At 52.0% G+C, this 60,430-nt stretch overlaps 5 protein-coding genes across 10 annotated transcripts; 3 read left to right on the top strand and 2 right to left on the bottom strand.

Annotated features, from left to right (window-relative positions):
- Positions 1-1,337: 1,337 nt before the first annotated feature.
- CLDN19 (claudin 19) lies at positions 1,338-6,054 on the top strand. Of its 3 annotated transcripts, none has more exons than XM_074924758.1 (5): positions 1,338-1,560; positions 2,644-2,808; positions 3,716-3,803; positions 4,251-4,397; positions 5,700-6,054. In XM_074924758.1, the coding sequence occupies exons 1-5, from the start codon at positions 1,338-1,340 to the stop codon at positions 5,749-5,751; spliced, it is 675 nt and encodes a 224-aa protein (XP_074780859.1). In that variant the 3' UTR covers positions 5,752-6,054. The 3 variants fall into 3 exon arrangements, with proteins under 3 accessions (XP_074780859.1, XP_074780861.1, XP_074780860.1); XM_074924760.1 differs by having other exon boundaries at positions 5,259-6,054; XM_074924759.1 differs by having other exon boundaries at positions 4,536-6,054.
- A 2,964-nt stretch (positions 6,055-9,018) lies between these two features.
- Positions 9,019-14,695, top strand: LOC141969289 (claudin-16-like). Its single transcript, XM_074924899.1, has 6 exons — positions 9,019-9,151; positions 11,356-11,477; positions 11,796-11,898; positions 12,909-13,073; positions 13,225-13,416; positions 13,947-14,695. Exons 2-6 carry the CDS (start codon positions 11,364-11,366, stop codon positions 14,036-14,038), a joined length of 666 nt encoding a protein of 221 aa, XP_074781000.1. The 5' UTR covers positions 9,019-9,151; positions 11,356-11,363; the 3' UTR covers positions 14,039-14,695.
- Positions 14,696-16,582: 1,887 nt separating this feature from the next.
- On the bottom strand, positions 16,583-26,480 carry YBX1 (Y-box binding protein 1). Of its 3 annotated transcripts, none has more exons than XM_074924711.1 (8): positions 26,162-26,480; positions 25,707-25,770; positions 22,171-22,204; positions 19,984-20,073; positions 19,459-19,761; positions 19,025-19,107; positions 18,654-18,931; positions 16,583-16,967 (listed from the first exon to the last, which is right to left on the bottom strand). In XM_074924711.1, exons 1-7 carry the CDS (start codon positions 26,316-26,318, stop codon positions 18,685-18,687), a joined length of 978 nt encoding a protein of 325 aa, XP_074780812.1. In that variant the 5' UTR covers positions 26,319-26,480; the 3' UTR covers positions 16,583-16,967; positions 18,654-18,684. The 3 variants fall into 3 exon arrangements, with proteins under 3 accessions (XP_074780812.1, XP_074780813.1, XP_074780814.1); XM_074924712.1 differs by having other exon boundaries at positions 16,583-16,962; XM_074924713.1 differs by having other exon boundaries at positions 18,654-18,919; positions 26,162-26,479.
- A 3,848-nt stretch (positions 26,481-30,328) lies between these two features.
- Positions 30,329-40,150, bottom strand: LOC141969301 (peptidyl-prolyl cis-trans isomerase H). 2 transcript variants are annotated; one of them, XM_074924918.1, is made up of 10 exons: positions 39,947-40,150; positions 39,394-39,458; positions 38,740-38,763; positions 38,196-38,240; positions 37,712-37,754; positions 35,888-35,980; positions 34,242-34,329; positions 33,444-33,484; positions 32,125-32,213; positions 30,329-30,534 (listed from the first exon to the last, which is right to left on the bottom strand). In XM_074924918.1, the coding sequence occupies exons 1-9, from the start codon at positions 40,010-40,012 to the stop codon at positions 32,145-32,147; spliced, it is 534 nt and encodes a 177-aa protein (XP_074781019.1). In that variant the 5' UTR covers positions 40,013-40,150; the 3' UTR covers positions 30,329-30,534; positions 32,125-32,144. The 2 variants fall into 2 exon arrangements, with proteins under 2 accessions (XP_074781019.1, XP_074781020.1); XM_074924919.1 differs by having other exon boundaries at positions 39,891-40,051.
- Positions 40,151-43,108: 2,958 nt separating this feature from the next.
- Positions 43,109-48,142, top strand: LOC141969408 (uncharacterized). Its single transcript, XM_074925139.1, has 9 exons — positions 43,109-43,356; positions 43,545-43,696; positions 44,093-44,181; positions 44,401-44,889; positions 45,580-45,732; positions 46,046-46,222; positions 46,575-46,807; positions 47,432-47,541; positions 48,000-48,142. Exons 1-9 carry the CDS (start codon positions 43,109-43,111, stop codon positions 48,140-48,142), a joined length of 1,794 nt encoding a protein of 597 aa, XP_074781240.1.
- The last annotated feature ends 12,288 nt before the right edge of the window (positions 48,143-60,430 follow it).

The following is a 60,430-nucleotide window of genomic DNA, read 5'->3' as shown; positions in this document are numbered from 1 at the left end:
TGATGAGGCCGGGGCGGTTAACGATTGCCAGGTCCTGGGGCTGCCGCTTGCTCTGTGTCACCGGGGTGGTGGCATGTGTCTCCCCTCCACCCTGTGTCCCCCTCCTGCGGGGGAAATGCCACCGTCAATGGTGGCTCTTGTTAACGCCGCGGGACGTGCCTGGATTCCCCCCCCGCTGCCCCGCGGAGAGGCGAGGGTCAGGCCTGGCAGCGTGGGGGGCACGACCTGCTTCCCTGCTCCCGGGGCAAATTCCTGGAGCCTCCCCCGGGGCCTCTGTGGCTGGAGGTGGGGTCCTGGACCCCCGCAGAGGTGAAGGGGTGGTGGATGGGGTGGGGGCTTACCTCCCCCACTCCCCCCTTCCTGCCTACTTTGGGGGCCCCTGTTTTCCCCAGCAACCTCCGCTGTCATTGGAGGGGTCCCCATCTCCCTCAAGACTGAAATCTCCCCCTAGGACCCAGGTATCCCCCATGCCCCACATCTTCCCCCCCCTGCCCAGGACTCAATTCTTCCCTCAAGGACTCAGACCTCTCACCCTCGGCCTCAAATCCCGCTTCCCCCCCCCAGCCCCAAATCTCCCCCTTCTGGGACCCATATCTCCTCCTCCAGACCCAAATCCCCCCCCAGATCTTTCACCTTCGTCCCAAATTTTCCACCTTTGATGCAAATCTTGCCCAGGCCCCAAATCACCCCCAAAACCAAAATCTTATCCCCCCCAGGACCCAAATATCTACCCTGACCCAAATCCCCAGGACCCAAATCTCCCCCCCCAGTACCCACCCCCCCCAGGCCCCAAATCTCCCCCCAAACCAAAATCTAACCCCCCCCCTGCCCAGGACCCAAATCTCCCCCCCTCAACTAATATCTTGCCCCCCCATTCCCCCCCAGGATCCAAATCTCTCCCCCAACCCAAATATCCCTCCACCCAATCCCCTCCACCACCCCTCAAAGCCCCAGATGTCCCCACACAGACCCCACTCTCCCCCTCCTGCACCCACTGTCCCCCCCCTGCGACTCCTCCGCAGCCCCCTCCTCCCCAACCCGGACTTTCTCCCCCCCCAATCCCCCCAGGCCCCAAATCTCCCCCCAAACCAAAATCTCAGCGTCCCCAGGACCCAAATCTCCTCCCCAACCAGTATCTCACCCCCCCATTCCCCAAATCTCTCCCCCAACCCCAAAGCCCCAGATGTCCGCACCGGACCCCGCTCCCCCCGAGCCCCCTCCTCCCCCCTCAGCCCCCCCCGCCCCATCTCCCCGGGGGCGTGGCCTCGGGGGGCGTGTCCGGGGGCGTGTCCTGGCGGCGGCGGGCGGCGGCGCGGTGCAGGCGTGAGGCGGCGGCGATGGGCGGCGGGGCGCGGGAGCTGGCCGGGTACCTGGCGGCGCTGGGCGGGTGGGTGGCGGCGCTGGCCGCGGCCGTGCTGCCGCAGTGGAGGCAGAGCTCGTACGCCGGGGACGCCATCATCACGGCCGTGGGGCTGCACGAGGGGCTGTGGATGAGCTGCGCCGCGCAGAGCACCGGGCAGGTCCAGTGCCGCCTCCACGACTCGCTCCTCTCCCTCGACGGTGGGTGCGGGGAAAGGGAGGGGGGGCCCGGGGCCCCGTGGGGATCAGCCCCGCTTCCTTCCGTGGGATGGAATTACCGCCCCCCGCCCCGGTCCCTGGGGCTGAGCTCCCCTGAGCTGCCCTTGCCGCTGCAGGGCTGAGCCCCTCTGTGGGTTTGACACCCCCCACCCCTATGGGTCTGAGCCCCTCTGTAGGTTCGAACCCCCATCCCGATGGGGGGGAGCCCCTCTGTGGGTTTGACCCACCCCCCCGTATGGGTCTGACCCTCTCTGTAGGTTTGACACCACCCCCCCACCCCCACCCCCTCGTATGGATCTGAGCCCTTCTATGGGTTTGACACCCCCTCGTGTGGGTCTGAGTGTCTCTGTGGGTTCAAGCCCCCCCCCCAACAGGTCTGTGCCCTCTGCCCCCGAGTGTGCCCGTGGGTCTGAGCTCCCCTGGCCCCTCCAGTGCTCTGAGTCCTCAGCAGGTCTGAGCCCTTCTTGCACCCCCCCCAGCCATGGCTCAGAGCCCCCCTAATGCACCTGAGCCCCCCCTCAAAAGGGTCTGACCCCCCCTTTACCGCTCCACTGACCTGAGCCACCATGCGAGTCCGAGCCTCCCCCCTCCACCCTGTGGGTCTGAGCCCCTCTTTCCACCCCCAAACCCCAGGTCTGAGCCCCTCTTGTCCCCTTCGTGTGTCTGAGACCCCCCGGCCCCTGTGGGTTTGAGCTTCAGGGCGGGCATCCCATTTGGGGACCGACAGTGACCCATGGGGACATCATAACCCCTCGGGCTGTGCATCACTCCCGTGTGCCGCTGCCGACAAGGTGTTCCCCAGCCCGGGAAATCACAGCGAGGATGGATGTGGCAGGGAGGAAGGTCAGGGAAGGCGCTGGGACAAGTGCCCTGAGGTGAGCTGGGGTCACCCCAGCTGTGCGGGGCAGGGGTGACACGGGAGACACGCAGCGAGGACAGAGTTGAGGACAGGGTTAAGGACAGGCTCATCCCCCGTGGGACGAGGTGACCTTGGTTTCAGAGATCTGCTGTGGCCAAAGGCACGCGCTGGCAAGTGGCTTTTCTTCCCCCTCCCCGCTGTTACAGTTCACATCCAGACCTCCCGGGCTCTCATGGTGATTTCTCTCCTCCTGGGCTTCTTCGGCATCATTGTGAGCGTGGTGGGCATGAAATGCACCAAAGTTGGTGAAGAGGATCCTGTTACCAAGAGCCGCATCGCTGTTGCTGGAGGTGTCCTCTTCATCCTCTCCGGTAAGGCAGCACCTCTCTGATAGAGACGTCGAACACCTTCTAAAAGCTGTTTGGTGGAGGAAAGGGAGACATTTGGTGATGGACTGGGGGTTCAATGTCTGATGGCTACCTGAAGTTGTCCCTGCTCATTGCCGGGAGGTTGGACTAGATGATCTTTAAAGGTCCTTTCCAGTGACAGAATCCTTCAGGTTGGAAAAGCCCCTCGGGGTCATCGAGTCAAACCCTCAGCCCGACTCTACAAGGTTCTCCCTACCCCACATTCCCCCACAGCTCATCCCAACGGCCCTTAAACACCCCCAGGGATGGGGACTCCCCCCTCCCTGGGCAGCCTATTCCACTCTCTGACCACTCTTTTGTGAAACATTTTTCCTCATGTCCAGTCTGACCCTCCCCTGTCACAGTTTCAAGCCGTTCCCTCTTGTTCTGTCACTAATTCCCTGTGGGCAGAGCCCAGCCCCAGCCTCTCTGCAATGTCCTGTCAGGAGCTGCAGAGAGGGATGAGGGCTCCCCTCAGCCTCCTCCTCCTCACACTGAACACTCCCAGCTCCTTCCCTGGCTCCTCACAGGATTGATTCTCCAGCCCTTCCCCAGCCTCGTTGCCCTCCTCTGCCCTCGCTCCAGCCCCTCGAGATCTCTCTGGGATTGAGGTGCCCAAACCTGGACACAACCCTCCAGGTGTGGCCTCACCAGTGCAGAGCACAGGGGGACTGTCACCTCCCTGCTTCTGCTGGTCACGCTATTGCTGATACAAGCCAGGATGCCGTTGGCTTTCTTGGTCACCCGGGCACACTGCTGGCTCATGTTCAGCTGCTTGTCAATGAGAACCCCCAAACCATTTGGACCATGGTCCAAACCATTCTATGGTTCTGTGTCCGTCTATTCTGTCATTCCATGATTTTATGTCCAGGTCTGTGCACATTGGCCGCCGTGTCCTTGTATGCAACACAGGTGACCTACGAGTTCTTCAGAGAGAGCACTGTTCCCATCAACGCCAGGTAAGAGCCCGGTGCTGGGAATGCTCTCTACCTGAATCCCATCTTGCCCCTGCACTTCCCATAGGATCTTCCCTCGCCGCTTTTGGCAGGGTTGTAGGCAGATGTTGCACCCGGGGTGGGAGCCATGGCACCCCAGAGCTGCCACGTTGCAGAAGATCTCCCCGATGCTACAGCTTTAGTCACTGCCTCTGCCAGCTTCGTGCTGAGACAGAGTGAGAGTGCTCCCGTGGAGTTTCAGCCCAAGGGAGGATTCCAGCATGGGGAAACTGAGTAGCTGGATCCAACCAACATGAAAATGGGGATGGCCAAGGAGAAGAAGAACCAACATCTGCCTTGACATCACCCATAGTCTTGTCGGGGCTTTGAGCATCCTCGTGCCCATCTCAATTTGCCCCTCTGTCTTTTCTGCCACCCCTCCACGATGCTCCCCTCTGTTTACTGCCACAGGTACGAATTTGGCTCGGCTCTCTTCATCGGCTGGGGGGCTGCCAGCCTCACCGTGCTGGGGGGCTCCCTCCTGTGCTGCTCCTGCCCTGCCACGGAGCGCCGAGGACAGCAGTACTACCGGCAGTCGCAGCCTTCGACGGCTCGGGAGTACGTCTGACCCCTCCCTCTGCCCTCCTGCCGCCCAGCACTCCCTTCCCTCCCAAAACCAGGCAAGACCCCGGTGCTCCCACCCCGCGTGGTCTCTGGATGCCCTGTGAGACCTTTCTTCTCCTCTTCATCTTCCAGGTTTCAGAGCCATTTGCAGCACCATCCTCTAAAATAGGGGGGTTTTGAGTCGTAGCTCCCACATCCATCCCTGCCAGGCTCCCCCCCCGCCGGGCAGGTTGGCCCCCCCGGGGTGGCCGAGACTGTGGGTGTCTGGACTGTGTCGCACAGACGCTCCGGAGCGACGGGGTGATGCCGGTCCCGCGGGGGCACCGTGTCCGTCCCGTGGGGGTGTTGCTGCACAGAAGCGCTTTGTGCCGTGACACCCCCGTCTCTGTGTCCCAGTTTTGGGAGCAAAGCTGGTGCTTAGTTTTCCCTGGATGAAGCTGCTGCCCACCCCCACCAGATCCAGCCCAACCCGGGGGGGCTCGAGCATCCCTGCGCTTTGCTTTTGGCAGAGGGATGCTTTAAGGGTTGCAAGCATTCCCCTGCCTCATTGCTACCCAAAGGCAACAATTTTTAAAATGATTATTAATTCTTGATTTGAGCCTGGTGCTCCAGCTGAGCTCTGCCAGCTAAAATCTGCTCTGGGTTTATTTCTCACCAGGCACAAGTATGTGGCCTTGTTAAGCAGAAGAATAAATGTCATTGAGCAAATTAAAGCAGGCAAAAAGGGGGCTTTGAACACAAAGCAGCAGTTTGTTTTTATTTTTGGTGCCCAGCACAGCTATTTCAGGTAGCAGGTGGACAGACCTGTGAATTTTGATGCCTCCCCTCTGTGTCAAATCCCTCTTCCTCTGACAGGATCCCCTGGAGCGGGCAGTGAAGTCGTCAAACGCTGATGTGCTAATTGCTTCCACCTCCTTGTACCTCATCTCGACCACTACTAACTGCTCTGCAAACGCCGTGGCTCCAATTTCATCTGTAAATCCCCCAAAACCCACCCATCCATCCATGTTGCATGAGCTATGCCACCTAAAAAACAGTGGAAATGATCCAAAGAGCTTGATTACATTTTTTTATTATTATTATTTTTTTAAAAATCCCAATTAGCTGAAGTAGCTGATTTTTAAAATTTTATTTTGCTCTGTTTTATTTTATTTTTCTCTATTTTTTTTCCTCTTAGTGTATGCCCATGTGCTGCTTTGGGTCCTGGAGGGGAAGCAATGCTATTTTTGCCCTGGGGGGGGTTAATTTCTCTCTCTCACACAGGACTAACAGCCCTCTTTCTCTTTTAAATTGCAGACCCCCTGTAAAACTGTCTTCTTCACCCATCAGGGGAGAGCAGTGCTTATAGTCTGTCTTCACCCATCAGGTGCTTGGTTGGCTGAACCCAATTTACGGGGTTCGCCTCCAAAAATACACACCAAAAGCTACTGCAGTGAGGATTGAAAAGGAAACTTGTGCTTTAAAAAAAAAAAAATCAATCAAAAAGGCATTTTTCTATCAAGAGCACAGCATTGTGTAGAAGAATGTTTTTATTCTTTTAATATAAAAATGCATTAACTTTTCTATGGGATGCATGGCCGTGGGAATGGGACTGGTTGGGATTTTTAAATGCTTTTTTTTTTGCTGATTGTTTGTACTAAAATTTGTGACTCAGTGGTATTAAATATTTCCAATCATGGATATCTTTCTAAAACTGTCTCTTTGTTTTTCCCCTCCTTCAAAATCTGGGCCAGTCCCCTGCAAGTGGCTCCTTTGCTGGGTCAAAGCAACTTCTGCCATGTGGTCCAGGCAGGAGATTCTTCCCCATGCTGAATGTTTTTTGCCCTCCTGGGCAGGTGCTAACTAAATATCTTGAGTCTTTTGCATGTGTTGCTCTCAAAGGAGGGGATAAAGCCTCCAAAATTGTTTCATTTAAGGCCGAAGCCATGGAAAAGCCCAGATGTCCCATGCAGCAGGGTTGCACCCAGCATCTCATGCTTGCAGCCACCACTTGGTCCCTCCACAGGGCTCTTCCCCAGGCTGAAATGCCACCAGCATCCTTCTCTTACTGCCCTTCTTACGGACCCTCAGAGCTGAACTCTCCCTTATTTTCTCCCATTTTCTGTGAATTCAGAGCTGGCTTGTGCCTAATTGGGTACTTTGCTAATTTAAACTGATTTTTGCTCCACCCCCCCTCCCCTGACCAGTTCTTGGTTTTCCTCGGGGAATGATGCTTTCCACTCAGGATTTTGCACGGCTGCTGTCTTGTCTCAGCATCCTTGTACTGCCTGCAGCACCTGATCCACAAAAACATTCCATGCCACCTGAAAAAGCAGGGGTTTGGGGTCCTTGGTGGCTCCTGTGACATCTCCACAGGTCACCCAAGGGCTCCCTGGGGATGGACGCCTGGGCTGGAAGCATATCAAAAGGGAGGGCTGGGAAAATAGCTGAGCAGTAATAATGTGTTCAGGGGTATAAAGGCCCCCACTGTCCTCTGGACAATCCCTCGTGTGTTTTGCACAGGGCAAAGTGGGATAAAATATGGGAACAGGATGCCAGGCTCGCTGCTATACATGGGATCTGCCTCCGTCCACATCGCATCTAGGCTAAAACATGGGTTTTTTTCCCCCCAACACACTTCTTTTATTAACAAAACCAGTATGGTGAACAATATTTAGACTTCTGGTCATACCTCTTGCTTGCATCCAAAACCCTGTGAAATAATACTCATTTCAAATAGGTAGAAATGAGGGAAAAGGGAAAACTACCCCCTAGATGCCAAGATAGTAGCAAATCTCATCAAATGGCCACAGCACCAAAATTCCACATGAAAAATAGAGTAGAAAAAAGACCCAACACCTTTTTTCCTAAAAAAAAACACCAAACAAAATTATTAAAATATTAAAAAATCCACTCGATGCCCCTTGTTGTAATCAGCATGAAGATGTTTCTGTGGTAGCGCTGCCCTTGGCTGGGGGTCCACAGCTGGTCCACATGCAGAGGGGCTTTTCTCATTCTTCTGAGCTGGGACTGTTTTAATTCAGTGGGGTTTTATTCATTTTTATTCTCTGTAGATGCCCCATCAGCATCTACAGAGTGCTCTCCACCTCTATGAGATGGTCCCATCAACTCAAACCTCTTTAGTTCTTTTTGTTCTCCCTTCCAGCCGTAGCAGGTTTCCCCTGCACCACATGTTCTGAAACACAAAGATGTGGGTCTCCTGTGAGCATCACTTTTTTAACATAGGGGTTTCACAAACCTAGTGGGACCTAAGATCTGATTTTTACCTTCACTAACCAGGGAAATGATCTTAATTATTCAACTACTGATAGAGCTGCCCCTCTGCCTACATCTCTTCTGCCCCCCAAAAGGTTTCAGTCGAGAATTGACAAGGCAGATTAGTTTGATATATCATAAACTGTTTATATAAGAAGAAAATAAAAACAAACCTATTTTATATGTGCCACAGGGCATGCAGCTGCAGTTTTGTATTGCTTGTAGTGACACCAGAATTTCACGTCATGGATGTCCAAGTACTATAAATTCCTGAGATGTGAATGTTGGAAAACGAAGGTACACAAACCCTCCTGGATGTTTTCAGCACTAATTCACAGCTACATGCCAAAGAATTGAACCTGCCATGTGCCAAAATCCTGGGAAAGCAGGATAACGCAAAATAAAGCCACAGCAATTGCACACATCAAGCACCCGGGTGCCTCTGCGGGGCTGAAGCTCAAGGATTTGCCAAGACCCTGGTGCATTGCCAAAATCCCCACAGTTCAGTGCTGAAGAGGATTATCTAGACAAAAAAAAAAAAAATAAAAAACCAACAATACAAAACAAGCCTAAAAAACCCAAGTGCGTCTCTTAAATATAATCCACCAAATGGAAATATGGATGTGTTTTCCGTGGGTCTGGGAGATGAGGGTGCAGCAATGTCTGAGAGCTGTGGTGCACACCTGATCCCCAGAATGCTCAGAGGATGCTGCAACACGATGCTTTGTGAGAAAACAAGAGCAAAAGCCTTTTTTTTTTTTTTTTTTTTTTTTTTCCCCCAGATAATAAGGTATCAGGGAACAAACCTGAAGTTTTTAGGGCAGCTCCAACTGCCAGGCAGCTGCGGTACCACTTTCCAGGGTCACAAAATCTTCTTTGGGGGCTGATGTGTTAACTGAGCCATAACCACCACAGTGGTTATCACTTGCTTACCTCTTAATGGGGGGATATAAAAAAAGGGTCTTAATTATTGGCTGCATGCCTGGCCAAGGGCTTTTAATTTTTTGATTATCCATCTTGCATTTTAGCTTCTTTCTCCAGCCACCTCCACACTTCTGACTCTCTTGCACCCATTCTGGGGACATGACATAGGCCACTCTTAGGCAGTAATTAAAAGATCTAATTAAAAAATGTGGGATATTCGCCCAGGACACAGAGTCCCCCACCTGGGGAGTGTTCCCAGCAGGTTCCCACAGGTTTCCCCACATGATATTTTTTGGGGAGGCTCCATTTCCAACTTATTACGGTTTTAACGGCAGGGACGCCCATCACGCCGTGGAGCACAAAGCCCACATGACGTGCCTTGGAAAAACCTTAAATAGCCCAGCACAGGCTCTGGCAGGCACTGCATTCCCCCGACTCTTTCAGGTGGGTCAGGATCGAATCCCACCTGCACTTGAAAGCCTTTAAGACCCACATCCTCAGCCCCAGCCACTGGAGACAAAGAGCTTTTTCCATCATCCCACCTCAGAAAAGATGAGCCTGTGGTGAAGGTAATGCTCCCCACCCCCAAGCCCCTTTTTATTGCTAACAGGGTTTTGAGCTGGGATTAAGGATTTCTTTCTTTTCTTTTTCTTTTTTTTTTCTTTCATTCTCATATAACTCAAATGGCTGAACAGACTTTCTTCAAAGGCTCCAAAACAGCCAGGGTCTAGTGGAAAAAAAAAAGCTTATGGAGAGTTAGCTCAGAAGGGAGCCTGAGAAATTAAAAAAAAAAAAAATAGTGTAAACTGGGGTCTAAGAGCCTGACTCAATAAGATGTACTCTCAGAGTGAAGCTGTTGAAAATTCTCAGAGAGATGGGGTGAGTGGAACCTCTGGTCCCAGCGATGTCCCAGGAGGAGATGTGGTGGGAGATGTTGCACTCTGGGTGTGGGGACCATGATCCTCCTTCCCACCTCTGCCCCACAGGGAAGCCTGTGCCATGCCAGAGAGGGCAGCATCTGGCTGAAGGTCACAAACCTGGGGATGCTGAAGAGTCATCACCCTACAATAATTAACCCGTGCAGCTCAGAGACCCACCTGGTCTCATTAATTAACCCACTCATAGGAACGCCTCTACCCAAAGGGCTGCCACAGTGCTTGCAACTGATGCTGAAATACTTAGCATCTTGGGATGAAAAGCATGGCAAAGTGGGATTCATGTCCAAGCTGCAAGATCCAATGTCCTCTGCTCCATACCTTGGGCACAACTCCCCTCTCTGCAAAGTCCATCTCTCTCTGACAAGGATGGAAAATAGATGATCCTCTCACTTTTGGTCTTTGGAAAGCCTTGGCAGCAGTTAAGGTCACTGACATCAAGACCCAGCAGCCCTTATCCACCTCTGTATTGGGAGATGCTTTCTCTGGGCTTGCCTCTTGAGATTAGGACACCTTCACGGGACACTTGCTTGTGCTCCAACCAGGATGTTTCAACACTTTATTGCTTTTATCAGAGAAAAAACAAGTAGGAAAGGGCAGGTGATCTTCCCACCGAATCCCATGGCTGCAGGGGTGGAGGTATTTAAGGGTCATTTAGGTGAGATGTTGGGGGCTATGGTGTAGGGGAGAACTTCGCAGAGTCAGGCTGAGGGTTGGACTCGATGATCCCGAGGGTCTTTTCCAACATGGATGATTCTGTGATTATGTGATACTGATCAAGAAAACCTCAGAAGGACTTGGGAGTATTAGTGGATGGAAAACTGACCATGAGCCAGCAATGTGCGTGCACAGCCCAGAAAGCCGCCCACGTGCTGGGCTGCACCCAGAGCAGTGTGGGCAGCAGGGCGAGGGGGGGACTCTTCCCCTCTGCTCTGCTCTGGGAGACCCCCCTGCAGGGCTGGGTCCAGCTCTGGGGCACCAACAGCAGAAGGACACGGACCTGCTCGAGCGGGGCCAGAGGAGGCCACGGAGATGCTCGGGGGGATGGAGCTCCCCTGTGAGGACAGGCTGGGAGAGTTGGGTGGTTCAGCTGGAGAAGAGAAGGCTCTGGGGAGACCTTAGAGCCGCCTCCCAGGACATAAACGGGGTACAGGAAAGGGGGGAGGGACTCTTGATCAGGGGTGTAGGGATAGGACAAGGGGTAAAGGTTTCAAACTGAAAGAGGGGAGATTTAGATCAGATATAAGGAAGAAGTTCTTTAATGTGAGGGTGGTGAGGCCCTGGCACAGGTTGCCTAGAGAAGCTGTGGCTGCCCCCTCCCTGGAAGGGTTCAAGGCCAGGTTGGACGGGGCTTTGGGCAACCTGGGCTAGTGGAAGGTGGCCCTGGCCACGGCAGGGGGGTTGGAACTAGATGAACTTTAAGGTCCCTTCCAGCCCAAACCATTCTGTGATTCTACAGTCAGGACGCACATGCTCAGATCACAAGTTTTGACAATTGTAGTCATTTGACAATGGTTTCCAGCAGTTCTTAATTCCCAAAGGGAACTTTGAATGGTCTGTTTGGAAGAGAGGACATCTAGATCACAACCCAATGTGTGTTTGTCTCCACTGCAGAATGAATGTATCCCTGAAGGCCCTGTCTACACACAAACCTGGTGGCCCAACCTCAGCTAAGGTTATCAGAGCATTTTGGCAGCACTGAGGACCATGAGATGGGGCCCAGATGTTTCATAGGTGTCCAGAGGACACCCTGGCCTAGGTGGCACTTGGTCCTTGGTGGGTCAGGTACCTGGGAAGTGGCCAGAGCAGAGGTGGTAGACATCTCTGTGCCCTTGCAGGTAACCCCATGAGCACAGCCCTGCAGATGACAGCGTTCAGTCTTGCTCTTCTCTCAACCTTCTTCCTGCTCCTTGCCACGTGCACCGACTGCTGGATGGTGAACGCTGATGACAGCTTGGAGGTGAGCAGAGCAACCATGTTCAAGGTTAGCAGCTGAGTGCAAGGTGGGTGCCTTGATATCCATAGGGTTGCACCATGACTCCACAGGCTTGGAAAGGGGACGTGGTGGGACAAACCCACTGCTTTCTGCATGAGTTAGAGGATTAGAGAAATGCTGGGGCAGAAGGAGGAGACAGGGAGCAAGGTGTGGGTAGAGAGTCACTGGGACATGTCCTGCTGTGGTGGTGAGAGCCTTAAGATCTTGCTGAGCTGGGAAATCCCTGAGGAGCTGGGGTGGCTTTTGGTGCTTTTTGCTTGAGTGTCTTTCTCCTACTTGCAGGTAAGTCACAAATGCCGAGGGCTTTGGAGGGAGTGTGTCACCAACATGCAGGACGGGGTCAGGACCTGTGACCAGTATGACTCCATTTTGGCCGACCATCCAGGTAAGCTGGCATGGCCTGGAGACATTTTTAGAGTTCATAAAAGGGTTCCCTCTTCCATTTTTTGAGGAGATGATCCCCATTGCAGAGGGCTGACCTTCATCCGTTAGCAATGCAGGCCCAGGGCTTCTCTTGGTCTCCTGCCCTGTCAGCACAGCCTGGACAGCAACCCATGGTTCAGGCAGATCTGCTGTGGGGTCACCAAACAGGACAGAGGCTCTGAAGCTGTGCCATCTCACAACAAAAATGTTTTGGCACATAGAGCCCAAGCGCAGCTCCTGCCCCCTGTTGCATGATGGTATTTGAAACCCCGATGCATGCAGGGGTGAAGACCATTCCCACTGGCCAAGGACTTGTGTCCTCAGCTCATGGACAGGCATGTTGTGGTATGAAGACTTCTCTTGGCCTGCACAGAGCACATTAGGCCCTGCACAGCAGAATCCTTGTCCTGTATAGGACGATGACATGGGACGACACAGGTTCAGGCAGTCACCATGGACTATGTGGGGCTGCTGTGCTGCTCGGGGGAAAAAGCTGTGGAGGGAGAAGTCACATTGCACACAGTTGGTGATGTCAACCATGCCAACTGTCGTATTTTTCACTGCAATGTGGACATTTTGTGTTCAAAACACCAGCTACACAACTTGGAGCTAAAAACAGTCTGGACAGCAGCATCTTCTGTCCAAGTCTGTGCAAGAAGGTCTTGAGTAGGTGACCACATTCCCAGGTGCTGATTGGTGCCCCATAAGTTGTTTGGTTTCATGAGCTATTCTAATAATGGGCTTATTAAGTCCTGTTGCACAGTTTCGGATGAGCCTGGTGAGCACCTGGCCTATGGCACATGGTGGGCACGTGGGTGGTGGGTGCAAAAGTAGATATCTCCGACGATCATGCACACTGGTGAGCTGGGTGACTCTAGCAGGGACACAGGCAGCAATCTGGAGTGGGGAGACCAGTTCCTCTGAACATTCCTCCGTCCCCTTTCTGTTTTATTTTTTTTCTTCTCTGCCCAGTGAAGATCGTGGTGACGCGGACCCTGCTGATCACAGCGGACCTCCTGGCTGGCCTGGCTTTGGCTACATTGCTCCTTGGGCTTGACTGCATCAAGTTCCTGAAGGAAGATCCTCGTGTCAAACTGAAGATGTGCTATGGGGCTGGTGTCATCCTTGGCATTGGGAGTGCGTGGCTGGGAGAGCTTGGGGGCAGATGGACTTCGTGTCTCATGGGGAGCAGGGGGGTGCTGGGAGCTAGGGGCACCCCCTCAGAGGGGTCCTGGGGAACACTGGGGGGGTTGTATGGCTCTTTCTTAACTAGCCCCATTCCTCCTAGGCATCCTGGGACTTGTGGGCTCCGTGTGGTACGCGGTGGACGTCTACGTGGAGAGGGCCATGTTGGTGTCACACAATATATTCCTGGGAGTCCACTATGACTTTGGGTGGTCGTGTTGGCTGGGGATGGCTGGCTCGATGGGCTGCTGCGTGGCATCCGTCCTGCTGACGTGCTGCCTCTACGCCTGCACAGGTCAGTCTGCCCTGTCTCACCCCACCCTAAGTAGCTTTTTGACATGGAGGGATGTACCGGGGGTGAGGGACGAGCTCAGAAGGTGCCGGTGCTTCTTGCAGGGTTCAGCCAAATCAAGGGGAGCCCCTTGGTGGGGGAGGTTGGGCCATGCCAGGCAGGACTGGGCTGAAGTGAGGACCCTGTAAGTCCCGTAAGCGCAAGGAGTGGGTGCAGAAATGCCCCATCCACCTCTGTGGGACCTCGAGGTCCTGGTGAAGGTGTGTTGACATCTACTGAAAGAGTGGCCATGCTGGAGCTGTATCACTGTGACCAGCCAAAGCTTGAGCCAGTGGCCACAAGGCTGTTCTGGTGGCAATGTGGCCACCCCACCACCAGCGACGTGGGGTAGGTGACACCTCGGCAGACACCATCCCCAGCCCTTATGCCCAGCTGTGTGGGTTCATTCCTCCTGCCCCGTCCCCGTGCTGTGGCCTGCCTCGAGCTCCTTGGCTGTTACTGGCCATGACACAAGCCCAACTCTTTCCTGGCAGACCCTACCAGCCACTGGCAACACCCAAGGCTTCCCCACCCCCGGGGCCGAACGGCCACCAGCAAGATGTATGCCATGGACTCACGTGTGTGACGGGCAGCAGCACCCCCGCACCCAGCCCCACTGTGGGAGGCCCTCCCCTCCCCAGCCTGACCCATTAAAGCACCTTTGCCTGTACTGGGACATCTCTGCCATCGCTTCAAGGCTCTGACTGCAGGGTCCACACAAGCTGTAGCGTTGGTGGCTGCAAAAAAGCAAAGGTGCTGGAGAAGTCACCTGCAACGGAGGTGCACTTCCAGCCAGGTTTCATGAAAATAAACCTCAGAAAAGTGTCACTGTAAGAAAAGGTGCCCCCCAAGTCCCCTGGAGAAGCTGTTGGGACACTGAGGGCAGAGGAGCTCCTCTGACATTGCTCAGCCGCTGCTTTGGAGGAATTTAGTGGAAAAGCCTTTTCTGCACAGAGCAACACTGACACCACATGGCTGGTGGCCCTGACCACTCACAGCTCAGCCCTGCTGGGAACCGCCCCTGCGCTCTGAAAATTTGGCAGCACAAGATTTGCATTTACCAACTGGGTAAAGCCTGAAGCATCCATTAACGTTGTGTGGGGCTGTGACTGGAGGAACGCTGTAGCCATGCAAGTCAGGCACAAGTTATCAAGCGCCAGGCCCCGAGGGAATGGCCTCAAGCTGCCCAGGGCAGGGTCAGGCTGGCTCTGAGGAAGGATTTCTGTGCAGAAGGGGCTGTTGGGCGTTGGAATGGGCTGCCCAGGGCAGGGGGGAGTCCCCGGGATCCCTGGAGGGGTTGAAGAGTCGGGCTGAGCCAGCGCTGAGGGATCTGGGGGAGTTGGGAACGGTCAGGGTGAGGTTCATGGTTGGGCTGGAGGAGCTTCAAGGGCTTTTCCAGCCCGGATGAGTCTGTGATTCTGTGTAGGTGAGTCAGTTTGAAACCGAATGGAGGTGTTCTACCTCCAAAGCCGGGTTTTTAAACCCACACAGAAAGGGAATTCTCTTTCCCAAGTGAATTGTTACTCTTCTTCACTTGCAAACCAGAATTCAAACTCACCAACAATCCCCCTGCAGTTGCAGACTGCTTAGTCTCTGTACTGATCCCACACTTCCCACCCAAGGTTAGCACACGGAAACCACATCAGCACAGGGAAGCTGGGCAAAAAGCTCCCTGAGAGGGGCTTTGTGACCCTGAACAGCAGCAACACAAGCCCCAAGTCCGAGCAGACATTGCTGCAGGGCTACAGCCCGTCCCCGCAATGGGGAGGCGCAGAGCACGGGCGGCAGCACAGGCAAGCACCCCCAAAGCAGAAGAGTTTCAAGGGTCCTCCTGAGCCGTTCATCCCCAGGGAAGACGGGGACATCATTTCCAACCTCACACGAAGCTGGGGGGCAGCAAACCTGTTGCTTTATGGCAGCTCCCTTCGGGTGCAAGGCAGAAACACCACTGGCCAACTGCTCTGTCCTGCAGCACGGGAGTGAGTCTGCCCGGGGTGTTAGCATAGGTTAAAGCAACGCCCCAGGGACCTGAAAAATGAAACCTGATCACTGTGTGACAGAACTACAGAGCAGGCCAGACGGTTTGCTGTTAAACAGCAGGATGTCTGTGGCCCAAAGGATGAACAGCTTACAGCTGGCACGTCTGGAGGGTGGGCAGCCTGTTAGAAGGCATTAGAGAGCAAAACCTGACAGCTCTGTACATTTAATAGCTGGTGCTTAAAAACAATTGAGGAAGCATTTGGGTGATAGGAAGAAAGCTCTCAAAAAGCTGCCATCAGACAAACACACCCCACACACCCGGGTGCTCCTCCGCGGCAGCCGCATTCCTTACCGGTAATTTATAACCGGTGTTGTAGGAGCTGCCCCGGGAGCAGCAGCAGGAGCTCGGCCACTGGTGGCTCTGCCCAGGGCAAGGTCTGACCCAGCAAGAGCTGGTTTTAGTGCCCAGTGCAGCTATTTCACTGCCTCTCGCATGACAGGCACCTGGCCCACACCGGCCGTGGGTCACCACCCAAAAAGCCATCCAGGTCCCCCAAGTGGCAAAGCAGCACCCACAGAGCCAAACATGGCCCTTAAACGAACACCCCCCCACAGGCTGCTGGCGGGGGCTCTGGACTTCAAACCCCACCAGGAACCTGCATTTCCACTGGTTTTCCCTCAGTTTTCCTTCCCACACAGCAGGAGCACAGACACCAGCAACAGTTGTGCAGACAAAAGATCTGTGTTGTAGGTCAAGAGCAGCTGCGCTCTGCACATCTCCAGTGACACAGTTGGGGGGGTTCTGTGGGTGGTGGGGGTTTTTGTTGGTTTTGCTTTGGGATTTGTTTTGTTTTGTTTTTTAAGCACCCCAGTTTTGTGACATATTCCAGGGGAACACAGCTGAGCTGCCCTTGGGAATGCCCCGGCCTGTACTAAGCACCTCCCCTCTTCATCCTCCCAGGGCCTTGCCACCCACTTGCAGTAGAGCATAATCACTTTTTGAATTTTTTTTTTTTTTTTCTTCATTTTACACATACAGCCTGTAAGGTAAAAAAATAAAGCAGTCATTTTTTTTCCCCCCAAACCTTGTATGAACACTTCACTTAAACCTTTCATACAGCAGTGGGTTTAAAACAATCAAACACACAGGGTAATTCTTTAAGACCTTTATTAACAGATGCTTGCAGTTTGACTTGAAAAAATCAGGTGTATATTTCATACAAATTAAAAATGAGGTTCTTAAAAATCTCAACTTGACCAGATATGAAACAATTTAAAAACCTTTAAAGGTATATTGAGAAAAAACAGGCTTTTAAAAAACATTGTTTATCGTTTCCAAAAGGAGACTTCTTTAGATAAAAATAATAAAAACCCCATGCTGCATAGATAATGCAGATAGTTCTAGTAATCTGGTCAACAGCAAAAAGCAAGCACTTAAGGTCTTCAGTTCCAATTCTTTTGTTCATTTCTTATTGCTGGAATTTCATTTTCTTTTCTTCTTCTTCATTTCTTAAGTCTTTTCTTTGATGACTAAACTGAAAAAGAGAAAAAAAAAAACCACAAAAAGGACCATCAGGCAGGTGCGAGGCTCACACAGGTGTCTGGTTTGCCAAGATCCACCTGCAATTCCCCAATTCTCCCTGCCTTTGGTAACAGTTATTTTGTGTGTGCCAACTACAGCTCTTCCATCAGCCCAGAGGACCCCCACCACTGGCCCACTTTCAGCCACCAAAACTGCCACCTCCCATGCAAAATAAACACAGAGGACCCCAGAAAGAGAAGATGCTCAATTTAAACCCCATCTCCACCCCTCCCCCAGCCCATTTCAGGACAGGCTCTGCAGACACACGCAGCTCAGTGCTGCGGGACCAGCACTGGCCATGCTGCTGGAAGCCCCAAGCCGCCCCCAGGAAGGCACAAGGACAACTGGAGATCTTCAGAAGTGGCTGAAGGGCAGAGTCCTACCTGCACCTAACAGGCAGCCTGGCTTTGGTAAGCCACTGCCCAGACCACAGAAACCACCGTTTATATTCTCCAATATTATCCATAGACAGAAAGAGCAGTAAGTGTCATCTTGGTGGTTCTTTGAAGCCCACGATATTGGGCATTCATCCAGCTTGTCTTAACCACCACGATGAACACCAGGGTAAAACCAAGGCTCACATCAAGTGTAAAGCTCTGTATCAAATAATCCCTCTGCACGATGAAACCAGCAGCGCCTGAACCCTCAGAGAAGGAGTCCCTGAGCTCTCACAGCTGGGAGCTGCTCCCCACGCCCAGTTCCCCCAGTCCCTGTTCATCCCCCTAATGGGACCATTCGAGCCCAAATGCCTCCTCCACTTTGCCCACCCTCCAGGCAAGGAGTGAGACACTAAGGAATGAGATATGAACACTGGTTGAGAGGAAATACAGAGAGAGAGAGAGAGAGAGAGAGAGAGAGAGAGGAAGAACAGACAAAGAAGGTGCCAAAAAAGAGGAACAGGTAGAGAGTCATAGCAATGAAAAGATTTCCAAAGTAGCAAAACTGGCCACCAAAAGACAGCACCGCAGGTGCCAAATCACAGCCGGTCTAACAAAAACATTTTAACATAGACCTTTACACAATCCTCCCAAGCAGCAAGCCACACCAGTGCCACGGTATTTCAAACACAGGCACTCTGGATGCTCCACAGAAGAGATCGTATCTAGCAGTTTTTCCCGCACTTTTTTGTTTAGATAAAAATCTACTACTGAGATACTCCTGTAAATTCTGCACCAACTTTCTAGAAACTAACATCTAAAGGTCTTGATGCTGTTCACTTCCCCTTTGGGACTGAGCAATAAAAGCTCAGAGCCCAGTAAATCCCAGTACCTGTTTCTCCTGGCTCCTCTCAAGGCACTATACCAGCACTGCTGCAATTACTCTTTCTGGGTAGATGAAGACTGCTGTAAACCTGAACCACTAAGCACAGCCAAGATCTAGATTAATTGTATTTTAGGCAGTGACTCCATCAATGAAAACTAAAGCCTGATAACCAAGTCCTCCCAATTAATCATCATTTGTACAGCAAAGCCTCACAGTTTGGTTCTACAAGTGTGCTCCAAAGCACAGCCAGTTTAGTTACAGCACACATAAGGCAAGAGCAGTCTGAACCTTGTAAGGCGAAAATTAAAGGAAAGCATCAAAAGACTATTAAGAGTCAGTGATCAAATCCTACCCCCAAGAACCCCCGGACACGCACCCGGATGATGGTAGAGATGGTAAGCCGGTATTTACTCAGCCCCGCCCTGCTCGGCCTCGGGAGCGGACGTGTTCTCAGCTGGTGGTTCGGCTGTCTTCGTCTCTTTGCCATCTTGTGGTTTAGGGTTCTCTGGGCGTCTGCGTCGGTAGTTGAAGTTACGACGGTACCGACGTTGAGGTGGCTGCTGACTTTGGGTCTCATCCCCTTGGTTCTCTTTATCTTCTTCGTTTCCATCCTCTCTAGGCTGTCTTTGACGAGGAGGACCCCTGAAAGTTAAGCTAGGCTTTAACAATGCAGCATCTGACCATCGCCATGTTCCGTCTCTGTGGCTAAAAGGCAAGGTGAAAGAAAGAAGTTGATCTGCAGCATACCTGCGAAATCGTGGTCTATAACCTCGATACATGTTCTGCCTGACTGGTCTGCCTTGTTCTCCTGCACCCTGGTTGTCAGCACCCTGGAAGACATGAGGCAACAAACCATCTCAGGCACATGCCACAAGCTCGTCAAGGCATGGGGAAGAGGGTGTAAGGGGGCTGTCGGGTTCAGTCTGAGGAGCACAAGGGGGGCAGAGTGGTTCTAGGGCACAATGGAGGATCTGTGTTTCTTCCCATCAAATATGTAGGAAGTTCACACAAATTCCAACGCATTGTGTTTTTTTAAAAGCTGTAACATTAAGACCTTTGGTTTGTCAAAATCTGCTCCGACGTCTCTGGTAAGGTTTGGCAGCAAGACAAAACAACCCAAATATCTACAAAAAGCTGCATCCCATCACCCCGCTCCAAAGCAATCAAGCTTTTTTTGTTACCTCCACTATCTCTCCCTGCACGGGAGGGTTGGAATATTGTGGTCGACGCCCGTAGGGCCTACGCATATAGTAAGGTGGGTACCGCCGCCTGCGGTAGGGACGGCGTTGCTGGGCTTGACCTTCTGGGATGTTCTCTGCTCCTTCGTTCTTTTCCCCACTCTCACTGTTCTGGTAGTTTTGCTGGTAGTTGCGTGGAGGACCCCTACGACGTGGATATCGTCTGTAATGGTTACGGTCTGCTGCGTATTTACTGCCTTGCACTGGAACTCCACCAGGACCTGTAACATTAGCTGCCTCTGCACCCTAAAAAGCAGGGATAGTGTTGAGTCAACAGTCAGCATCACATCAGTTAAAGCATAATATAATTTAGTACTGAGCAACAATTTACATCCCACATTGTAAAGCAATGAAAAACCATTCGTCTCCTTGGATGTCATCAGGCATCAACTCAAGCCACAGGCACCACACCAAAGCCTTCAGACCAAGTCTTCCGTGCACACTCCAACACCCAAGAGATGTGTTTACCTTTTCTCCCTCAACCACATCAAACTCCACGGTCTCTCCATCTCCTACACTGCGGAGGTACTTCCTGGGGTTATTCTTCTTTATGGCAGTCTAACAAGATAACATTGCAGAATTACATTTACTGGCACAGCATGATAATACTACTTAGCATATAGGAAGACTTTTTTTTTTAAAAAAAAAGATTAAGGAATTTGAGTATTTATAATCCTAATTAGGAGAAAGACCTGTACTCCTGAAAAAGCAGCTAAACCACAGTGGAAATCCAGGAGGCTATAAAATGTACCTGTATTACTAAAGTTCTGGCCTATCTGAAGTGTGCAAGAGCGTCTCCATTGATTGGAAACATCTGTTAACATGCTGTCTGCAAGCTGAAAAAGCAGTTTGAAAACAAAACAAAAAAAACCAAACCCCACAATACACACTGGCCATACTATTCCTAACCAGAGTTTAGCATTAAACACCCCCACAGTATTTATACGTTCCTCTGAAGTACACACACCAATATATAAGCCTTCCCAATCAGAGTCCCACACCACCACAGTGTGCAGTAGCCTACATGTCCCAAGCTGTGGAAATACACTGATGGACAGAAACCAAGAGATTTCTTTCCCCAAGGCTTACAGTACCATCACTTCGGCCACTGTATTTACCAACTAACCACAAATCTACTCCAGCTGTGTATTTTACACCAAGGATTAGCCCTTCCAAGATTTCAGCACCAGACAAGCCTTTGCATCAGTATCTGCATGTTAAATGACATTACTAGAAAACACTGAATTTTCTGTGCTACTCAGCAGTGGATTAAATTTTTGACAGATGAGTTAATGCTCAATATGCACCGCACTCAGCCACGTTCTGCTTATCAAACACTTTAACAAGTTACACAAGTGTGTGGCTAAGTAACAGCTCTTCATGAGACCCAAGCTTGATAGTGAGGATGGGAAAAAGCACACATAGAACTCCTCAAACAAGCTGATTTCTTTCAGATTAGACCCCTAAAATTGTTTTATCATGAAAATTATTACATCAAAACACATCACTGCCAAACTGTGCTTTTAGAAACATAGACAGTAGTAACATGACAAGTCCCGAAATCTGACTTGTCAGTCAAGGTCACTTACAGGTTACCCTACTTGCAAGTTGAGTAATAAAGTCTGAGAGTTTTCCTTCAGGGTATATATTCCTGCCTCAGTACACAGAAACACAGGAGAGCCACTTGGCCTTTCTCCACTGCCCATTACAGAATAACCTTTTATAAACAAATGCCTCTACATTTTAATAGCGGGTAATTCAGACACAGCACAAGGAAGAAGCTGAGCATTGGCAAATCAAACTCAAGTCAAAACACTTCCCAGAGGTTACTTTTTCCTCCCTCTTATGTTTACATCATCAGCAGTATATCCCTAACTCGAAACAGAAGAACAATCCATGGACTCCTAAATGCCAGAAGTAAACCATGCTCCATCAAGAACTCTCTGTGGGCTGCTTCACAACAAAAGATGCTAAGACAGGAAGGGTAAAAAGCACATTGCTGATCACAGCCTTATAAGGCAAAGGGCTAAACTAAGGCCAACCTGCTTCATGAAATAAGCCACAGGTGTGATGTGCAGTCTCACCCTGGACTAGTTTCCAGAGGTTTACGTGCTCCCCATGCATTATATCTAAGTGTACATATCTGTTAAATTGAAAAAGTACCTATTAAAATGTTTGCAGACTTTCACTGAAAGCCTGGAGCAAAGAATTCTATAAAAGTTTGGCCTAAAAAAAAAAAAAAAATCATCTTCACTGGCACTTCATCCCTATTACAGACCAATTAATTTCTGTCTCTGCTGCAAGCTTTTCATTTAACTTTATTTCCATATGTTACTTAACAACTGTATGAATCCACAAGGCAACTTAACTGGACTTCAAATAGTTACCCCTAAGCCAGTGCAATTTTCATTACCACAGTTTTCATCAGCCTGCTCAATCCCCCATTATCTCACACCCTCACGATGGATGTACGTGGACATACAAACCCCCAGCAGCAAGCAGGCTCTATCTACCATCCAACAGCGAGAGACAGTTGTTTCTGTGCAAGTAACAGTTCTTGCAAAATGTGAGGCTCTTACAATTTCAATCCTATCTACACAGGTCATGCATAGCACATTTCAGAGGTAACACCTTTCAGCTTCAAAGAAATCTTACCTGATGGACAAACACATCTTCCTTGGTGTCATTCCTACAAGACAACAGGAAATTGAAATGCATGTATAAATGCACAGAAAATTAAAAATTCAGTTTTTTGGGGTGGGGACAAAACCTGGATCTGTCAAGACAACTAGCTTTCAGCATCAGCCTTGCTAACTCAACCTGCTCTCAAGTAGTCCCCTGCTATCTTACTGCTTAAAGTAGAGAGATTTTTCAGGTAGCCTATGTAAGGTTCAGAGCATGTGAAAGCACTCTTCCTCCCTCCTGCACACCCCTCTATCCTGCACACCCCACTGATGGAGGTGTTTGAGAGGAACAAACACCTGGCAGTGGCCGGTCAATCATTTCTGGGAGAGCTCTGTGTGGAGGATCAGCTATCACAATCTCTGTGTGAAGCTACAAGATCAGGACTTGAGCCTGAGTTACATCCTTCACCTAGCTGACCCCTGAAGGCAGCAGGTTAGTCAAGCTGCATTTGTGAGCAGAGAGGGAAGAACTTGGGTTTCTTCCCTCACAAAAACCAGAACACAGCTGAATTCTGTACCTACAAGTACATCCTTCAGCATGATTGAGCTTCCACAATTACCAGGCTGAGGCCAGACAACCACAATATGGCACCAGCTTAAGTCAGAAAGTTTCTGTTCTGCAGTGAAGTTACAGCTGGAACAGCCTCTGGGCTGGTTTGAGAGCTGTACGTGCAGTTTCCACCACTCAGAACAAACTTAGGGCCATACATCCAAGCTCGAATCATACCAACTGAACCTCTCTGTTTCATTAGCCTGGAACAGTTTGAATCAACAGCAAAGTGGCTTTTATTTCCCCGAATGACTGTTTAAAGACATCGCAAAGAAAGCTTGTGTGAAAACGTGCTCAGAACTGGAGAGCTTACAGGTATGGGTAACAGAATAAAGAATTATTTTTTAAAAAAAAGATAAAGACAAGTGTTCCTCACCACTGGATTTAAAACTGGATTTAAGACTTTTCCAAAACCTCAATCCAAGCTGTGGCTATTCTGTTAGCACCAATAAAAAAAAGTCACCTTGTTTCCTCACAGAATCGATGCCTACAAGCCTCAAAGGTTACTGGAAAAAAGTAATCAAAAGGCAACAAAGCAGAGCCAGTCTGATCATCATGAGGCAGTTTATCTCCAAGGCCCCACCATGCAGCATCCAGAAGCCCTTGCAAAGCCTGAGCCTAAATACTTTCTTCTTTGCAATCTCTTATCAGATGGTCTCCAAAAGCTGAAAACCTTCACAAAAGCCCAGTAACAGGTTTTCAGTAAAAGTGTTCAGCACCTTCCTTCACTCTCAACTGAAAAATGGTGGTAGGAAGCGCTCATGGTCTGTGCTCTGCAAGTGCGGACACTCCACGCTCCTGCCCAAGTCCGATTTGGGCAACCATACCAGGTGCTTGTTTTCAAAGTCCTTTTGGAAATGCAGTTTCCATTTACGATGACATTTGAATTTTGAATCAATGGATGACTCAGTTACACAGATGTAGCTCAAGGTGTATATATACAGTTAAAAAAATATACAGGTCAATTTTGAAGCCCAGTGCCTGCCACATGATTCCTGATGCTGTTTTCCAGCAAGCCCATCTAGAAGCAGCCAGCATACTGCTGCTTAGATGGTGCAACACTAATAGTGATCACTTTCTCAAAGAAAACTTGAAATAGTACAAGAGAAACCTACATTCTGAAGTACTAATGAGCCATTTCACTTATCTTTGCACTAAATTGCTCTCCCCTCAACATCTTTAATCCACAAAAATTTAAAAAAAAAAGGTTATCAGGCAAGCAAATGGATTAAGAAAACAGTCCAGCAGAGCACTAAATACAAAGTCTGATATCAATGTGCAGCTCCTGTTATGGTAAGAGGACCAAGTCAGAGGCCTGCACATCCATTTATTATTTTGACAACTGTGAGAAACAATTGACAGATACTCAGGAATTCATACTAGTATTAAAGAACAAAAATGCACTTCTAACATTAAAAGAACACAGGAAACATTTGAAGTTAACATGCACCTACATCTAAGTTTTAGTTCCAAAGCTAATTTTAGTTGCAAGCAGACCTGGCTGAAGCAGACAAGCAAGGGCAGGAGCTCCCACAAAGTTTCCCTTGCAGCAAGCCAGAGAGATTCCAGAGTTGAGGAAATGTCCTCCAGTTCGGTTCTCAGGCTGCAGCTCTCATCTCCTGATAACATGAGATCACGCTGGGTTTCTCATTAAAAATGGCAACCTCAGGGATTAAACAGCTGCCAAATTAATGACTGGGGAAGCCATTCGGATGTCTTAACTAGCTGCTGTTGCTTCCTTGCTTGACTCACATCACTGAGCATTTCCACTACTGAGGGAATCAGGAAAAAAGCCTTCCCTAGAGGTAGTTTGTGGCCTATGACTTTATACACACAAAAGCCAAAGATGCTAAAGTCTACAGCACTGATGACCACACGACATTTAACGTTAAAATCTACATGAAGAATGCAAGCTGGGCAGACTCAAAGTCAAGTTTATATGCAGATACAAAGCCAATTAAGGAGTTTGGCAGACACTTAAAAAAAAAGGCAGTATTTAAAATAAACCTAAACAAAAGGCCCAATAAAAGCACCAGTATCTACTCTTGCTTCCCTGAAGAGGGATTTCCCCAACTCTTCTGCCAAATTCTGAAGCTGTGGCTTTTAAGTACCAGGTGTTTAAGGGGGACAGTTCTTTGGAATATGGCCTCTGCAGAGCAACCCACTGGGAGGTCCCCCCAGAACTGACCCCATTTTCCCAGAACTGGTTTGCAGAGCCATTCCAGGACTCCACCAGTGGATAGCTTCATTGATACACCTATTTCAAGTATTTACACAACTCTAAGCGTCCAAATTTTTCTTTCAACCAACTACAGCCAGAAAAAGAATCTTCCAGGCACTTGTTTCTTGAGACCTCCTTATACGCTCCAGTCTTATGATATAAAAGAAATCTGAATTTTGCTCATTACCCCGTACATTTAGGGTTTCCTCAAGAGAGCGTGCTGTTAACTCCTAAGCACTCAAAGCAATTTTTGCTTGTATTGAGGAGACAGAACTTCAAGCATAAGTTTAAACAGGTATTGTGCACATGCTAAGAGCTAACAGTAGACTTTTATGTCTTTAAAATCAAAGGCCCAAACCACCACTAAAAAAAAATAAATCTTAAGAAATATCACCAAGAAAATAAATTCACTAAGAGAGCAAGGCTGTTACTAAGACTGAAGTACTAAAAAGCCAACCCAATAAAAACCCAGGGGATAGGAGATCCTGGGAGGGAGGGAGGGCCCACCTTATCGGTTTGTTTTGCCAAGTGTCACCAAGTAGGGTGACAGAGGTGACAAAGGCGTTGCCCCCGCTGCCCCGCAGCCGCCCGCCCCGCTCCCAGCAGCACGTGTCACCCAGGAGCGCTCTTGATCTCGGGTCCAACGTCTGCAAGGCCCGAGCACAAGCCACCCCCACCCCGAGCCCTCTACCCGGTGCTCCCCGTGGCGGAGCGGCCGCCGCCCCCGGGCCCTCACCTGTTGATGAAGCCGTAACCGTTCCTCACGTTGAACCATTTCACTGTTCCCAAAACCTTCGTTGCTGAGGGAAGGTGGGAAGCGGGGGGGAGAGAAAGGGGGGGGGGGGGGGAGAGGAGAGAGGCGGCGGCGTCAGGGCGGCACGTGGCGGGGCGGCGCACACAAAGGCCCCGCGTGGCGGACATTTTGAGCCGCCCCGCCCCCACCCGCCGACACGCGGGGCCCGGCGGCGCGCGCGGGAGGAGGAGGAGGAGGAGGAGGAGGAGGAGGAAGAGGAGGGAGGGGGCGGACGGCGCCCAACGGCCGCGAGCGAGAGGGCGCGCGCGCCGGGGGGAGGAGGCGGCGGCGGCGCGCGCCGCCCCTCAGCGATGGCGGCGGGGTTGGGGAGGGGAAGGGGGGGGGGTCGCGCCGCTGTCGAGGCCTCCCAACCGCCGCGGCCCCCTCCTTCCCCTCACCGATGACCTTCTTGTCCCCGCCGGCGGGAGGCGCCGCCGAGGCCAGGCCGCTGCCCCCGTTCCCGGTCCCGCCGTTAGGCTTAGAGTCGGCGGGGGCGGCGGGGGCCGCCGCGGGGACGGGGGCGGCGGGCGGCTGGGTCTCGGCCTCGCTGCTCATGGCGGCGGCTGTTCGGTGCGGACGGTGGTGGTGACTGGCTGTTTGCGCCGCCTCCCGCGGTGTGATGGTGACTGAGGCCGGCCGTGGGGGGGCTGCTCCCTGCTCCGGGCTCGCTGAGCTCCGCTCTCCGCTCCCGATACCGATCGAACTGGCCACAATGGCGGCCCGCACCGGCTAGCCACCCCGCGCGCCCCGCCCGCGCGCAACGCTATTCGCCGCTCGGGCCGCCCGTTAAGCAGCGAGCGAGCCCATTGGCTCGACTTCTCCCGGTCACCGCCCCTCGCCGAACACTTATTGGCGGCGGCACCTGCCTTTCCTCAAGAACCCGCGACCATTGGCTGCTCCGGCCGCGGCTGCCAGGCTCTTTTTTCTTACCGGCCTACTGGAGTCACCGCCTCCGCACCGTGATTGGCCGTCGCTGCTGCTCCCGCCCCCAGCAGGCCCGACCGGGGAAGTGCGAGCGACCATGTGGTGGTTCCCGGGGCCGCTCCATCCCTCCTGCCCCGGGAGCATCACCCCCCACCCTCGCCGGTTCCTCCCGATCTGTTCTGCCCCGGGATTGCCGGGGCTCGGCCCAACGGCCGCGCAGGCGGCGTCTCCCCTCGCTTGAAAGACACGGGGCAGAGCGCTCGTGGGGGCGGCCCCGTGACAAGGGCTGTGTGCAGACCCAACGCTCCCCCAGGGCCCGCGGCTCCCATTAAGAAAAAATAATAATCAGAAAGAACGAGCCCGGGAGCGTTAATTAACGATGGGAAATGACGGATCTGAAGACATGGCGTAGCTGCTTAAAATATGTAATTACGTGCCGTGAAAGCGTTGTCATCAACCCCCTGAGAAACGGCGTGCTGTGGGGATGGCTGCGCCGGCGGGTAACGCATTGGCCCAAGTGCCACAGTCGGTGCCTGAAGTGGCGTAGGGGCTGTAGTCTAACCCCCCTCCAAGGGAGCAGGCAGCACACAGAGGTCCTGAGCCCTGTGCCAGGCCTCCTGGTGAGGTGGGGAATGAGTCTGGGCTTTGCGGGATCTGGTTGAGGTGCTCCTCGAGCCCCCCTCCACGCTGGAGAACAGGCAGCGCGGCTGTGCCTCTGCTTTCTCTGCCTGTGTTTGCATTGCTCCCCGAGGAGCTCCTTTGATTGCACCTGCCTTGGTAGTGACTCAAAGATAAATTCCTCCTAATTGAGCCATTTAAGAGCCAGGCTGTAGCCCCAGGTCAGAGGCCTCTTAAAAGTCTTTAATTAGCCTTTTCCCAAGCATCCAGTCCTTCCCCTCCCCAGAGGAGAGGCTGTGGGGCAACTCCCCTTACCCTGAGCCCTTCTTCCCACCCAGGCAGTCAGGAAAGCATCACTAATGGATTCTTTATCTTGATAAAGTCCTCCTCTAACCACCACCTTTCACCTCTCTGCCTCCACTCCCTGTGTTTTCACCTTACAGCAGCTCAGAGAGATCCAAGATCTCTGCTGGATTCCCCAGAGCAAAGGTCCAGGGGAAATGCAGCATTCTTGTCCACCGAGTTAGTTTTCCTTGGGCACTTGAAAAACATGGATGTTGGCCACAGATTCACAGCCCTGTCCTTGGCTAGGTCATTCCTCCCACATAAGAGGAGGAAAAGGTCACCAGCAACCACCAAGAAGGTCTCTGGGAGCTGACCCATCACTCCACCATCTTTGTGACCAACGTGTATGCCCTTGGGATCAGCTCTTACGGCATCACCCACAAATTACTGCTAATTCCCCGATCCTAGTGTGAAAGGTTGGAGCCAGGGACCTGGTTTCCTACATTACGCCATGGTCAGGTGAGGGGCTCAGATGGGGCCAAGGGCAACACACCACAAGAACCAACGTGGGTTTACAGACACAGGTCTTGTCAAGCTTCCTGGTATCTTTTCTATGAGATCTCCAACTCACCTAATGAAGGAAAGAGCTTTAAAATAATAATACAATCCTGCAAAGGATATGCATCAGGATTGTAACCTTAAAACCAGAATGGTATTAAAACTGGATGATGCTCAGTAAGTCCACTGAAAAATAAGTCTTAAAATATAATGGCAAATAAGGAATCCACCATGCAAGGGACCTCAGAGGGAGAAAACCGGGGAGAAAACTTTAAATCTCAGTGATGAAGCCTGTGAGGATGTCAGTCAGGGCTGTGTACCTACAGAAGAAAATGTGGGCTAACAATGTCTCTGGGGTGGGTAACACTGTGACCCCAGAGGCTAATCTGATCCTCAGATGAACAGAGGCAATCAAACACTGTCTCCAGCTGCAGCATTCACAGTTGGAGGAAGACACTGGAGCTCAGAGAAGATCCATCATCTGCTCTACAGCAGGAGATTCTAGGACTTGTTACCTTGTGTGTAACTGAAGTGTCACTTCATCATGGGGGAATTAAACCCAAAAATGTGGTCTTTGAGAAAACTTTCAGCCAGCAGGTGAGGAACAGCAAGATACGTAAAGTAGAAAGCTGAAACTCTGCACATTCGGGGTCAAAGAGAAACCTAACAGGATATAATTAGCCACTGGAACAACTTTCAAAGAGGTTGTAATGGATTTACCGCTGTTAATTAATTTGGGGAAGCTCTGTGACCCCTGCTATGCAGGAAGTGTGACTAGCTGATCACAGTGACATAAATACATCAGGCTGAGAAAATGCCACTGAACCTGGACCCAGAAATAAGCTGGCTACCCTGGTGAAAAAGTACAGTGGATTTGGGTACCTGCAGCCAGAAATGCAAACATCAGCACTGCAGCTGGCAGGCAGAGCTCCCTCAAGCTGCCCAGAGCCAAGCTCCTGCCTAAACCCCACAGGGAAGGGCCATCTGGACACATTTCCTGAGCAGAGCCAGCAGCTGAGTTTCTGGTCACCTCTCTCTCACAGCTGCCATCTGGCTCGTTTTCTCCTCCATATTGGGAATCTTCATCCCTCATCTCACAGGAGAGAGCCCTCTGCAAAGTCTTTCTGGGGCTGGAGAGGAAAGGGATGGTGTGCTTTGTGTTTCTTTCATCACCTGATGTTCTGCAGGTACAAGAAGGTGAGATGCCTTCAGCTGGAGAGAAGCAAACACGAGTGTCCTCAGCAGCTGCACAAACCCAGGAATGGAGACCTGGAAATCCTGACAGCCAGAGCTTCAAGGACTTTAAACAGTCACGAGATAAAAGAGCACACCAAAGCATGCCTGCAGGATCTGTCCTCCAGTAAATCAGCCCGGGGTAACGCACAAGCTAAGCACACGCCTCCCCCCCCCCCACTCCTGCTGCTCAAGGAGCAATGGGATGTATCCGGATGGGAGGAAGCACCTGCACGTGACAGAACACTCTGTCCTAACTCCTTTACATTTCATCTGCTAGATGAGAAAACTCACGCTGTAGCCCAGCCCCCAGAAATGGTGCTTTCTTGTCCCCAAGCAGGTAGGTGAGTTTGCAATCTGATTTTGGGAGAAAAAAAAAGTCAGTTTTGCCACTATCCTGCAGCTGTGCTCTCTGTAACCATACAGGATAAAGGAGACCCTATTTCTGCTGCTACAGCATAATAATTCCCTGCTTCCCAGCCCAAAGTCCTGCTCTAACACCCTTGTAGCACCCAGGTAAATTCTTGTAACAGCCGTACAGCCTAGTGCTGCAATGTGTCAGGGGAGGTTTCACAAATACTTTTTTACAGCTTAACTCACCTAAGAGCCCAGCAAACTCATGGTGATGGAAACCTGTGCCATATCAATTCCTTGCGCTTAAGTAAGGCTGCACATAGACAGGTTCTGGAGATTCCCAAGATGCCAAACACCTTTCTGCCAGGCAGCCTTAGTTACCTGCTGAGGAAAGGAGCTGGTGGAGCACAGCACTGCCATGCTCCTTTCACCCCTTCTTCCCCATTTTGCAACTGCCCAGCAGCAATGACCCTCCATACCACGCACAGTAAATGTTCCCTGCTGAACCTGGTAAGGCACATTGCTGAAGATGCCATAGTCCTTCTTTCCTGAAGAATCTGTTCCCAAGCATGTTAACCCATGTGCACTGCACACATATTTAACAAAATTCTTTATTAACATTTCAAAACGTTAAAAAAAACCAAAAACAAACCCAAACATTGATGCCAATTATTAAATAATTTCAGGAGAATGTTAAAAGCATGGATCTGGCCTGCGGAGAGGACTAAGACAGTGGGGGAACTGGCTGGAGTTGGAACTTCATGGAGCCAGCACAAACCTAACGATCGGTGAAGGAACACTGAAACAAAGAAGAAACAGGTCCAAAATGCTGGACAGCCATTCCCAACTCATCCTGCCACAGCAAGACTGTGCAGTGACACTGAGTGCTGTGACAGCAATTTTCAAGTGAGTGCTACTTGCTGCATGCACTAGATCCCATCAACCCTGAGCTAGAGAACTTGGGAGTCCTTTTGGGTCTCCTTGTCAGGCATCTGCATTTACCTCTGAACTTTAAACCAACAGTTCCTGTTTCTCCTGGATAATTTCAAAGGATCTTGACAAGTAACTGATTTAGCTGTCTGAAGGTGGGAAAGACACCCTAAAATGCAGCAGGGTGCAGAAAGGCACTTTCTAAGGCCTGGCTGGAAAGTAAGCGAAGTGGCACCAGCCTCATACCTAGAAATGAAAAGCTTCCAGTCTCAAGTTGGATGTTGGCCAGAGATCAAGTACTCCAAATAGAAATCACCAGCAAGTCTGGGCCTGAGGACAACCCTAAAGGGGACCCCACTCATCAACACGGGTCCTCTGCAAGAAAGCCTGTTAACAAGGTTGTCCCTATCTTCAAAAGCCTGTAAATGCCACCAGAAGTACCAGGGAAATGAAACAATTACATTCCCTGTTGTCACTTCACCAAATAGGAGGAGCTCCCAAAAACCTGAAACGCTGCAGATCTGACAGACTTTATTATGGGAGCAGGGACATGTCTTCACAGGCAATTCCAGATGTCTCTGGAAATCATTTAATGGAAGGTCAAAAATTGTGGGGATTTGCTTTTGTCAGTGCCTGCCTGCCGAAATTTGAAAAATCAGCAACCAAAAGGCTAATACAGCAGATTTTTGACAAGCTGCAGCCTGACACATTAAAATCTAGACAGATTTGTTTAAATGCTTGTTTTTTACGGTGAAGTGGGCAGACAAATGGAAACAGAATACTGTATGTTAGCCTGAGCTTGGGCATACTGGTTTAACCAAAACGAAGCCTAAATAATAGTAAATGCTGGAAACATCTCCCTTCAGATGACAACAGTGGTTATTTTTTCGAGTTAAGGTAAGGCTACGTATGGTAATTCCTCGGCCCTTCAGTGGTGGCAGTCCTATGGCTGTACTGAGCAGAGGCTCAAATCCTTTCTTTCTCCTTTTATTGGTCCCTGCCTGCTCCACACACGGATGCTCTTGTTTCTGTAGCAATCAGAGAGTTCACCAACCTATGTGTCAAAGTAAAGCCCCCTACCTCACAGACTGCCTGGGTACTAACAGCTGGAGCCCTGCTGCAGTTCCCCTGCACCCACTGGTTTCTAAAGCTGAGGCTTCAAGGCAGCCTAACCCCGTCCAAGACAGAGCTCCCACAACTCCGGCTTCCCCTTGATTGCAGCCGCAATATCTTATCCCTCCAGCGCTGCCTTTGGTATTTGTGTAGCTCAGAGGGAAACCAGTTCAGAGAGTTTTGCTGGCAAAAAACTATTCCTGTTAGAGAAGCATTTTCTGGTGTTTCACTGAGCTGAGTCAGCTCTCTGCAGACGCAAGTGAATGTGAAAATAAAGCAAGAAAAAAGCAAGGAGCACAGCAGCTCCAAGTTCAATTGCACTGGGTGCCTGTGAAGACAAACTTACCGCATTTCTGTTTCACTGCTTTACATTTCCCCACACTGAGAGATCACAACTGGCAGCTTGGGTTTGTTATTTGGACCCGTAGGCACGTTCTGGGGACAAACAAATATGTAATGTTAAACCTTAAAAAAGCACAGCAAATCCTGAGAGTGACAGGTACTTGAAGACTGGCTAAGAGATGTGTGTACAACATCAGGAAAATGGAAATATAAACACAGCTCTGAGTAACACAGAAGCACTCTTATGCATTTTGGCAACGGATCCGGCCGTAAGCCAGATCTCCCTCTCTGCACAGAGGTCTGGGATACAGACCTGAGCCCAATTCTCTGAGTGGCAGGTAAGGAACAGAGCAAAAACTGGAGAGCTCCTCATGAGACACAGCAGGCATCACGTCACTTGAAGCTGCTTTGGCTTAAATCATTAAAGTTACTAATTACAGCTGCAACACGCAAAGCAAACTTCTATTTGTACAGAAGGGGAATCCAAATAAGCATCAGTCACAAAGCTGCCCTCATTCTGAGCCCCTGGTTCTGCTGGACTCAGCTTCTCTTTCACGAGTCTCTTATTTCCTTTCATTTGCCCCTCACTTCAGCGACACACAAAGCCCTCCCAGCAGTGCTGCTGGCAAGGAGGACTAGCAACACATGGGTTATACCACACTGTGGTTGTGGTATAGTTGTCAGCTCTGTATTTCAGATGTAGATCAGAGGCCCTTGTGCACATTATCCCATGCATGTGCCATGAAGTTAGCGTTGGCTGTCCTGAACTCACTGTTATTTCTTAAACCTACTCATTATCATGCTGTGACACCCAGTTACAACACTGGTAGCAACCACCACCCCTGAGCATATTCAGCTTCTGGAAGCCTATCAGAAGATTAGTTTAATTTTTCTTATTAAACATGCTGATCATGGATCAGCAGAACTGATGATTTAGCATCCACTGAATAATCCCAGGCAATGGCACAGAAGTGATCTGCTTTACACTCTTGTCTGAGTTGCTGATGGAACAGCTTTTCACTTCAGCTTCCTGAACAAATGCAAAGCATTGCAAATAGAGCCACAAGAACACAATCCCCACTCAAAGACTAAACAGCAACCACAAGAGCATAGCATTTCTAAAGTCAATCTATATGACAGCCTTTGCCTCAACAGATTTTCTGCTATTTTATAATGATAAACACCAATAATACCAGTTATCAACACTGGTATTCCCTGGTATCCTGTGAACAGACAGCAGGAGAGAACAGAACAACCCTGGTTAATCCTCTACAGGACTTTCCAATGTGGACATTCACAGAGAAATAGGTGAATTCAACTTACCTCAATTTTTCTCATGACCAACAGCCCATCGACAATTTTACCTAGAATGAGAAAATTTATCCACTTCAGTATGGCCAGTTTTAACCTTTGCTCCTCCCCCATCACAGGTACAGGTGGTCTTGTTCCTCCTAAAAAGTTTTGTGCAGTGTGTAGCTAGTGGGCACTTCAGGGTTTGTTACCAATCTCTAAAGTAATAAAGGAAATAATCCCTCTTAAAATATTTTCCACATTCAGATTTTTTTCCCATCGCATGTGCAGGAATCTACGTTTTGAGATTCCAGCTGTGCTAAAATACAGCACCATCCACCTCTCTATCAACACCACCTTTGCATAGTGTTGTAAAATGGCAATGAATGATACCAGTGTTACTTAAGAACTGAAGGAAGTAGGACATCAGCCTAAAAGGCTGGCCTTGAAGTCCTACAGCCCAAGTGGCTGTACATGAAAAGTTAGCAGATGTGGTTTCAAAGAATTACCATCTAAAAATCTGCTGAAAGCTCAGTCCTCTCTGACAGTGGAGAAGAAAGGGATCCCTCCACCCACCTGTGCCTTCTGCACTGGCACAAGGACTTACATAGTAACACAACACACTGATCAAGGAACCGACCTGGATTAAAGCTAACCTGGGAAAATGTTTTGTTTCACCAGTGATCCATCTCAGTATTTGGCTGTACAGATACTTCCGCTAGTGCAAGCAAGGGAGGAAGAACAAGCAGCCCACAGCTGTTTATTTGAGCAGCTGCCACCCCAGGGAATGTCCGTGAGCTGGTACACCAGGCCTCTGCTGCAGGTACTCACCAAAAACTACGTGTTTTCCATCCAGCCAGTCACATTTGGAGCATGTAATGAAAAACTGACAGCCATTGGTACTTGGACCACTGTTTGCCTGGGGGTTGAGAATGACAAAACACAAAAAGGGTACAATTTAAGACTTTCCCAAACTGAAGTCTGATGTGTCTCACGTAGGAAAGAGCTGCTGCTCTAGACCTAGCCTAGCTTATGTTTAGCTTATTGCTACACAAACCAAAGGAAGCACGATACACCTCTGCAGGAGAGCAGCCTGTGCTGGGACATGCCACGTCAGTAAGTCTGGTCATGCCAGCCCACACACAAGCCACATCACCAACTTTTTATTATGTTTATACATGTTCAGCACAAGACTGCTGACATCTGGGCTCTAGAGCACACTCCTGAAAAAAGGCTGACCTTTTTGGTGATCAGTACTTACTGGGTGAATTACTATCCTGGGGAAAACTAAAAGCCAGGAACTAGCAGGACAAAAGTAAAAAGCAGCCAATTTCACCTATTTGGAAGGTGTTCTCAGAATAGAACAAAACAACCCCTGCGTCTGTTCTGATGATCAGGATGAGAAAGGTAACAATCATATTGGCATGGGGCTCACAGGAACCGTGTGATGGAGTTGTGAAATTTAATTCACACCCGAGTGCAACACCCAGAGCATTTGCGCTCTGCTAAGAAAACCCCTTGCCACACTTCAGTCCACTTCAATTCCTAAAAGCTCTATTGACCATCAGGTGACACTAAATCATCTTTCTGAACTGACAAGTGAACTAAGCAAGCTTTGAAGCTGCAGGACAGCACAGGGCATGATCACAGTGGACTTTTACTTATTGCCAAGCCAGGGACAGCTTGGGAGGGATTCAGCTGGGACAGACCACGGTTTGGCCCAGCAGGACGATGCCAGAGCCATGGCACTTTAATGCAAAGCTGGCAGTACCAGGGTGGATCCCTTCTCCCACACCACAGTACATGGGTTGCTTAGTTGCATCATGACACCTTGTCTGAGGCTGTTTTTTGAACTGGGTGAATAACTAATCCAAACAGTGAATGCTCTCAGCAAGTGGTTTTAAGGGCAGGGCAGCTGCAGGAGCTGGGCAAGAAGCAGCTCTGGAGAGGAACACTGAGGCACTGGCTCCACTTGCTTTCCATTGCAGAAGCCAGTGTATTGTCCCTACTAGACAACATGCAATGGTTGCAGTTTTTCCTACAATGTTGAACAGGAAGCCTATGTTCTAAAAGATGCCATGGTAACATTGCTATGGCTTTGAAACTCCCAAATCTCTTTGTTTCATCCTTGCTGAGGTCAGTGTTTGATAACACTATCAGAGAAGAATAAAACACCACTGCTTGCCACAGTAAGAAAACTGTTAAGAATCAAGCAACTCTCAAAGCTCATAAAAAAACCTTGCCCCAGCACTTCAATAGACAAAAAAGAAAGGATGCTGCAGGATCAGGACTGTGTCACTCAACACATTAACTCATGAGGAGCCTTCTGGCCAGGAGCTACAAAGCAGGTCTTTTAGACCTTGTATCCGGTGCTGGAGATTCCTGTTGTCTGGCAAATCACTTATACGCTTCGGAAAAGGGCACAGAGAAAATACCAAAAGCTTTTTAGTCTTAGAATGTCCCTATTTTATACTCACCATAGAGAGCAGCCCAGGAGCAGAGTGTTTCAGTTTGAAGTTTTCATCCGCAAAAGGACCCCTGTATATACTGGCTACTCCAGTGCCGTCGCCCTGCGCGAGAGAGGTGCCCACTCAGCCACAGCAACTGCTACGGAACAGCTCCATTTAAAAACTAAATTTAAAATGCCCAAGCCAAAGGACAGGGTTAAACCCAGCCCAAAATGGGTGCCGTCCTGCCATCTGCACACACCAGCAGTGAACACGTTCAATGTTTCATTTCTGAAGAGGATCATCGAGTGGATTCTAACTCCACAGCACATCCTTTGCCATCCACGTGTTGGCAGAAACCCACAGAGGTGGTAAGGATCAGGTTCAAGTCTCCCAGAGAGAGACAGAGGCTACAGATGGCTTGGGATGGACCCCCCTGGCCTCGGCAGGGAAAGGGGAGGGGACATCAAAGTAGGGGCTGGTGAGAAAAGGGAAGTGGTTGCCTGGAAAAAGTTGGTTGCTGCTTCCTTATTTCACCTTATTTTCTGTGATCTTACAGGAAACAGGGAAGTGATCTCGCTGTTCATCAAGGACAGTTTCTGAAAGATGGAGCTTCTACCTTTTGCTGAACTTTCTACCAAGTCGAGACATCCTGTACTACAAGGACAAGCCCCAGCCCTCAGCCCTCAAGACGCTTCTAAGTTAAAGCAGCGTGGCCCCTAGCAGCTGCACATTGCAAGCTTTGACTGCTCACAAATCTGTAACTTTGCACAAGCCTGACGCATGGTTCAGGCAAGACACATAAGTCGTGGCGTGGCTGAAAGGCCACCCTGCCCTTTGGTCCGGGGTTGCAGAGACACTCCCGTGTATGACGCCAAAAGGACTGAGCAGGGACCCTTCGACAGAACAGCCTGACAGATGCTGCAGTGAGGAACCATTTGGGGAAAGCTGCAGAAGCAATGCAGCCCGGTATCTCTGGCACAGTCAGTTACATTCACTATTCCAACAGCCACTTCCCTGGGTTGATTTCACAGAATCACAGAATCGTCTGGGTTGGAAAAGCCCTTGAAGCTCCTCCAGTCCAACCATGAACCTCACCCTGACCGTTCCCAACTGCCCCAGATCCCTCAGCGCTGGCTCAGCCCGACTCTTCAACCCCTCCAGGGATCCCGGGGACTCCCCCCCTGCCCTGGGCAGCCCATTCCAACGCCCAACAGCCCCTTCTGCACAGAAATCCTTCCTCAGAGCCAGCCTGACCCCAGCTTTATCATCCCCCTCATGTTTTGAAATACTTCCAGAAAGGAAATCATTTTACTGGGTCCTAGGACAGGGAAGAGACCCTGTGGTCCTCCAGGCTTCCCTGTATCCTCTGCTTATCCAGAGCACGACCACCACTGCGGGCACAAAATTCTTTTCTATTGTCAGACAATTCACTAACAAACAGTTAGTTTTTATTTAACTATCCTTTGCACTAGACACTTGCTTCCGTACCTAGGGTCTCTCTCCACAGAGCTAACAGAAATTTGTTTGGGGGGGACAGGAGAAGGAGGAAAGACAACACGGTAAAAAAAACCAAAACAAACTTTGCAAGTTTGAGAAGCCTCTAGCTGTACCGCCATGCTTCTTTTAGAGAGAAAATATCTTGGGAAGGACAAGCTATGCTCACCCAAGATTTGGTTCCAAGTACATTATAGTCTGTGGCAGTAAGACGGCAGCAATGCTACGAGGAAACCTCCAGTGACTAGAGTACCTCAAAAGAGAGCCAAGAGACCCCACAGATCAGCACGGACCCTGGGAAGCAGCTGCTTAATATACCACGTAGGAAAAGCACCAAAGGAATATAGCAGTACTCACGTTTACAAAGTCACCTCCTTGGATCATGAAATCCTTGATTACCCTGAAGAAGTAAAACAATGCTCAGTTCTCAGTAGACAGATGTCTCAAGAAGCTTCTTCACATGGGGCAAACAGGAGTTCTGCCTCGCTGCACAACGACACTTACCAGCGGCTGTGAATGCTACAGTCTAACGTCTACAACAAAGATTAACTACTCGCTGCTAGCGGGCAATTCGGGACCCGCTGCTGCTCGACCAGGGATAGCGATTAGAGGACGGATGCCAGAACGTGATCTCTGACCTGACGCACCGGGCACGGGGGATCCCTCCCAGTGACCCCAGCGTACACACCTGACAGACCCCCAAAGGCCCCAGAGCTACAGAAGGTCGCTATCAGCCAAGACCTGCAGATGCCTCCCAGACCAATAACGCCCCAGGCAGCTCTCAAAACCACATCTACCTCAGACTGCTACTTCAGTGCCTAAACAAAAGCAGAGGAATTACCTGTGGAAAGTGCTTCCTTTATAACCTATAGGGACACCATCCTTCCTGCAAGGAAAGGACAAGGAAAACCATTGCAACTTACTGCATATCCCGACACAAAACCCTCCCAGGAATTCCAAGGGCTTGTCCTACACGTTACTACTGCCTTGACAGACCACCCAGTGCTGCAGCCTGGCTCCGGGCTGGTGCTGCCCGAGGCAAAGGCAAACCTCGAGCGAGCTCTGCCCGCTAAATGACACGGTTCCCTACACCACCCAAGCCAGCACCTTTAGGGGATCCCACCGCCCTCTGCAGCACGAGCAGGTGGGATGTGCAGACAGGGCTTTTCAGAGCAACCTGAGCACGAACAAAGTCATGCCCGCAAGGGAACGGCCGCCACCTCTGCGACGGACCGAGCTCATCCCAATTTCATCAGAGCAGTTGTCTGCAACTCTTTCATTTTGTACTGGCAGGGTAAGAAACGCTTCCAAGCGAGCCTTCTTCCCACTCAGCCACTCCTGTTTCTCCGGGTGGGCTACTTTACAGGACACCGTAAGCCGCTTACCTGAATTCGCCCGTACAAAACTGCCTGCAAGACAAAAAAGAGAGCGGAGCGTGAGGCACATCTGCCCCCGCAGGACACAGAGCGCTGCGTTCAGCCAACGTGCACTGCCTGGTGTGCAGGACTTCCCTTGCTGCATCGGGGACGACCCCGGTGCAACCGTAACCGGCAGCAACTCCTCCCCACTGCCATTTTAAAAGAGACTTCTCTGCTTTCTGCAGTTGAGCAGGGCAGATATTTAACGCCGAGCTCGTAAGGGGCAGTGAACGTGGAGCAGGCACCGTGTTTCCCAGAGAAGAGGCTACATCCATCTCTCCCGTGGCAGTGGGACGCCCAAGCGGTGCATCCCGCGGTCAGCGCCAAGAGAACCGCGTGGCCGTGCCCTCAAGGTACGGCCTTTCCCAAGGGCACCGAGCGTACGAGAAGCTCCACACGGGGAGCGGAGCGGGACTGGAGCCCTTCACCTTCCGGCCAGGCGGCCTCCCCCAGGGCATCGGGGTGCCGCACGGCCGCACCTCTCCGGCAACGGAGAGAGGAGCAAAGCAGCGCAGCGGCTCTGGGGGGCAGGCGGCCCCTCCGCCCCCTGAGCCCTTCCTGCACACACAAGTCTCCACAGCCGACCCAGGCCGAGCTGCAGAAACGCCGCCTGCTCCTCACCTGAAGTTCTCTGCTGTTTTGGGTACAACGTCGGCGAACAGCTCGATCTTCATGCGGCCGACCTCCTGGGGAGACGGTGGCCCCGTGAGCCCTCCGGGCCCCCCTCGCACACGCACCAGCCTCCCCACCGCCGCGCCCGGGGAAGCGCCACAAACTCGCCCCCCCGCTGCACCCCCCACCCCTGCCAGCCCCCTCCCGCGCACCCCTGCACCCCTCCCCTGCAGCCCTGCTGCCAGCCCTGCCCCGCGCGCCCCTGCAGCGCTGCAGCCCCCGACTCTGCCCCGCGCCCCGCTCCCGCTGGGCCCCTCCGAGCGCTTTCAGCCGCCCCCCCGCAGGCTCCGCAACGAACGCTCGAACGCCCCCAAGCAACCGCGGCAGGGCACCCCGGCGGGCACCCCGCAACCCCCTCCCGGAGCACCCCCGCAAGCCCCCCGGCCACTGCTCCCCTGCGAGCCCCGCACCCCCTCCCGCTGCACCCCCACCACACCCCAGCTCACCCCCGCAGCGCCTCCCGCTGCGGCCCCCGGCTCCGCCGCGCAGCGCCCGAGCCCACCTGCCCGCCGATGGTGACATCGAAGAAGACCACGGGGTTGCTGGGGTTGGACGCCAGCACCGCCATGCCAGCCGCCTCGCCCGGAACCGGAGGCGGAAGCGGCGCCGGCCCCGGAAGTGTCCGCGGGGCGCGGGCGGGGCTGAGGCCTCCCCTCAGCGCGGGGCCCGGCGCTGCCGCGGGCGGGCGGGCGGCGGGACGGAGGGCGGGCGCCGGCATCGCAGGCAGCCGGTGGCCCGGCAGCGTTTTCCCGGCGGGCCCAGGCGGCCCCGGAGCCGGCGCCGCGGCCGTTCCTGACCCGAGCCGCCGGATGACGCCGGGAGGGTGTCGAGAGCCGTGGCGGAGGCGGTAGAGCAGCGGTGTCGGAGGGCTGGGCCCAGGTGGCCTTCACCCCTCGCGGGCAGCTCTAAGCTTCCCAGAAGCAAAGCCCTTATTGCCAGGGCAGCCTCCGTGCCTTGGTGCTCGCCCCGCCTGCGCCCTCCGAGGAGGTTCCTGTCGCTGGGACTTTCCCGGGACGCTTGGCAGGGCTGGGCCTCAGCAGGGCCTGGTTCTCCAGCCCCCTCCTTGATTTGTGTGGACACAGTACGGTGCACAGAGCATAGGGAGAAAATCTCCAGTGCCCAGGTGGAGATGTTCATGGGTTCTGGCAGGCGGTGCCTGAGGAGAAGGTGCTGACGTGTGCCAGGGTGAAGACGCAAATAAATTAACACTCAGAATCCAACAGAACTGTTTAGCAGGTATTCTTTGATTAGCAGCGCTGGGGTCGCCCTTGGGGGTGCTCCACCATATGGGCTCACAGGAATTAGCAAAGGCCATCAACTTAACGTGCACACAAATCACGTCTATTCATTAGATTTCCTGGAAAGGGGTGTCTTAGGAGCTCCTGGAATTCATTTACGTAGCCTGGGCACACGTAGTGAGAATCAGGTGAAGGTCTTTGTTGGTTGAGGGAAGAAGAAAGCAGTCTTCTTCACAGTGTTGGCTAGTTGACCTCCTTTCCAAAGCATGTGCTGTGAAGTCCAGGTGTCTCCCCCCTAAATCAAAAAAATCATTTTCCCTATAATGGGGTCTCTGCGTCTCTCTTTGAGCTCCCCTTATCTCATTCTACTGTTTGCCAAAGTTTCCGCTGAAGGCTTTGAATCTGCTCTCAGTGATTTCTGTATCAAACCAAAAGGTTCAGGATGCCCCGAAAAGACGACAGACAGGGTCGGCAAGGACAGTTGGAGTGAGAGTTATTAAAGTGATAGAAAACACTCAGGAAAGTTGGTGAAAATTCTTTGTCGACCCCATTCTGGGGAGTGAAAGCAGCCATGGAGGCCACGCCCCACAAGGGCCGGGGGAATCCAGCGGTGTTCCCCGGGCACAGTCTCCCCTCCCTCGGGTAGAGGGAAACGACCGCGGGCTCCCTGTCGCACCCGAGGGGCCGTACGTCCCCGCCTCAGGGTGTCCCATTCTCACAGGGGGTGTGTTTCAGGGCAACCCAGGAGCCCTGGGTGTGCCTTTCTGGTGACTCACCCCTGCACCCTTCCAGAGACCCCTGATAAGCTCAGCCCTGAGGCGTGGCTTTCTGGAAGCAGGAGGTCAGGCCCAGCCACAAGTCCCAAGGAAAAACTCAACAAGGCCACAGATCACCCAGTCCAACCACGAACCTCCTACTGACTGTTCCCAACTACGCCATGTCCCTCAGCGCTATGTCGATCTGACCCTTAAAACCCCTCCAGGGATCCCGGGGACTCCCCCCCTGCCCTGGGCAGCCCATTCCAACGCCCAACAGCCCCTTCTGCACAGAAATCCTTCCTCAGATCCAGCCTGACCCTGCCCTGGGCAGCTTGAGGCCATTCCCTCGGGGCCTGGCGCTGGCTCCTTGGCTCCAGAGACTCATCCCCCCTCTCTGCACCCTCCTGGCAGGGAGTTGCAGAGGGCCAGGAGGTCTCCCCTCAGCCTCCTCTTCTCCAGACTGAACCCCCCCAGTTCCCCCAGCCGCTCCCCAGCAGACCTGTGCTCCAGACCCTGCCCAGCTCCTTTGCCCTTCTCTGGCCACGCTCGAGTCATTCAATGGCCTTTTTGGGGTGAGTGGCCCAAAACTGAACCCACTCATCGAGGGGCGGCCTCACCAGTGCTGAGCACACAGGTCAGATCCCTTCCCTGTCCCTGATGGCCACGCCAGTGCTGACACAAGCCAGGATGCCATTGGCCTTCTTGGCCCCCTGGGCACTCTGCTGGCTCCTGTTCAGCCGGCTGTCAATCACCCCCTAGGTCCCTCTCTGACTGGCAGCTCTCCAGCCACTCCTCCCCAAGCCTGTAGCCCCGTTGGGGGTTGCTGTGGCCCAAGGGAAGCACCTGACATTTGCCCTTAGTGAAACTCCCCCAGTTGGGCTCAGCCCATCGCTCCAGCCTGGCATGGAGGGGCATCCTGAAATGGAGCCCGGGGACTTGGGGTGCCCTTAAAGCGACAGCCAGGGCTCCAGGGATGCAGAGAGAGGCACAGAAATGGGTCTAGGGTGTTCCAAAACTCAGGCTGAGAACCCAGGAAGCACAAAAAGGGACATGGGCGTGTCCAGCCACCGCCTCTTGTGCTTGCAGGGAGCCTTGCTGGCGAGAGCCCGCTCTGCCGAGCCCGTCTGTCTCCCACACAGACGAGCCTGGCAGGCAAGAGGAGGACAGGGGTCCACAGGGAGGTGGGAACCTTGGAGAGGTGGCCTTGGGCAACCCTGTGCCCCTGGACACGTGCACCAGGGGCTGTTTCCTTGGCAACGGGGCCTGTACACACACAGAGAGGTCCTGAGCAACGGGCCCCTCCCAGCCCCCATTGAGCCCTTTATGACATCAGCGCACAGTCAAGGGGTTCTGGCACAGGCCCTGCACACACAGTACCTGGTGGTGCTGCCAGTGCTGTGCCAGTGGGCTGGTGCTGGAGGCACTGGTAGAGCTGGTGCTGCCAAGGGAACTGGTGCTGCTGGTGCAAGTTCTGTTGGAGCTACCAGTGGAGCTGGTGGCAGCGCTGGTGGAGCTGGTACTGGTGCAGCTGGTGCTGCCATCGCTGCTGGTGGTGGCTGAGCCTGCAGGCAGCTGCCCGTGCCCTGCCACTCCTTGGGGTTGGCTCCTCTGTTGGCAGCCGACACCAGGCAGCGCCCACTAAGTCCTGCCTGGCACCGGTCCCCAGGGATGGAGGAGGGGAGGCGGTTCAGTGCCCACCCCCGCCGGGCCTTGAGGAGGATCTGGCAGTGGCTGTGCAGGAAGGACAGGAGCAGGGGGGCAGCGGAGGGTCCCGTGTCCTCCAGGATCAGCGGTGGCCACGAGCTGCCGCCGGAGTCACAGGACGAGCTGCACCGTGCAGCCGCCACTGGCAACTGGGCCCCGGCGCGGCCGCTGGTGGAGGAGCGCGACACCGACTGCTGGGACAAGGCCGACAGGTAACGGGGCGCAGGCAGGCGGGCGCTGGCTGGGAAGCTCCGGGGCTCTTTTCCTCCCCTGGGGCTCAGCTTTGTGCCTGGGGACGTTGGTCCTCGAGGGAGGTCAACACGGAAAGGGCGGGCAACAACGGGCCCTTCTCCTTGCCGTGAGCTGTGCCCACGACTGGCTCTGCTCTTTGTCTCTCCAGGCGCAGGCGCAGTCACAGCGTGCGGCCCGTGGACGGCAGAGGGTGGGAAAAGAAGGGAGAAGCTGCTCCAGGCCAAGCCAAAGGGGTGTCAGAACCCAGCACTCCCCGTGGGGCAGCAGCGAGGCGGTGTGCACCCGCCCTGCCGAGAGCAGGTAGGACTCTCCGGGGTGGAGGAGGGATGGGCAGAAGGCCTGTCGCCTGCCCTTGTGGCGGCTTGCCGTGGAGACGGGCCGTTTGGAAACGATGACGTGGTGTGGCTGAGGATCCAGGAAAACGTGCACTGCCGGGCCTTGTCCCTGCAAAGCAGAACTCTCGAGACGCTCATTCCTTCGGGGCTCATTGCTGATCACTTTGAGCCATCCCGTCATCCCCCTGGCACAGGGAAAAGAGACGTGTCTGGAATCTGCATTTTGACAGGTCCCCCTGGCTTTGGGGTGTGTGGCTGTGCTAGGGTTGTCTCTGGAAGCACGACGGTTGGGAAAGCACTGTAGGCATCAAGGAGCTGTGTGAGCTCACTCTGGTTTCAACAATATGTGTGTTTAATGTAGATGAGCCTGCCGCCTGCTTGGAGTCGGCCGTCCGTAAGTCGCCATCAGATGAAGAAGGCGTCAAGGAGAGCCAGAGCTTTGGGCCGGAGGTATGCAAAACCAGAGATTTTCGAGTCCTCCTTCCCATGCTAATGCAAAGCCAGACTTTTCCATGAATCGTGTCTAAGGCAGAGTTATTGAAAACTCTTTGATCATCTGATGTCAAGCAGCTGACAGTCCTCTTCTGGTTGTATGAAATGCTGCTGCTGTCTCCTGGTTTGAGCTGATTCCCTAAGTGCTGTCCATTTGTGTTCTGTAACTTTGAACAGGCAGAAGATGGCAGAGCCCGAGTACTGACGGTGGGGTCAGATTCATCCCCTTCCCACCTGAGCCCTGGGACACATCAGCCATCAGAAAGTGTCCAGGCGCAAGTGTGTCTGACAGAATGCCACCAGTGCCTTCGGGTGCAAGGACAGCTCTGTGAGGAAAACGCTCAGATGCGAGAAGAAATCAAGAGCTTGTCTCGTCAGCTGAGCAAATCCGAAAGAAAAGCTGATGGGCTGGAAAAGGAAGTGGACCAACTGAAAAAAGCCCTCTTGGAAAAGACATCGGCTTTAGAGAAGGCAGAAAGTGAATTACAACAGACAAAGAGAGAGACAGTGGACTGGTATGGTCTATATCTTAAAAACGATCAGAAGAGAGAAGATGTCACCAAGAAGGCAGAAGAGCTGCAGGAACAACTGGCCGAGCTCCAAAGTGAAAACTTTTTGCTCCGTCAGATGGGAGACGCGCAGAACAAGGCCGCCCAGGAACGAATGGTGAGTGGTGGTGCCTTTACATGCGAGGCCGACAAGGTAGAAAAAGAGGTGAGGTGAGCACTGGCCAAGACTGACTTAAAGGAGAGCGGTTCCCAAGGCCGTCTGGCGCTTCTAAGAGTCGGCAGGTGTGCGGAACGTGCGCGGGAGTCCTTCGCTCGGCTTGGTTCTGTTCTGCGCTGGTTTTGTTGGAATCGCGGAAGGTTCTGACAAGCCTTGAGATGTTTATAGACACACACGTACGTAGAAACGCTGAGGCAGGCGTTGGGTTGCGTTTGTGTAGCAGAACAATGGCGTGAAGGCTGATACACAGAGCTGGCTCTAGGAAGCCTTGGCTGGGATCACGGGAGAAAGGGCTGCAGTCCAACGACAGCTCCCGCGTTGGCCTCCGGTTAGATTTTAGCATTAACTTAAGGAACAAGCCAAACCCCACAAAGGCACAGTCTCGGCATCTTCCGAGGGGAATGTGCTGGGAGACAGAAATCTTCACCGAGTGATGACATTTCTGCAGTCGTCTTCACTCGCCAGGGATGGCTGGAGACCATCAGCTGTGCAGATGCCCTCTTCTTCCCGTGGATGCGATGGCTTTGCTTTGCGATGCACTTAGAAAACTGATCTCGGTCTGTGAACTAGTAACTGGAAGTAAAAATACGGACTTGGGCTTATTTTTCTTTGTACTCGTTGTTTCCCTAGAGAACAGAGGCACAGCTGCAAGGAGAGCTCGCTGATGCTGTCAGAAAGCAGCACACAGCAGAAACTGCACTGCAAGACTCGACGCACCAGTGCAGTCGCCTGAAGGAAGAAAACTCCCGCTTGCAGGAGGACCTGGACAAGGCGAAGGCCAAGGTATACAAAGGCTGTCAACACGTTAATGTCTCTGAAGCTGTTCTGAGGCACGGACGTGCTGTGATGCTGCAGGAGGAGTGAGCGCCTTTGCCGCGGAGCCTGTCTGGAAAGGAGGGATGGGTGGAAGCTGGAGCATCTTGTTGGCAAGGGCTTGAAAGGCGCACGTACTTTCCGAAATCCAAGCGCCTTTTCCCTGGGTTGAAATACAAACTCAGTGCATTGACAGCCATGATCTCGATGCATCCCTCTGATGGAGTTTCACCGAGACTTGAGACCCCTCTGCTCAAGGCAGGTTCTTTTTCCCCACATACAGGTGCGCGAAATCTCCGCAGACTTGGAGCTGCTGTCCCAAAAATTTCTGCGGCTGGAAGCTCTAAATAAGGAGATGGAACAGATGGTGACAACTCTGTCAGATCGCTTGGCGACTCCTGGCCCAGCTCACACCACAGCAGAGCAGGAAGAGAAGCGATATCAGAGTCAGCTTTTGCAGGTCAGTTCATGTACCATTGGTATCTGTCGTTGGCGTTGCGTCCTCTTGTGGTTGCGCTCACGACTTCTGGGGGTTTTGTCTTGGGCACGTGGTTCTCTTTGTTAGTGCTGTGGGTTTGGCTTTCCCGTAGGGAAGGCGGGCAGCTGCAAAAGGCTGCGTCAGAGTCTGTGTGTCGTGTGTCCTGGGACCAGTGGGCGTGAAAAACACGCAGCCATTTTGCTGCTCCTCGTCCAGGCAGCGTTTAGGCTGTTTAAGAGCTTTTATGTCAAAGTGGCGGAAAGAGCAGGTTTGTTGAGAGGGCTGGGCATTGCCTTTGTCTTCCCGTTTCTTGAAGTTGCATCTTCTCTTTTAGGTACAGGCAGCCGCTGAAGCCAGAATAGAAGAGATGAACACCGCTGTCGCCTCTTGGAGAAACGAGCTGGAGCAGATCATTAGAGCTCAGGCACTCGAGCTGGAGAGAGCACAGGAGAAGCAGGAGTCGACCGCCCTGCTCCTGGCTTATGCTCAGGCAGAACTGAAGAGCTCTCACAAGCGTTTCTGTGTGATGGAGGACGTTGCAAGAGTTCTCAGAAACAAACTGAATAAGTAAGTCCAAACTTTTTTTTCCCCACCTAATACAACAGGACCCTTTTCATTGTGGCTTTTCCAGCCCACGTCCCTTTCTTGGATCTGGGCAGCACGATGTGTGCACTTCTGCAGAGCCCACCTTGGGCTCTCCCATTGCCGAGCCCTGGTTTTGTTTCTCTTGACGGACCCTGAAGTAACCAAGCCGATCAGGCCTGTCTGGAGGGTGGTTTAGTTAGTTTTCTTGGAAAGGTTTTCTGCAGCCGCCTCCTCTTGCTGCACGTATGGTGGAAAAGAGGAGCTTCCTTTCCCTTCTGCTGTTACCCTCCAGCTGAGGGGAGACACACGGGAAAAGGCAGAGGGGACAGAACAGGAGGCTGTGAGGCAAAAATAATCTCTTTGCTGTCCGTGATAACAGTCTGTGTTTACCGCGGGAGGAGGGAAAGAGCCCGGAGTCCTTACGACCCTCTGGGAAAGGTCTGACAGAGACCTCACACAGACTGCTTGGAAGCCCGAGCAGCAGCACACGTGGGTGGCTCGGAAGTCTTGTGTTCCTCAGCCCAACAGTGCAGCGTCACACCTGGGGAACCGCTTGGTGCCACCGTGAGCAAGAGTCGTTTTTGCACGCTCCTGCATTTCTCACAGGGCTAATGAGAGGCTGGCAGAAGCCAGCAGGAACAGCGGCGAGACTCTGCAGCCAGAAAGCGGAGGTGCGAGCAAGGCCAGGGCACCGAGCGTCAACCCATCGGGCTCAGGTAAGCAGCTCCAGATGTGATTCTTCAGTGCTCGGGCGGGTTAGGGATTACGGTTGGGTTTGGCTTGAGATATTGAAAGCGTAGAAGCCTTTTCCATGTCATTCCTGGTCACGTGGAATTAGGAGACAGAAGTTGCTTGCTCATCCTGCAGAGCATAAAGCAGGTCTTGTTAGGTGAAACCCCAGAACAGGGAGCGGGATCTCCAGAGAAGAATTTCCTGACAGTGCTTCCTCTGGAGTTTCTTTCACGGGCTTTAGAAGGTTGGCTCCTTATGGTCAAACATGGAAAATCTTATTTCTTCCGTTGTGTGTGTCCCTTTCATCCCTTCTGGTTTCCTCTGGAGGCCTTAAATCTCTCCAGACCTTCACAGCGTCCTGTGGCAGTTGAGAGTTGTCCATTGCCTTTGTGGGCTCGGTCTGCTGTGGAAGTAACATCGGATCTTTCTTTTTCTCTCCCAGCCACCGGTAAACGTAAAACCAGATCTGGTGAGGATTGTCGCCGGACATCTGCTCTTCTGCCAAAGGTCACCAAAGCCTGGGATATCCCTGCTGGGGCAACACTGTCCGACAGTGACAGTTTTGAGGGAGAGTTATTAAAGTGATAAAAAACACTCAGGAAAGTTGGTGGAAATTCTTTGTCGCCCCCATTCTGGCGAGTGAAAGCAGCCATGGAGGCCTGCAGGAAAAAGGGTTCTGCCACAGCCGGCGCCCGGAACAGCCGCCTCTCCAGGCATGGCTTTGGCAGCTCAGTGGCCCGTGGAGCCCTTGCGGGTGAGCGGTCCGGAGGAGCCCTGGAGTGCAGCGCTGTGGACCTTGCTCCCGCCTCCGGTCAGTGGCCTTGTGCGAAGCTCTGCAGGCTCGGGTGAGCCTGACTACCAAAGCTGCAGCGAGGAGGTGCCAGCTGCAACAGGGAGGGGACGGCTGAGGGCCGTCCCCAGCACCTGTGACAGGGCTCTCCTCCCCTCCTGGTAGTGCAGGTACCAGTGGGGCAGGAGGCAAGGCGTGACGGGTGCCCCAGCTGCCGATACATGCAATTGGAGCAGGTGGAGAAACGACTAAATGAGTGGGCACGGAGACAGATACAGATACGTCCTCTGTGGAAATGACACGCAGGTAGAGGATGTTTAACCTGTACCTCCTGCTGTGTAGGTCTACGGAGATGCCGCCGGCTGGAAGGGAGCAGATGTTAACCCCGACTAGGAGAGGCCACACCCCACAAGGGCCGGGGGAATCCAGCCGTGTTCCCCGGGCACAGTCTCCCCTCCCTCGGGTAGAGGGAAACGACCGCGGGCTCCCTGTCGCACCCGAGGGGCCGTACGTCCCCGCCTCAGGGTGTCCCATTCTCACAGGGGGTGTGTTTCAGGGCAACCCAGGAGCCCTGGGTGTGCCTTTCTGGTGACTCACCCCTGCACCCTTCCAGAGACCCCTGATAAGCTCAGCCCTGAGGCGTGGCTTTCTGGAAGCAGGAGGTCAGGCCCAGCCACAAGTCCCGAGGAAAAACTCAACAAGGCCACAGATCACCCAGTCCAACCACGAACCTCCCACTGACTGTTCCCAACTACGCCATGTCCCTCAGCGCTATGTCAATCTGACCCTTAAAACCCCTCCAGGGATCCCGGGGACTCCCCCCCTGCCCTGGGCAGCCCATTCCAACGCCCAACAGCCCCTTCTGCACAGAAATCCTTCCTCAGATCCAGCCTGACCCTGCCCTGGGCAGCTTGAGGCCATTCCCTCGGGGCCTGGCGCTGGCTCCTTGGCTCCAGAGACTCATCCCCCCTCTCTGCCCCCTCCTGTCAGGGGGTTGCAGAGGGCCAGGAGGTCTCCCCTCAGCCTGCTCTTCTCCAGACTGAACCCCCCCAGTTCCCCCAGCCGCTCCCCAGCAGACCTGTGCTCCAGACCCTGCCCCAGCTCCGTTGCCCTTCTCTGGCCATGCTCGAGTCATTCAGTGGCCTTTATGGGGTGAGGGGCCCAAAACTGAACCCACTCATCAAGGGGCGGCCTCACCAGTGCTGAGCACACAGGTCAGATCCCTTCCCTGTCCCTGCTGGCCACGCCAGTGCTGACACCAGCCAGGATGCCACTGGCCTTCTTGGCCCCCAGGGCACTCTGCTGTCTCATATTCAGCTATCTGTCAATCACCCCCCCAGTCCCTCTCTGACTGGCAGCTCTCCAGCCACTCCTCCCCAAGCCTGTAGCCCTGCTGGGGGTTGTTGTGGCCCAAGGGCAGCCCCCGGCATTTGCCCTCAGTGAAACTCCCCCAGTTGGGCTCAGCCCATCGCTCCAGCCTGTCCAGGTCTCTCTGCAGAGCCTCCCTACCCTCGAGCAGATCAACACTCCCACCCAACTGGGTGTCATCTGCAAACTGACTGAGGGTGTACTCCATCCCCTGCTCTAGATCATCAATAAAGATGTTAAACAGGAGTGGCCCCAACACCCAGCCCTGGGGGATGCCACTCGTGACCGGCCATCAACTGGATTTAACTCTGTTCACCCCCACTCTTTGGGCCCCGTCATCCTGATCCCTTCTCGGAGCGGGTCTTCCAAGAACCTCCCCACCACTCTCCTTCCTCGGCACATCAGGATGTCGATGTTCTTGAAGAAAAGGTTAGGTTCCCCCCGAGCCGGGCCAGGGCTCAAGGGAGAAGCTCAGGGAGTTCCCTGCTTATCTAATTGGATTAGGTGCAGGGGCTCACATCAGGCCGCAATGACAGACAACTGTCTCCATGACCCTGTTATTTTATCCACACACAAACAAAGATAAATGTACACTCAAGACGGCTACATCTTCCATACATATTTCACTGATGATTACGTACAGAGTGAGGAGCTTTGGCTCAGGGCCTGTTGTTCAGGTTTCAATACTTGCACTTTTTACATCAGAATAGGTGGTTTGTTACAACTTACTGTAATACCTATTAGCACAAAGGTTATCCCTTACAAAAGATACAGGATTCACCTCTAGGTCAACTCTGGCTTGGGCGTGTTGTCCAAGCCTTAGCACTCCATGCGGTTGAAAAGGAAAATGCTCCTCTGAGAACGTAGCGTGGCTGGAAGGGAAATAACTTGTGCTTTGTATGTGCAACGTGCTCAGAGCGAAGATCGTGGATAAGGAGAAGGTGCGGCTGCAGGAGAGCAAACTCCAGCTCCCCGGCCACGTGCCCACCACACTGACCACGCTGAGGGGCATCCACACTCCCAACACGGAGGTGAGACTCTGAGAGGGCTCGGGCTCAGCAGACGGGCTGCAGGAGCTGATGTCTCCTGCGAGCGTGGTGTGGTGTTTGTAGCTGCAGCTGAGGGTGCTGGAGAAGAGCTGAATTGATCCTTGGGTTGGGATGGAAAGGGGCAGCAAACACCCAGAGTGCGGCGGCTTTAGGGGAGAGGGGGGACTCTGGGGAGCTGCAGCTCAGTGCCCTTGGCACACTGCTCCACCCCCGAGCTGCTGTCTGAGGAGATCCTTTTTCTCAAGGACAGAAGTTTCACTTTGGCTCTTTGGCGGTTTCAAGAGTTGTCAAAGACGTTAGTTTTAAGTCAGCTTTAAAATTAGGAGAAGTAACACAGAGCGGTGTGGTTGGGAAAGTTACTTTTGTCAGCCAAAAAAGGTGAGACCAAGCTGACGGATAATGTCGACTAAACTGAACTGAATGGAGATCTGCCTTCCCCAAACACTCGGGTTGGGATTGACCAAGTTTATGAAGAACTTTGGGGGAAGAAATGAAGAAGAATCCAGGAAACCCCAAGATTGTGTTTCGCCAACTCCTCAAATAAAACAGGTGGATTTGGAAGTTTGTTGGTGCATTTTGAAATTTGGAGGGAACGCAGTTTGGTTGGAAATGAGCTATTAAGGGTGAAAGTGCTGTTTGGGGCCTGGCAGAAAGAACTGATTGTGTGTTCCACTCTGTTGTATTTCTTTCTGTTTGTTTCACCTGGGCTAGTGAGGTGGGGTTTTGAGTTTAAATTCAGACCCAGAGGACAAACCAATGATTAGTACCTCAGTGGGGCTGGAGTTCATGGGGGGAACTGTCAGTGGAGCTGGGGGAACTGTAAAGACCAAGACTAGGTGGAAATTTGGGGTCTGACACGCACCTCCTCCTTGGAAATCTCTGTTACTTGAAGAGCGTTAACTTCTCTGAAGGCCAACTCCAGAGTAAGATGTTGCCATCTGCCCGTACCAGGTACCGTGGGGTAAACGGAGGAGGCAGGGATTGCCTCTCTGCATGTGGTGAGGGAGAGGTTCAGAACTTTGGCTGCACCACCTTGTGCTTTTCAGCTTCCCATCACGAGAACCGCCAGACTCGCTCAGCCCCCTGAAGGCTGCGCAAGACATGAAGCCTGCAGGAGGAGCTGAAAGCCAAGGCTCCTCCTTGTGCTTATCCCCCTCTCAGCCTTCTGAGAGCTACTTAAATGTGGCTTCACCTGGAGACACCACAGCCTCCCAGCTGCAGGAGGAGAGTCAGAGCATCAGCTCCGAGAACATCTAAAGTTTGGCGAGGGATGTTTGTAGAATGTTAGCTGGGCTGCAAGGTTTTGGGCTTCTGTTGCTGGGGGATGACGAGGACTGCAGGGGAGAATTGCCAGATTGACTGAGTTGGAAATTTCTGTTTCAGCTGTACTATTGACCAGCTTTTTTTCAATTTATCCTCTTGTAAGTGTGTGTGTGAGAACCCAAACGGAGTCTGGAATATGTAGATAAACTCAGGAAAATGGAAGAGGGGTGGGGTGAATCGTATCTTCCCCTTGTGAGATGTGTTTGTCTAATTCGTGCCCATGTGAGTGATAAGATGCAACTCTCTTAAGTATGGAACTCTTAAATGCTTCTGTACTTTTTTCATGTAGTCACAGGTTTAAGGGAAATAAGGTCTCATGTACATAGTTCTTGTTGTTTAGGCCAGTTGCTGTTGTTAAAGAAAGGAGCCAAGATGGCCTCCGTCACCAAACCAGACAGCAGTATGTTTGCACTATGCTGTGATCAGACTATGTTATGACTGATAAAACACCTGTGCTGAGTCATTCCCTGTGCTGAGTCATTCTCCCCTCCATGATGGAAACCTGAGGAAAGCCCGGGAAACTTTACTCCAACTACGCAGACCCCTCAGAGAGCATGCCCATCCTCATGAATATGTAAAAGGACTACACTATAGTAAGACTCGGGTTTGTTATGTGTGTGTGTGTCTTGGTGGAGTGGAGACTCCCGGCACACTCAGCGCTGTTTGCTTGTCTCTATTCAAACAATAAATTTGGAATTTGGTTTGAAATCTTGATGAGTCTAAATTTATTTATAACAATTGGGGTCTTGTCCGGGATGGTCTTAGATCCTGCATTCTGACAATACAGGAGGGGCGCCCCACCACTAGGTGGCTCCTGGTTGAGTCAGATGGGGACTAACACCATCTTGAACCCGAACAGAGACAAGCAAAGTACTTAATTTTTTTTGTGAGCTCCCTTGCCAGCTGCAGCAGTTTATTTTACCCGTAATTCTGCGTGCAAAGATCCAGACGAAGAAGACAGAGTCGTAAGCGTTGCGTATACCTTTCGGTTGGGTGGGATTCGGTTGCCTGTGTGTGAGTGAGAGTTTGACTGAGATGGATCCTGGTTCCGAAGCGATTGTGGAGGTCTTCTAACCATGGTTCCAATCTCCCACGAGGGAATAGGCTTGTGAAGGACCGAAGCGATTCCTATAGGATTCGTGGGTGGGAGATAGGTCCTAAGCCCCCTGCGAGACACTCTCACCAGCAACCCAGGGCTCTAGGAATTACCACTGTAAAATTCCTAGATGGGTCAGAAGAAATCAAAGACCCAGGACCAGAAGAAATGGAGCAAATTATTAGACATACCACCGGAGAGTCCATTAGGCACAATGATTAAGAATTGGAACCAAAGGGACCCCAGAAAAGGAAAAAGTAAATTGAAATTGTATGGTTGAATGGCCAAAGAAACCTTTACGACCACATGTCTTTTGGCCTGGTTTTGGATCCTTCAAAGTTTGGATCTGTCAAGCTTTAAATGAATATGTTAATTCAGAGGAACCTTTTAATGCAGAAGAGAGTGATTACGCAGGATTGTGGAGGAGGACTTCACGTCATTTTCCAGCCTCAATACTTACCTTAAAAACAGACAAAAAGTTTGAGGAGAAAGGAGATAAAAATAAAAAGGAGGAAGAGAAAGATGATAAACAGGAACCACTAGATAACTTGCCGCCCCCATACTTTAATTATCCAGCTCCGACAGCCCCGGCGGCTTTAACGGCTCCAGCGGCTTTAACAGCCCCGGTGGCTTTAACGACCCCGGTGGCGGTTCCCCTTCCACCTCCGGCTGCATGTACAAGGAGTAAAACTGCCGTAACTGAGGGAGCTTCTTTATATCCCTTACGGAAGGTACCCCTCGGAGGCAATCAAGGAGGCATCGGATTTGTGGCAGTCCTGTTAAACACCTCCCATGTCCTAAATTTTAAGAAAGAGATGGGGACTCTATTAAATGATCCTCTCAGAGTAGCTGAGAGGTTAGATCAATTTTTAGGTCCCAGTACTTGTGAAGAAGTACAGTCCATTTTAGGCATCTTATTTACTGGCGAAGAAAGAGGAATGATCAGGCAAGCCGGAATGAGAATTTGGGAGAGACAAATTCAGGCAGGACCCCCAGGGGATCATAAATGGCCAAATGTGGATCCCCACTGGGATCACCAACAACCCCAGGGGAGACAAAATACGAGAGATCTAAGAACGCTAATTATTCAAGGGATAAGGGAAGTGGTTCCCCTGAGGACAGAACATTAATAAAGCGTTTAATGAACAGCAGGGAAAAGATGAATCTCCAACGGAATGGTTGGAAAGGTTAAGAAAAAGCTTGCCATTTGTATTCTGGAATTGATCCGAATACAGTGGCTGGAACCGCACTTCTTAGAACCCAATTTGTAGCCAAATCTTGGGGAGACGTAAGGAGAAAACTAGAAAAACTAGAGGATTGGCAAGAAAGAGCATTGGAAGAATTGCTTAGAGAAGCTCAAAAAGTTTATGTTAGGAGAGATGAGGAGAAGCAAAAAGCGAAAGCAAAAATTTTTGTAGCAGCAGTGAAGGAAAGTCAGAAAAATAAGGTTCCATCTGGAGAAACAAAGGGCAAGAGGATAGAAAAATCACCCCGAGAACAGCTTTATCAAGAAAAATTCACAGTCCCTGTATGTTACTACTGTAATAAGAAGGGACATGTTAAAAGGAACTGCCGTAAACGGGAGCAAGACGAGAAGATGTTTAACGATGATTAAGGATGTCAGGGGCTATACTTACTGGGGACTTGAACATCAACAGAGCCCTTGATAAAATTATTGATAGGTCCCCACAAAGAAGAGGTTTTATTTTTAGTAGATATAGGAGCTGAAAAGTCAACTATTCAAGGACTCCCAAAGGGGATAGAAGAAGGAAAGGATTATATTTCAGTAATAGGAGCAAAAGGGGAGCCTTTTAAAGTTCCTATTCTGAAAGATGTAGAAATAGAAACGGAAAACAAAGTCTGTCTCAATGACTTCCTTTTAGTCCCTGAGGCAGAATACAATTTATTAGGAAGGGATTTGATTTTTAAATTAAATCTAAGCATCCGAAGCCAAGGGGACAAATTACAGATCCGGCTATGTACTTTAACACAAGAAAATGAAAAAGCTATAGACCCCTCAGTATGGTATAAGGAAGGGGAAACTGGAAAAATAGAAATGACCCCCATAAGCGTTCAAATAATGGACCCAGGTCGTCCAATCAGAATCAAACAGTACCCTATACCAATGGAGGGTCAAAGAGGATTAAAACCTATAGTTGATAGACTTACAGAAAAAGGAACTTTAGAACCATGCATGTCACCCCATAATACACTCATCCTCCCTGTAAAGAAACCGGATGGGACATACAGAATGGTACAAGACCTAAGAGCTGTGAATCAGTGAACAATTACTAAATTCCCCATGGTGGCCAATCCTTACAGTTTACTAAGTCATATAACCCCAAAACATACTTGGTACAGTGTAATAGATTTAAAAGATTGTGTTGGTTTAGGCCCTGCCGGGAGCAGAGACCACGTTGCCGTTTTCCCTCCCCCCCCCTCAGACAGAAGTAGGGCACAAACCCTGGGTTAAAATAAGAAGAAATTTAATACAACAGTGTGATAAACAATCTGAACAACAATAAACAGTAATAACAGTGAACGTGACAAAAGATATACAGAGAAATACCACAATGGATACAGACAGCTCGCCACGTGCTCCCCGCGACCAAGGCCACAAAAGAAAAAGCTTCCCGCCCTGCCGTGCCAGACCCGACGTCAGCATGGTATGAATAACCCGGCTGGAGATCCCTTCCCCCTCTCTGCTGGGGAAACTTAACCCTATCCTAGCTGAACCAGGACATAATCCACCCTTTTATTCTATACCGTCTGCGTCATGCCCAGCTGCCATTTAGCAGTTAGCAATAACAAAATAACAGTTTACACAGGCACAGCATAATTCACGGCACGTTCTCACCCAGAATCAAGTCCCCCTGTGGTACTCATCGGACCTCTCCATCACCCACCAGGTGCATCCAGGTCCTTGAGCAAAAGCAATCCTGTGGATGGGTTTGCCTTTACCTTTGCCTGGCGCAGGACTAAACCAGACCATTTTTCCCAATATATTCCTCATGCGCACCACAGGGACTTTATCCCCATCTACAGCATGTGGAGGTTTCGACTGAGCCGGGCCAGCTCGACTGGCAGACCCTCTTGTGTTGACTAGCCAGGTGGCCTTTGCTAGATGCATGTCCCAGTCTTTGAAGGTCCCACCTCCCAGTGCTTTCAATGTGGTGTTTAACAGTCCATTGTAGCGCTCGATCTTCCCAGAGGCTGGTGCGTGGTAGGGGATATGGTAGACCCACTCGATGCCGTGTTCTTCTGCCCAAGCATCTATGAGGTTGTTTCGGAAGTGGGTCCCGTTGTCTGACTCAATTCTCTCTGGGGTGCCGTGTCGCCACAGCACTTGGGTCTCAAGGCCCAGGATGGTGTTTTGGGCGGTGGCGTGGGGTGCTGGGTAAGCTTCCAGCCATCCAGTGGTTACTTCCACCATTGTGAGCACGTGGCGCTTCCTGTGGCGGGTCTGTGGCAGTGTGATGGAGTCGATCTGCCCGGCCTCTCCATATCTCTATTTCAGCCATCGCTCTCCATTTCTCTGGGGCTTCACCCGCTTGGCATGTTTGATTGCAGCACACGTCTCACATCCGTGGATGATCTCTGTAATGGTGTCAATAGTAAGGTCCACCCCTCGATCTCGAGCCCACCTGTATGTTGCATCCCTACCCTGGTGGCCCGAGGTCTCGTGGGCCCACCGGGCTATGAACAGTTCACCTTTGCGCTGCCAGTCCAAGTCCACCTGAGCCACTCTGATCTTAGCAGCTTGGTCTGCCTGCTGGTTGTGTCGATGTTCATCAGTGGCCCGACTCTTGGGTACATGGGCATCCACATGGCGCACCTTCACAACGAGGTTTTCCACACGGGCTGCAATGTCCTGCCATACTTCAGCAGCCCAGACGGTTTTACCCTTACGTTGACAGTTGCTCTGTTTCCATTGCTGCAGCCATTTCCACAGGGTATTCGCCACTGCCCACGAGTCGGTGTAGTGGTAGAGCCTCGGCCACTTTTCCCGCTCAGCAATATCCAAAGCAAGCTGGACAGCTTTCACCTCTGCAAACTGGCTCGATTCCCCCTGTCCCTCAGCAGCTTCAGTGACCCGTCGTGTGGGACTCCACACAGCAGCCTTCCACCGTCGATGTTTTCCCACACTATGACAAGACCCATCAGTGAACAGGGCATATCGCTTCTCCTCATCCGGCAGCTCGTTATATGGTGAGGCCTCCTTAGCACTGTCACCTCCTGTTCTGGTGACATCTTGGAATCTTTGCTCTCTGGCCAGTTCGTGATCACCTCTAGTATTCCTGGGCGGCTGGGGTTCCCTATTCGAGCCCGTTGTGTTATCAACGCAACCCATTTACTCCACGTGGCATCTGTTGCATGATGCGTGGAGGAGGCCTTTCCTTTGAACATCCACCCCAGCACCGGCAGTCGGGGTGCCAGGAGGAGCTGTGTTTCAGTGCCGATCGCTTCTGAGGCAGCCCGAACTCCTTCGTACGCTGCCAGTATCTCCTTCTCAGTTGGTGTATAATTAGCTTCAGAGCCTTTGTATCCCCGGCTCCAAAAGCCCAGAGGTCGGCCTCGGGTCTCCCCAGATGCTCTCTGCCAGAGGCTCCAGGTAGGGCCATTCTCCCCGGCTGCGGTGTAGAGCATGTTCTTAACCTCCTGCCCTTCCTGGACTGGCCCGAGGGCTACTGCCTGGGCAATCTCTCACTTAATTTGTTCAAAGGATTGTTGTTGCTCAGGGCCCCATTCGAAATTGTTCTTCTTACAGGTTACATGGTAGAGAGGGCTCACAATCAGGCTGTAGTTCGGGATGTGCATCCTCCAGAACCCCACAGCGCCCAGAAAAGACTGAGTCTCCTTTTTAGAGGTTGGTGGGGCCATGGCTGTTATCTTGTTTATCACCTCCATTGGGATGTGGCGACGCCCATCTTGCCATTTTATCCCTAGGAATTGAATTTCCCTTGCAGGCCCCTTAACTTTCTTTTGCTTAATGGCAAAGCCAGCCTTCAGGAGGATTTCAATTATCTTCTTCCCTTTCTCAAAGACCTCCTCGGCTGTGTCCCCCCATACAATGATGTCATCAATATACTGCAGGTGTTCTGGGGCCCCACCTTTCTCCAGTGCAGTATGGACCAGTCCATGGCAAATGGTGGAGCTGTGGTTCCACCCCTGGGGCAATCGACTCCAGGTGTACTGGATGCCTCTCCAAGTGAACGCAAACTGTGGCCTGCACTCTGGCGCTATCGGAATGGAGAAGAACGCGTTAGCAATGTCAATCGTGGCGTACCACTTGGCTGCCTTCGACTCCAGTTCATACTGGAGCTCCAGCATGTCCGGCACTGCAGCACTCATCGCTGGCGTAACTTCATTCAGGCCATGATAGTCCACAGTTAGCCTCCATTCGCCATTAGGCTTTCTCACTGGCCATATAGGGCTGTTGAAGGGTGAGTGAGTTTTGCTGATCACCTTCTGGCTTTCTAGTTGACGGATCAGCTGATGGATGGCGACCAGGGAATCTCGGTTGGTGCGGTACTGCCGCCGGTGCACCGTCCTGGTAGCGATCGGCACTCCTGCTCCTCAACCTTAAGCTGCCCCACCACTGAGGGATCCTCTGAGAGGCCGGGTAAGGTGGACAACTGTTCAACCTCCCCCAGGGCAGCTACACCAAAAGCCCACCGGTACCCTTTTGGGTCTCTGAAGTGCCCTCTCCTGAGGCAGTCTATGCCCAGGATGCACGGGGCACCTGGGCCAGTCACAATGGGGTGCTTATGCCAGTCCCTCCCAGTCAGGCTCACTTCAGCTTCCAGTAGGGTCAGCGGTTGGGATCCCCCTGTCACCCTGGAGATGCAGATGGATTCAACCCCACTGTAGCTCGATGGCATCAGGGTGCACTGTGCGCCAGTGCCCACCAAAGCCTTATACTCTTGTGGGTCTGACGTGCCAGGCCATCGGATCCACACTGTCCAGTAAATCCCATTATCCCTTTCCTCCACCTGGCTGGAGGCAGGGCCCCTCTAATCCTGCTCATCATCACTCACTTCTTGTAAGAATGATTTACTGGTCCCCTCAAGAGGGTCAGACATCACGTTCACCATTCTGTTCTGCCTGGGGGATTTCTGACTGGACACTGGAGCTGCGCTCCTCTTGGAGGACTCCCCTTTTGTGATGGTCTTCCCTTTCAGCTGCTCTACTCGTGCAGCTAGGGCGGCAGTGTGCTGTCCATCCCACCTCCATGGTTGCGGAGGAAAAACCACAGGGTGCCTCGTGGTGTGTACCTTCTGCTGCCTTTCTCTTGGGTGGGGAAATGTTTACTTCTAATGGCTGAGACATCAGCCCATGCAGGTGGAACGTAGGACATGTCCTCTTCCATTTTCTGGACCCTCTGAGACAGTTCCTCCACAGCTGAGACCCAGGAATGCTGAGATGAAGGGAGATTTCCCTCATATTGCCGGAGCTGGCCAACCACTCCATCCACTGTCAGAGTGTGGGTGTCTGTCCACCAGGACACTATTGCCAATGCTTTCGAGTGTGCTGCTGGTGCGCTCTTCAGGAACTTTCGCCACATCAGGTGTGTGCAAGGGGCCTGAGTCGATGGGTGACTGCTCATTATTCAGATCACCATAGATCATCTCAAACACAGCCAGTTCCCTGAGGTTCTGGATGCCTTTCTCAATGTTGGTCCATTTGCTTAGCTGACATAGGATATCATCCTTGTAGGGGTGCCTCTCCCTTACACTGAGCAGGAGTCGCTTCCAAAGGCTGAGGGTTTGAGTCTGTTTCCCTATTTCCCTATCAATGCCAGCATCCTTGGCCAAAGATCCCAGCTGCTTGACCTCTCTCCCCTCCATCTCAAAAGCACTGGCTCCATTGTCCCAGCATCGGAGCAGCCAGGGGCAAATCTGCTCGCCTCCCAGGCGGCTGAAATCTCTCCGCATATCTCGCAGCTCAGTCGGGGACAGAGATCGGACGATCACCTCTGGCCCTTCCTCCTGTTCCCCTGATGGGCCTGGCTCATCCCCATCCCCCACTTTGCGAACTGTCTTTCTGGTATATTTGGTTTTCTGTATCGGGGCGACTGGCGCCGGCACTGGCCGGCTCTCTGGCTCAGCTGCTGTGCTGGTGGAAGCGACTGATACTGGCTCTGTCTGTTCCCTCAGCCCAGCTGCTGTACTAGTAAGTTCATTCTCAGATCCTGCAGCCCTTTCTCCCCCTTGAGGGCAGGGAGCGGTATTAAAGAGGACACGGTA

This window comes from Athene noctua, chromosome 22 (genome assembly GCF_965140245.1).
Source record: "Athene noctua chromosome 22, bAthNoc1.hap1.1, whole genome shotgun sequence".
NCBI classification, from domain to species: Eukaryota; Metazoa; Chordata; class Aves; order Strigiformes; family Strigidae; genus Athene; species Athene noctua.
The sequence above is the reverse complement of the archived record's forward strand: the minus strand, read 5'-3'. Positions and strand labels throughout refer to the sequence as shown.

Bases quoted from the DNA above. Each gene is read 5' to 3' on its own strand.
- CLDN19 (XM_074924758.1), top strand. From the start codon at position 1,338: ATGGGCGGCGGGGCGCGGGAGCTGGCCGGGTACCTGGCGGCGCTGGGC. The intron at 2,809-3,715 runs GTAAGGCAGCAC...TTTTATGTCCAG, and splicing joins TGTCCTCTTCATCCTCTCCG to GTCTGTGCACATTGGCCGCC. The intron at 3,804-4,250 runs GTAAGAGCCCGG...TTACTGCCACAG, and splicing joins ACTGTTCCCATCAACGCCAG to GTACGAATTTGGCTCGGCTC.
- LOC141969289 (XM_074924899.1), top strand. From the start codon at position 11,364: ATGAGCACAGCCCTGCAGATGACAGCGTTCAGTCTTGCTCTTCTCTCA. The intron at 11,478-11,795 runs GTGAGCAGAGCA...TCCTACTTGCAG, and splicing joins ACGCTGATGACAGCTTGGAG to GTAAGTCACAAATGCCGAGG. The intron at 13,417-13,946 runs GTCAGTCTGCCC...CTTTCCTGGCAG, and splicing joins CTGCCTCTACGCCTGCACAG to ACCCTACCAGCCACTGGCAA.
- YBX1 (XM_074924711.1), bottom strand. From the start codon at position 26,318: ATGAGCAGCGAGGCCGAGACCCAGCCGCCCGCCGCCCCCGTCCCCGCG. The intron at 22,205-25,706 runs GTGAGGGCCCGG...GTTGTCTTGTAG, and splicing joins GGTTACGGCTTCATCAACAG to GAATGACACCAAGGAAGATG. The intron at 20,074-22,170 runs GTAAGATTTCTT...TTATCTTGTTAG, and splicing joins AAGATGTGTTTGTCCATCAG to ACTGCCATAAAGAAGAATAA.
- LOC141969301 (XM_074924918.1), bottom strand. From the start codon at position 40,012: ATGGCGGTGCTGGCGTCCAACCCCAGCAACCCCGTGGTCTTCTTCGAT. The intron at 38,764-39,393 runs GTGAGGAGCAGG...TTTGTCTTGCAG, and splicing joins AAAACAGCAGAGAACTTCAG to GCAGTTTTGTACGGGCGAAT. The intron at 33,485-34,241 runs GTGAGTACCTGC...TTCTCATTCTAG, and splicing joins TGGAAAACACGTAGTTTTTG to GTAAAATTGTCGATGGGCTG.
- LOC141969408 (XM_074925139.1), top strand. From the start codon at position 43,109: ATGGAGGAGGGGAGGCGGTTCAGTGCCCACCCCCGCCGGGCCTTGAGG. The intron at 43,357-43,544 runs GTAACGGGGCGC...TTGTCTCTCCAG, and splicing joins TGCTGGGACAAGGCCGACAG to GCGCAGGCGCAGTCACAGCG. The intron at 47,542-47,999 runs GTAAGCAGCTCC...TTTCTCTCCCAG, and splicing joins CGTCAACCCATCGGGCTCAG to CCACCGGTAAACGTAAAACC.